Source organism: Misgurnus anguillicaudatus, unplaced genomic scaffold (genome assembly GCF_027580225.2).
Source record: "Misgurnus anguillicaudatus unplaced genomic scaffold, ASM2758022v2 HiC_scaffold_32, whole genome shotgun sequence".
NCBI lineage: Eukaryota > Metazoa > Chordata > Actinopteri > Cypriniformes > Cobitidae > Misgurnus > Misgurnus anguillicaudatus.
In genome coordinates, this window is record NW_027395282.1 from 1,006,001 (window position 1) to 1,078,089 (window position 72,089).

Here is a 72,089-nt window from a genome sequence, read left to right on the forward strand (position 1 = left end):
CTGCGCTGCCGCTTTTCAGAGTGCCCTTAATGTACGCTTCCTAATTCGTTCCACCGAGAGCAGAGACTACATTACCCATACACCCTTGCGTTTACAAGTTAAAAGCGCATGCGTCCTTCAGTCAGTGTCAACGTGCTCTGGAGAGGTGTGTGTTTGTGTGTGAAACGCGCAACCATAGCTGCTCGGTTAAAATGAAAATACAATGAACACGTAATATGAACACGTAATATGCCCTCCTTGTTTTAGACTCTGAGTAGTAAAAGAACGCCGTCAGAATCAGAGGTCTCGCTGACATCCCACCAAGCCAGAATGATAGCTGCAGGTCAGACGCAAGCCTTGTAGGTACCTGATAATCTCAGCTGTCGCGGCTTTCAGTTTGGTTCCCCTCGACGCAACTTCGGATTTCCTCAGGCGATGTGCAGAAAACATTCTTGAAATTGTAATATACATTTAGTTTAATTGCTAAACTAAAAGTAAACGAAATTTCAATGAATTGAACGACGTGCACAGTAGTTTTACCACCCGCAAAATGGAAAACAATGGGACAAAATAAATGACTTTAGAGTTTCAAATGGCCAGTATTTTGTTATTCTTGACCCCATAGACATGGTCTTGGTGTCATTTTAAAGTTTTTTTCTGAACCACTAGTTTTAGCATTTAACCATGCTGAAAATTTTACTCACATATCTACCTTTTGCACATTTTATTTATGTTCAAAAACTCTTTCTACAGTAGCTCTTTCTAATGGTATTTTTTCAAAATCCTTTTGCACATTTTATTTATGTTCAGTAGCTATTTCTAGCTCAAGCAAATCCACAAATTTATAAAAGGATTAATTCTTTTTTACAAGGTCGTCTGTTGACTGCTAAATATAAAACCCCTTCAATATAGGAGTCGAGTCGGCAAAAAAAAAAAAAAATAGAGTACCGGCACCTCTTTTGGGCCACTTAAAGCACTGCTTGCGGGGAATGATTTAAAGGGTAAACTGTTCCAGGACCATTTTTGACCATTGTATCTGACAGTATTTCATATGGAATGGAGTTCTACAGTGGCGGCTGGTGACATCTTTTCAGAGGGATGACAATTCAAAATATGTGTTCGGAGTGTCATGTGAACCATGTGCATCATGCGTCATCTCAAAATATGTGCCTGCTGGACACGCATCAAAAGGATTTATGATCCCGTTCACAAAATACTCGCAAGACACTAACTTAAAATTAAACTCTGATTACACATGAGATTAAAAGAGTATCTGGCAAACGTGAGCGTCTTTTTTATCATAAACTCCTACAAAGTGCTGCAGCAGGCTCGTATTTTGACAAGACGCATCATGACGAAAATAAAGTCACTGGCCTTCTATGTGTTTTCATTTAATGTGATAGTTTTATTTATTCATCTTTATTCATGCTTCTTGTTGTTAAGAAAATAAAATCATTTCATGCATTGCTTGACTGAAAATGTATGTATTCACATCCCCTGCATTTGTCTAGTTTGTATTCAAGTACAGCTGTCATCTGACAATACACAATAAATTACAGTTTGCTTGTTTTACTCATTTTTGTCCACTCAGAACATGTGTAATATAATGAATTATTGCTCAGCATTTGTCATCATTATTGTGCATAACTGTTGAGGTGGGCTAGCAATGTAATTTTATGATATGATATTTTAGAGAGATCTTTATTTTTCGAGTATAAAATCCTTTTCAAAGTATTCTCCAAAGGCGAGATCTTCGAACAGCTGCCCGACAGAAAATACCGTTCATTTTAGCAACGTCATATTACCCCTTTAACTATCTGAGATATGAGAGCGAGCTATAGATTTGCAGTTTTTTGAAAAGATTCAGTTTCAGTTTCAATAATTGAACCAGCCAAGTTATGAAAAAAAGTGCTGCTTATAGACCAAAAAATAAGGTACCGTATTTGAGCATTTGATTATTTACACTGAACAGTCACTACGTCACATGACATCACTGCTGAGAGACTGTTGCTAGGTAATGATGTCATAAAGAGAGTTGAGACATCACTCCAGTAGTTCTGATGGACAGACAGCTGATCTACTCACAGACCTGCAACATGTAACAATGACAAACACACAGAAAAAGATCATGTTATAAAATCTGACCATTAGTTTATTTAACATACAGATATACAGATTTTCTCACCTCTATTTGTTTGTCATCAGTTTTGTTTATTCATGCTGATGAAAAACCTGCAGGGTCAAAATTCACACTCTTACAATCTGAATTCATATCAGAATATTCACTGTATGTTATGCAGTTTTGAGTTTTACTTGATATTTTTACTAACCAGATCCATACAGCTCCTATAATGAGAAACTGAGGCAGAAACACCAACAGAGGGACAAACACTGAACTGCACATTTCTTCATCGTTTCTTTCAGTTGTTTGATTGGTTTTGTCCACTGTTACACTGGTTTTGTCTGCTCTTACACTAGTTTTGTCAGCTGTTACACTGGTTTTGTCCACTGTTTCCAAAGACAAAGACACAAACTCAGTTATACTCAGAGAAGGCAGATCATTCAGAACTTGACTTTTCCATTTATCTTCAGTACAAAGACTCACAAACTAATCCATTAAACTTATCACAAAGATCACCTGAACGCAGGTGTGAGAGGCTGTGTTACATTATGAATATCATCACAACTTACAGACTGGTAGTGGAAATTTATTTTGATAAAACAGTTACAATTAAATAAAAATAACAATGACACAAACTTCTCGGTTACACATGTAACCCTCGTTCCCTGAAGGAAGGGAACGGAGACGTCACGTCATGACCGACAGATTGGGAACCGCTTCGCGGGTGACCTATCTGCTTCGAGAAACCTTTAAAACGCCAATGAACTTGGCATGCAGATAATTGCATCTGCCGGCGCCGCCCCGCCGCACAGGTATTTAATGAGCGGCAGGTGCAGTTATCAAATCAGCTATTTTTTGCTGAGAAAGCTGGACAGAAGGAAAGGGTCCGGCCGATATCAGCAGTGGAACAGCAAACTGTGGCGACGGGACGTGACGTCTCCGTTCCCTTCCTTCAGGGAACGAGGGTTACATATGTAACCGAGACGTTCCCTTTCAGTCGGTCACTACGACATCACGTCGTGACCGATGAATTGGGAATCCCTACCAAAGCGCCACTGAAGCTGACCCTTCCAGTTCCTGCGTAAACCCTCCGACTCTCCTCTTTTAGGGAACGGAAAAGGGGTTGAAGCAGAGGCCGGTCACTACTTGTTCCTTAACCCACGATAGTGACTAGGCGAACTGGGAAGCGAACTCGTCAGGCGGGACTAAGATCGCTGCGGAAAGAAAACCCTCTAGGGGTCTACCACTAAGGTGATGGATAAAAAGACACAAGGTCTATAAAAAATTCACTCTCTTAGCAACACTAGAGAGGCGCGGAACGAACTCCGCTAAGGGAAACATGGTAAATCAGAAACTTTCCACGGAAATACTCACAAAGAAACCACTAGGGGGCACAATGTGGGCGCTAGCCTCACCCAGATTGTCAAGGATACATCTAGTGAGAGGCTGGCAGCCGATGCTCCGCAACATCGGCCACCAAGCGGTGGAGAAGACAAAAAACATTTTTGTAACGTTTTTGCCTTGATGGCCTTCCATAATGGTGCGGTTTTTGCGCAGCACCAAAAAGAAAGGCTCCAAGCCGACACAGGAGCCGTTCCTCGATGTTCTCACTGATCTGACGAGAGAACTCGAGAGGATACCGGCTCAACACGAACACTGTAGAATCTAGTGAATGTATTAGGTGTTGCCCAGCCAGCAGCTCTATAAATATCTGAAAGCGAGGAACCACGAGCCGAAGCCCAAGATGAAGCCACGCTTCTGGTTGAATGGGCTCTCAAATCAAAAGGGCAAGGAATGCCCTGTTTCTCATAAGCCAGGACGATTGTGTCTACAATCCAATGAGACATCCTCTGTTTAGTGACAGCTTTCCCTTTCTGCTGACCACCGTAACAGACAAAGAGCTGTTCTGAGGTCCTAAAGCTTTGAGTGCGATCCACATACACACGTAGTGCACGCACAGGACATAACAAAGCCATGGCTGGGTCTGCCTCCTCCGAAGGCAGCACTTGTAAGCTCACCACATGATCTCTGAAGGGAGTGGTGGGAACTTTAGGCACGTAGCCCGGCCGGGGTCTCAGTGTAACGCTGGATTCAGCTGGCCCGAACTGAAAGCACGAATCGTTGACCGAAAATGCATAAAGATCTCCTATCCTTTTAATAGAAGCCAATGCGAGGAGCGTCAAAGTTTTCACAGTGAGAAACTTGACGCTCACCGTCCGCAGAGGCTCGAACGGGCAATCCCGGAGGGCTTTCAGCACCATGGACAAGTCCCAAGGAGGAATAGAGGGAGGGCGTGAAGGATTCAGCCTCCGTGCACCTCTTAAAAACGTAATGACCAGATCGTGCTGACCCACAGATCTACTGTCTATGGGTGCGTGATGCGCGGATATTGCCGCGATATCTACTTTAATAGTAGATGGTGACAGCCTTTTCTCCAAGCGGTGCTGGAGATACGAAAGCACAATACTGATTGAGCATTCTCGGGGGTCCTCTCGCTGAGAGGTACACCAAACAACAAACAGGTTCCATTTCAGCGTATACGCCTGTCTCGTAGACGGCGCTCGCGCTGCAGCGATGGTGTTAGATACCGCCTGGGGTAAATCACCTAAAACCTCCGCGCCCCGTCCAAAGACCACACATGGGGGTTCCACAGATCGGGGCGAGGGTGCCATAATGTGCCAGGGAATCAGCCAGGGAGGGACTGTTGCGAGGAGAGTGAACTCTGTAAAACCATTTCCTAGTTGTCCGGTACTGCGCAACTAATAGAATGCGCTCCTCGTCCTCCCTGACTTTGAACAGTGTCTGCGCAATAAAGCTTACTGGGGGGAAACCCCGCGGCCAGCTGTGTGCCAGTGCATCCATGCCGAGTGTTCCTTCGGATAATGAATAAAACAGGCGACAATGGGTTGTCTCTGAAGAAGCAAACAGATCTAACTGCGCTCTGCCGAAACATTTCCAAATCAGCTGAACCGACCGGTGGTGGAGACGCCACTCGCCGGGGCGCGCTGCTCGTGAGAGCGCGACTGCCGCTGTGTTCAGCGACCCCGACATGTGAATGGCACGAAGAGACCTCAGATACTTCTGACTCCAGAGGAGGAGATGACGGGGGAGATGTGACAGGTGACGAAAGCGCAGACCGCCTTGGCGATAAACATACGCTACAGCCGCAGTGTTGTCGGTGCGCACTACCCCGTTGTAGAGGCATCTTTGCCAACAATAGCATGCCTGGAGACCTATCTCAGTGGCATCCGCACCCTGAGAAACGCTGGGTCTGACCACGGGGTGAAAGTGTGACGGCATCTCGATGTAATTATAATACTGTGAATGCCGGTGAGCCACGCTCTTCTCGGGACTCGGTCATAAAGCCAACACTGAAGCGGTCTTATATGGAGCAGCCCGAGCGGTGTCACAGCCGCAGCTACTGCCATATGCCCCAGAAGTTTCTAAAATTATTTCAGTGGAACCGCAACCCTGCCTTTAAATGTTTAGGCAAGTCAGAATTGACTGAACACGCGCTTCTATGAGACGTGTTGTTAAATCGACCAAATCCCGTTACATTCCGAGAAAAGAGATCCTCTGCACGGGGCAAAGTTTACTCTTTCCCCAGTTGACCTGAAGACCGAGACGAGCGAGGTGTTTAAGTACACAATCTATGTGTGTGCACAGCATCTGACGAAACTGAGCTATTATGAGCCAATACGCCAAAACGCAAACACCGCTCTCTCTCTCAGGGGCTGCAGTGCGCCCTCCACAACTTTCCTGAAGACACAGGGAGAGAGAGAGAAAGCCCGAACGGTGAGACTTTGTACTGATATGCCCTCCCCTCGAACACAAAGCGGAGAAACGGCCTGTGTCGGGGGAGTATGGAGACATGAAAGTACGCGTCCTTCAGGTTGAAGGCTGCAAACCAATCCTATGGGCGGATGCATTAAAATATGCTCCTCTGCGTAAACATTTTGAACAGCATTTTGTGAATGTGAATTCTGTGAATTCTCGATTCAGTACGCATATCTAGGATCGTACGCAACCCGCCACTCTTCTTGGGTACAATGAAGTAAGGGCTGTAAAGCCCCGACTTTATCTCGGCTGGAGACGACCTACTTAATGCCCGCAAGACACAACCAGAGATGACGTTCCTGGACCACCGGGGGTGGGCATAGCACGTCCGGCGGCCTGTGGGGTGAACCCAGTCGCTCGTAGCGCCAGGTCAGAGCCACACAGGATTCTTTAGTTGCCGGACCGTGACCTCGTCTGTGCTGATCCTTCAGTGCCTTAGCCTGGCGGACCTGCATCACGCCATGGCGCGCACGGCAGAGGCCGCCTCTCACAAGCCCGTGGGTCTGTGAGGGGAGGGAGGCTGGTCTCTTGGAGCAGCATAACCCTTAGCGGCCCCGCCGTCAGGAGAGGTGAGAGGTGATGGCTGAACGGTCGGTTCCGGGAGGAAAACGAGTTTTCCACGACCGTGTCAACCAACATGCACCCCGGGAAGAAAGGCACAGAAGGTTGGGGCTGTTCTTGCAGTCCTGAAGTGCCAATCATCTAGGCGGGACGGTGCGGGTGGGGGAGGAGCTCTCCGCTCCACACAGACCGTCTCCGCGCTCCCGAGCGTACATGGCCGCCACTCGGGGTCGAGCACGGGAGCCCCTACCCAACCCGAAGGCGGGAGTGGGTCCGAGTCGCACACAGGGGAACGGCTACGCACACACTCAACTAAGAGTGAGAAAAAAGTAAAAAAATTAAAAGAGAGTTGGAACATTCGCGAGCCTCCGCTGAAATGCCTTTGCCCAACCAAATCGAACAGGCAGAGTTCTCCAAAGAGCAGAGAGTAGCTTCTCGTGAGCAGTCAGTATGCCAGCTTTCGAAGTTAAAAAGCTGATTTGATAACTGCACCTGCCGCTCATTAAATACCTGTGCGGCGGGGCGGCGCCGGCAGATGCAATTATCTGCATGCCAAGTTCATTGGCATTTTAAAGGTTTCTCGAAGCAGATAGGTCACCCGCGAAGCGGTTCCCAATTTGTCGGTCACGACGTGACGTCATAGTGACCGACTGAAAGGGAATGTTCCTTCCATTATCAGATATATTGTATATATCATACAATACATATATCAGATGTATGATGAGATGTTGTGTTACCTCTTACAGTACAGGAATACTCTTGTAGCTCCTCACTGTTTATTGAGTCCAGGTACAGCTTGTTTAATAATGTCAATCCATCTGTTACCTGTTGTCCATTCTTATACCAGATGTAAGTATGTTTGTTATCCAGAGTGCATTCAGTTGAACAGCTTAATATCACTTTTTCTCCATCTATCACAGGGTCTGGACTGCTTCTCACATGTGTATCTGAGATTTCACAGAGATCCTGTCAACTACCTTTTTAGCCTGATCATTTTGATTTTGCTAAATTGGTACGGTAAACATTGGCTGATAAAATGTATACTGTGACAATACATGTATTTATTAAAAACCTGAGCATATACCTGTGACAGTAAGATAGACTCCAGGATAACCAGAAACTTCATCGGATGTGTTAGTGATAATCCTGAACAGATAATCTCTAGTGTCAGACCTTCTGACGTCTTTGATTCTCAGTGTGTTTCCCACAAACTTTACACGACCAGCAAACTGATCATCCTTACGCAGATCATAATAAATATCTGGCAAATGCCAGTATGTTTTCTCTACTGTATATCCAGTAGGATGTGAGTATGAAGAGTGAATGTCTACTGTTGATCCCACTAAAGCACAAACTCTTCTAGAGGTGTAAGTCACACCCCAACAGCTACTGTTAGAAAGACCTGAAAGAGTCACAAAATACTGCTGTAACATTCACAATCAATTACAAACACACTCATACTGTATACGAATCAACAAGAAAACTGCAAAATTTGTTCTTCCATTTTAATTTAAACATTTTATAAATGTCAGACTCACACACAGATGAAGAGGACTCTGCATTATACTCGGAGCAGGAATAATGGTCAGTGTTTCCACTGGATGGTACATCTATAGTTCTGTCATGTCTTAAAAATTGTCCATTCTTGTACCAGTAGTATTTATTTTCAGATGTCAAAGGGCAGGAGGAATAACAGCTCAGTTTTACTCGCTGTCCTGTAGATTCAGGATTTATCCTCACCTGTAAAACTAAATAATCAAAACCTTACATTAGATGAGAAATTGAGAAATGAAAAGAGTTTAACTGGACTGATGAGAATGTAAATGTACCTGTGACTGTTAGATTGACTGTGACTGAGCTGAGATGTTTAACTCCATCCTTCATAATGAACATGAGCTGATATTCTCCACTGTCTCTCTCTCTCAGGTTATATATTGTGAGTCGTGATTGGTTGTTAGTGATCCACTGATACACTCGTCTTGAGTAATCTGAATATAAAGTCAGATCTTCAGGTTCATCTTTGTTTCTCCAGTTTGTTCTCTGTTTCTGGCTGAACCAGAACCCAGTTGTGATGTTGATGTCTGAGTATAAGCATCTTACTGTCACCACTGTCCCCTTCACAGCACAAATATTCAGTTCATCACAGGTTACAGTAAATGTATCTATTGTTAGGGACTCTGAAGAACAACAAAAACAAAATAAAATGTAAAATAAGTCTTCTGTGTCCCCTTAGTGTGTTTGTGAAGTTTTAGCTCAAAATACCTCATGGATAAGTTTTTACAGAATGTAACATTGCCACTTTATAGATGTGCGAATTTTGGGTGTGTCCCTTTAAATGCAAATGAGCTGATGAAATTTAAACACTGATCACCATAATATTTGTTTGTTGAAAGTGTCCTTTTAACTTATTACTGCTTGACATTTTTTTTTAATTTAACAAAATGCGTTCCAGGAATGTTTTTCTAAAAATATATAAACATACAAATATATTAAATGAAAGAACAGACCCTCTGCTTTCAAACAAACAATAAACAAACAAACAAACAAAAAAAGGGGGGGGGGGAAATCACCCTATATATGTTTATTTCTCTGCTTATAAACTCCTAAATATGGGTATTTTTCTTAAAAAAATATTTTTTTTAGCAAAGTAAGTTTGGAATTTTGTGAAAGAATTTTGTTAGAAATCAGATTTAGAACTATTATCAAAACACAGAGCTTAAAATTGGTAAATATTTTTTTTGCTTCAGTTTTTTATAAATTGGGTAAATGCAAATTGAGCTGATGAAACACAAACCCTGATGGCCATAATGGCCGTTTTCGAAAGTGTCCTTTTAAATGCAAACACTGATCGCCATAATGGCCGTTTGTTAAGTGTCCTTTTAAATGCAAATGAGCTAATGAAACACAAACACTGATCGCCATAATTGTCGTTCGTCGAAAGTGTCCTTTTAAATGCAAACGAGCTGATGAAACGCAAACACTGATCACCATAATGGTCGTTCGTCGAAAGTGTCCTTTTAAATGCAAAAGAGGTTATGAAACACAAACACTGATTGCCATAATGGTCGTTTGTCGAAAGTGTCCTTTTAAATGCAAACACTGATCTCCATAATGGAGGTTTGTTGAAAGTGTCCTTTTAAATGCGAACGTGCTGATGAAACGCAAACACTGATCACCATAATTGTCGTTCGTCGAAAGTGTCCTTTTAAATGCAAACGAGCTGATGAAAAACAAACACTGATCGCCATAATGGAGGTTTGTTGAAAGTGTCCTTTTAAATGTAAATGAGGTTATGAAACACAAACACTGATCGCCATAATGGAGGTTTGTTTAAAGTGTCCTTTTTAATGCAAACAGGCTGATGAAAAACAAACACTGATCGCCATAATGGAGGTTTGTTGAAAGTGTCCTTTTAAATGCAAACGAGGTGATGAAATGCAAACACTGATCGCCATAATGGTCGTTCGTCGAAAGTGTCCTTTTAAATGCAAATGAGGTTATGAAACACAAACACTGATCGCCATAATGGCCATTTGTCAAAAGTGTCCTTTTAACTGCAAATGAGCTGATGAAACACAAACACTGATCGCCATAATGGTTGTTTGTCGAAAGTGTCCTTTTAAATGCAAACACTGATCGCCATAATGGAGGTTTGTTAAAAGTGTCCTTTTAAATGCGAACAAGCTGATGAAACGCAAACACTGATCACCATAATGGTCGTTCGTCTAAAGTGTCTTTTAAATGCAAACGAGCTGATGAAATGCAAACACTGATCACCATAATGGTGGTTTGTTAAAAGTGTCCTTTTAAATGCAAATGAGCTGATGAAACACAAACACTGATCGCCATAATGGTCGTTTGTCGAAAGTGTCCTTTTAAATGCGAACGAGCTGATGAAACGCAAACACTGATCACCATAATGGTTGTTCGTCGAAAGTGTCCTTTTAATGCAAACGAGCTGATGAGACACAAACACTTATCACCATAATGGTCGTTTGTCGAAAGTGTCCTTTTAAATGCAAACACTGATCGCCATAATGGAGGTTTGTTAAAAGTGTCCTTTTAAATGCGAACGAGCTGATGAAACGCAAACACTGGTCGCCATAATGGTCGTTCGTCGAAAGTGTCCTTTTAAATGCGAACGAGCTGAAGAAACGCAAACACTGAACTCCCTAAATGGTGGTTTGTTGAAAGTGTCCTTTCAAATGCAAATGAGCTGAACAAACACAAACACTGATCGCCATAATGGTGGTTTGTTAAAAAGTGTCCTTTTAAATGTAAATGAGCTGATGTAATTCAAAAACACAGATCCCCATAATAGTGGTTTGTGGAAATTTAAACTCAACTGTGCTGTCAATTATTTTCTCTCTCTCTTTTTTTATTCCCCACATATATAAGTTTCACCTGCTGCTGCACGTGCTAATTTAGTAAACACATCTTTGTGTCATATTTGGGGGAATAAACAAATGACCAAAATAATTGTAGGATAAGCTGTCACCTTATTCACTTATTCTTAGGAGTAAGTGAAGGAAAATAGTTATATAAAACAACAAAACATTAGTTTTCTACTCAATACTCAAAATGGTTGTACCTTGAATGTGTAACAGCAGGATCAGTGATGAGAGTCTGGAGTTCATATTTTCACTTTATAAAAATCCAGTGTACCAGGCACAAATATTAATGTTCCTGAAAAAAACAAGCAAATTTAATTAAATTAATAAATTCATAAATTAGTTATTTTGGTTTTCCCTTATTACAGTAACATAATATTTGCAATAAAACACAACTATTATGACAACTACAGTAACATAAATTTATTATCAAGTTTAATTAAAATATTAAGTATGCATACATTACACCTTGTTGTGCAGTCCTCCTTGTGCAGTGTGCACGCATCAGTGGTATATACAGTTTTAGCACCTAGAAGATGATCTGTTGATCTCATTTCCTTCCTTCCGAGTCTGAAACTCTTACAAAGAATTTTAGTAAATGTGTTGTGGTTTTCTTTTTGTTTATTTAAAGGTTTCAAAGAAGGCATTGATATCTTCTGCTATCTACAAAGAAGGTATGTAACTTTATTAAGTACAAAAATCTTCTTCAGTGGTCAGTGAGATGAGGAGCTACACTTTCAGAAAATTACCCAATGTTTTTGTTTGTGGTAAAAGTGTAGTAGCCATGTTTTTTTTTGGTATAGTGATTACTGTTCGCAAAACTATGGTTATTTTGTGGTAAACTTGGTTTTACTACAGTAACACCACAGTAAATTTTGTAAGAGTAATTTTCAACTTCAGCTTGTCAAACCAAACAATATAAAAACAGTTTTATAATTGTTGCAACTCTGTTTACAGTTAGCATTGTTTTTTTTTTGTTTTTTTGCTGCAGCTGCCTTAATAATGCAGTAATTGCATAGAAGTAAGTTTTAATCAAACATTTCCTGTATGGGCCTATCTCCCGCTACCCTGGCCATAAACACATTTATTAAAATGGAAACATTGGAAAATCCAGCAACGTTTTAAGAACTTTTTAACTTGTTTAATCTTGTTAACAAAGTTTAAACAATCAAATGGTGAATAAGCCACCACTTTTATAAAGTGTGCACTCTACGGAATGCATGAAGGGACAAACTTCCACTTTTGGTTTTAACAACTTGTAATCCCAATATTGGCTTTGGTTTAAAATTATTAATTTAGAATTTATTATCAATACGTAAAATGACATCCTAACCCAAACCCCAAGTGGCAACAGTAAAAAAAAAAAAAAAACAATACATAAAACGACACAAAAAGATGTGCCGTATTAAGTGAATGGGAAGGACTGGCGCATCATATTCACTTAAAATTGGAATTTGGCATATAAATTGCATGAGTTTTCACACTTCGTACTATTTATATGCATCTCCATGACACCGGGTTGAAATTAACAAACACACTAAAGTGCCTTGTAACACTCAGCATTATTTGATGTGGTGACACATCATTTAAACAGAAATAGGAAGTCAGTGCGGAAATATTGAGTATCATTTCTGTTTTTTTTTAAACCAATAGCATTTTGTTTAAAGCACAGTCCAGCAAAGCTGCATTTGTGTCCTGATTTAGACCAGGGTGACTTAGACCACCTTGCCAGCTATAGAAGGGTGGATATATATACCCTTATATACACATACAAAATTATAAGATTAATGTTATTATTATTATATTGCTGTTTCATGCATTAATGATGAGCGATTTATCAAACTGCGAATCAATATAAAAAAGCTACTAAACAACACTGAAAGTGTCAATGACTCACTTCTGCTGCTATTTACTAATACATCTGACTTCACTGAATCTCTATTTGCATATGCACACTGTTGTTTATGATAAACTCATTAAAGGTGCTTTAACCAAATTATTTAATTGCACCAAAAACCCATTTAAGGTACATTGATTGGCCATTATCATCCACTCAACAGGCACAACTGTGATTGGTTGTAATGCTCAATGCTGCAAAAATAACACATAAAAAGTAACATCATGCAACATGAACAGATCTACCGTGAGGAAAATAAGTATCTAAACACCCTGCTATTTTGTAAGTTCTCCCACTTAGAAATCATGGAGGGGTCTGAAATTGTCATCGTAGGTGCATGTCCACTGTGAGAGACATAATCTAAAAAAAAAAAAAAATCCAGAAATCACAATGTATGATTTTTTAACTATTTATTTGAATGATACAGCTGCAGTATTTGAACACTTGAGAGGGTCAATGTTAATATTTCCTAAAATAGCCTTTGTTTGCAATTACATAGGTCAAACGTTTCTTGTAGTTTTTCACCAGGTTTGCACACACTGCAGGAGGGATTTCCTCCACACAGATCCTCTCTAGATCAGTCAGGTTTCTGACCTGTCGTTTGAGCTCCCTCCAAAGATTCTCTATTGGGTTTATGTCTGGAGACTGGCTAGGCCACGCCAGAACCTTGATATAATGCTTACAGAGCCACTCCTTGGTTATCCTGGCTGTGTGCTTCGGGTCATTGTCATGTTTGAATAGCCAGCCTCGACCCATCTTCAATGGAGGAGGTTGTTCCCCAAAATCTTGCAATACATGGCCCCGGTCATCCTCTCCTTAATACAGTGCAGTCGCCCTGTCCCATGTGCAGAAAAACACCCCCAAAGTATGTTGCTACCACTCCCATGCTTCACAGTAGGAATGGTGTTTTTGGGATGGTACTCATTATTCTTCCTCCAAACACGTTTAGTGGAATTACGACCAAAAAGTTCTATTTTGGTCTCATCTGACCACATGACTTTCTCCCATGACTCCTCTGGATCATCCAAATGGTCATTGGCAAACTAAGACGGCCCTGGACATGTGCTGGTTTAAGCAGGGGAACCTTTCATGCCATGCATGATTTTAAACCATGACGTCTTACCCCTCAGTTACATTAGCTACAAGCAACAGAGACAGAGCGACAGGCTACCATTCATTTTCAATGGAAGTGGCCGTTTGCCAGCGACAAGTGACGAGCTCGGCGCTGCGCGAGCAAGGCGGGGCCAAAATAGACAAGCAGGCTATTTTATGCAAATGATGAGCGACGCGACAAAGCGACTGCCAATCGGAGTGAAGGAGCAGCGTGACGTAGGTCTGTGGTCGAGTCTGAGAAAATAATTCAAGATGGCGGAAAATGCGTATTTGATAAGTTTGGCATTTTATCTCATATATTTTGTTACTTTTATCGAGAAATAAATACTTTTAAATCCAAAAACACCGTTCTTGTAACTTAACAATACCTCTAAAGTGACTTTTGATACCGCTTTTAGAAACTAGCCAAGGAACGCCCATCAAGCAAGTGCGTGTCGCTCGGTGTCGTTCACTTTTGTAGCTAATGTGACTGTAGGGTTAGTGTATTACCAACAGTAACCTTGGAAACGGTGGTCCCAGCTCTTTTCGGGTCATTGACCAGCTCCTCCCGTGTAGTTCTGGGCTGATTTCTCACCTTTCTTAGGATCATTGAGACTCCACGAGATGAGATCTTGCATGGAGCCCCAGTCTGATGGAGATTGACAGTCATGTTTAGCTTCTTCCATTTTCTAATGATTGCTCCAACAGTGGACCTTTTTCAACAAGCTGCTTGGGAATTTCCTCGCAGCCCTTTCTAGCCTTGTGGAGGTGTACAATTTTGTCTCTAGTGTCTTTGGACAGCTCTTTGATCTTGGCCATGTTAGTAGTTGGATCTTACTGATTGTATGGGGTAGACAGGTGTCTTTATGCAGCTAACGACCTCAAACAGGTGCATCTAATTTAGGATAATAAATGGAGTGGAGGTGGACATTTTAAAGGCAGACTAACAGGTCTTTGAGGGTCTGAATTCTAGCTGATAGACAGGTGTTCAAATACTTATTTGCAGCTGTATCATACAAACATATAGTTTAAAAAAAATCATACATTGTGATTTCTGGATTTTTTTAGATTATGTCTCTCACAGTGGACATTAGGGGTGGAACAATACATGTATTCGTTTCGAACCGAATCGGTACGGGGGTCACGGTTCGGTGCATGAATTTAAACGGAGAATACACGGTATGAAAATAAAAAAACTTGCGTGCAAAATAATTAATGTAATGCGGAACTACTGTTAGATACGCGGGTTCTTTATGGACAGCTAATCTGTTGCCCCGCTTTAGCTCTGAAGCTCTGATTGGCGCCGATGCATCCAAGCTCCGCCTATGTATGCGCTCTATCAGAGCCCGTCTACATTCTCTGGCACTCTGCATTTTTTTGTCAGGTCGACGCCGGTCCAGTCAGTTAGTGAGCAGCAATAGCGAGGATGGCAAGTGGTGTTCCACAAGAGTTAGACGCTCCGCCAGCCTCTTTAAGATCGCAAGTTTGGCAAAACTTCAGTTTTCCAGTCAGTTACAATAGTACAGGCGAGAGATTGGTGGAAAAGACAAGGACTTTGCGTCGGCGTTGTTCAGCAGTGGTTAGGTATGTGAGTGGAAATACATCTAATCAGGGCTCTCAAGTCTCACGCATTCACCTTGACACACACGCATTCAGTCAGTTCAAACGCCACACTTTGTATTTCTCACGCTGAGAAGTAGGAGATAAATTGTCCTGCTATATACAACAGGCATACGCAGGGCAGTTCTGTCGAGTTCAGCTGATTTCAGTTTTTTAAGCGTGCTCAACTTTACGCAGCGCCATCAGCGTCAGAGTACCGCGAGAAATCTTGCGGAGGAGGCTGATTTCAAATCGCTCTCGCGTTACTCTGACGTCATCCACTTGTCGTTTCTTGCAGCGCCTCGTGAAGTCGTACACACCTATTAATTCATCCTACAAGCCTATTTTTTTGTTCTTTAGTACATTAATATGAAGTAAGGCCAAAATGTATTTTTAAAATGTATTTAGGTAACACTTGTAATACATTTGAACCCATATTTGTATGAAAGATGAGTACAAGATTACTTAAAGTGGTAAGTGGGAGCTGTAGAAAATGTAGTTTTTTCCCTGGATCATCGGAAACAACACACAAGTAATTCTGCTTTAAGATCTTGTGTCGCATCAGTCAGATTCTCCTCTACAGACAGACGCCACCCGCCTCATGAGTCGTAAGCTTTGAGTGACGTTGCTTTCAGCCAATAAAACAGAAAAATATACTGACATTTTCTGGTGTTGATTGGTTAGGCAGTCTAGCCCTTCCTCCAACCAGAGTCATTGAAAGTACAAGTATGCTTGGTGCAAGTATACTATTCACCACAGATGTGCTTGTCTCATTTTGAGAAATGTCATCACAGAAATCTATTTTTAAGCTTATGCACTCTTAGAAAGAAAGGTGCAAGAAGGTACAAAAAGTAATCACTGGTGCATTACCTTAATAAAAAGTTGACTTTGTACCTAAAAGGTGCATACTGGTTAAACCTTATAGGGGCTGTTTATACCTGGTATTAAGATGGGTTTTGGTCGATAAGATTACAAGTGGACAGAGAGACACACAGGCCTGGATTGGCCATCGGGAGGACCGGGAGAATTCCCAGTGTTCAGGATGCATTTTGTTAATTTACTAATACATCAAGACTTACTTTTTCTTACTTATCTTTTTAATGTGTCGAAATACCACCACCTATTGGATACAATATAGAAGAGCAGAAGAAATGTGAATTTCTCTGAGAACCAAATAAAACTTTTACTCATAATGAATTTCATTATGAAATAACATCACATGGATTTGTTTTAAGTCTTTTAAAGATAATCTCTTTCTTTAATATCCTACTCTACCTATTTAAAAACACATTTATAGGTCAGACGGTGAAGAATAAAAAATCTTGCTAAAAAAAACAATATAAATGCTAATAGTTTCAATTACTAAATTCATCTTAGTTGTTTTGGCGATATTCCAGTATGAATAAAAGGTTTCAACAAGTTTCTAAAAGGTGTTTGTTGGTTCCCACAGTAGAGACCATTATCATTTTTATTAATAAAACCAATGCACCATTACATCCATTAGACTTTCTATGATGATTAGTTTGTTCAGCAGGGACACATAATAATGTTCATTCATACAGACAGTATATATATATATATGTGTTAGTTTGAACTTTGTGATATACGCTGTGAATTAGTGAAGTCTGACATTATGGGGACGCGTCTTCATTTGCAGGCTAATGTTGCAGAGAGGATGGTCTTTCTGCCAGCCAAGACAGATGGAGGCTCGGCCATTGATTTCCAATGATTAGCATTAGGAAGCGAAGCTGCTCTTGATCACTGCCTGGCAACCATGAACGTGTCCATTGAGTTTTAATTAACGTAAAGTGAGATGCATTTCATTAACATTTAAAAATAGACGTCAAGAGGTAGTCGACTCAGGAAAGAGTTCAGATTATCTGCCGGTTTGTATTCAGTATGTCAGATTATTCCTACAGACATCTGTATTTAACTTTAATCATTAGGCATAAGTCTTTTGAACAAATATACAATAAGTAACCGCTTTTTCTGTGCATTGTGTAGCTGAAGAATATACTGTATATTTAGTATAGGGATGTCCCCAATTTTGTTATTTTAATAGTTTCCAGGCCTGGAAATCACCATTCATGGTAATCCTGGTACAGGTACAAAAGGTATAGTAATACAGTAAATACATTTCAGACTAGTGAATGGTATTTATTACAGTTTATTGCTGAAAGACTCATTAAAGCAAATTACCTACTTTACAGTCTCACTAAAGGAGGAAAGCACTTGGGAGCCTTAAAATAAATAGTAAGAGGCATAAAGCAGTATCATATAATATTTACAGTACATACAGTATACTGTAGAGGCATCTCAAGACATAATACTTTATGCAAACAGATTTAATCCTTTAATAGCCCTGTTATGTATAAGAGAGTAATTTTACATCATAAGAGCCATCCACCTATAATTGGAATAGAAAACAAGAGTTAATTCAGTACAAAATGAAGAAAGTGATTTTAAAGGCTAATGATGGTAGTGTGACTCACGTCAAAGCGACCAATTGAAGCCGCGTTCTGGTTCGCCTGCATGATCTCTGTCAGCGCCCACATCTGCTGAATACTGGAGGAAACTGTCTCTGGGTCAGGAAGCCCCTGAAGCACAAACCCAAAATATTAGGCCTACAACAGTATATGGCCTATTTAATAAAACAATAACACCTTTAACATCTTTTTGTGTCTGAAACACAATTTTGGAAGGCGTGCGAGCACACAATTTAGTGTAAAGCTAGAATATAGTGTATACTTAAACCATATAGATTTCATACAAGATCCCTCATCAAGACGATCATGTCATTTTTATTGTACAGAATGTCCATTGGAATAACATAGATAGGCACAGGCTTTGTACTGTATGTGTAATATTGTTGCAGATTCAGTTTTGACCAGCAGATGGCAGTAGAGCTCTGCTGTAGAAATTAATAAATGCTCTCATTTAGAGAGCTGACTTGAGCCACACAAGTAATTTAAACCCCATTTTTACCAACTTTAGAGATTGCATTCATTGCAAGAGGACATCCACTGATACAGACTGCAGTTTTATACCAACAATAAAAAACTAGAAGTTAACACTGTCTTTAAGGGGGAAATATCATGAAAATCTGACTTTTCCATGTTTAAGTGCTATAATTGGGTCCCCAGTGTTTCGATCAACCTTGAAAATGTGAAAAAGATCAACCCAGTAACTTAGTTTTGGTAAAACATTCTCTGCAAGCACGTAAAAAATAGCTGATTGAAATGTGCCTCCCCTTGTGATGTCAGAAGGGGATCCAATTATAATAATACCGCCCCTTAATCAAACCACAGCACTGCCATTTAGTGAAAAGAAAAAAGAGAGAGAAATAATAATTGACAACGCAATTCAGTTTCAATTTTAACAAACCACCATTATGGCGATCAGTGTTTGCTTTATCATCAGCTCATTTGCATTTTAAATGATACACCCAAAAACAGCACATTTCTTCTCGCACCTACAAAGTGTCAATTTTAACATGATATTATAAGTTATCTGTGGGGTATTTTGAGCGAAAACTTCACAAATGTACTCTGGGAACATCAAAGACTTATTTGACATCTTAAAAAAAGTCTTGTGAAATGTAGAAAACTTAAATTGTTAAAACTTGTGTAATTTGAAAACTTGAGACAAACCTGACTGTTACCTTATGATCTTAAATCCCTTTAAATGAAAGTTTTGTGCGTAAATGCTTTAGTCTTGCAAAAAAATGTTATTTGTGGATACATAAATTATGAATAGTAAGACCAGATGTAAACTGTTCTTTAAACGTACAGTCAGTCCTGTTGTAGACTTTAAATCAGAATTTTTTTTATTGGCTTGACAATTCATTGAAACATTTTATCCTGGGATCCAACACACGTCCTGAAAAGTGAAGCCAAAACATTTTGATCACCCTCTGGTGGCTGGATGACGTATAGGTTTTGATTTCTATATGTAAATGAATGGGACATGAGCCAAATTATATAGGGGAGAGCGGGGTAAGTTGTCACACGGGTAAGTTGTCACACTGTTAATAACTCCAACACTAGAGGCTCTATCTCAAAAATCAAATAGCCACTTTATGTGACTTCTTCTTCTATAGTGAACTTCCTGTTCACATGTGGTCAAGATCACTGTAATCTGAGGTTAGCACAATTTTCTTATTTTTCTGCTTAAAAAGTAAAAAAAAATCACTTTACATTTTATGCAATACAACTTTGTTAGGTGTGAATGTTTAAAATGATTATTTTGCACAAAATAGAGGAGACCGTAAAGTGTCTTTTGATACTTTAGCTAAAGTGATATGATGAGCTAAACTTGAGATTTAGACAACATTAGCACACAAGTAAGTATGGGGCAAGTTGTCTCAATGACTTTGGGGCAAGTCGTCACATCTGACAACTTGCCCCTGTACAAACAAACACATCGAACATGCTCAGAAAACATGATATAGAAAAGAATAAGCCTCAATCTAGCAAAAAGCTGTTTCAAAAGAAAGGGAAGCAGAAATCTGGACCTATGAAAAACAAGGCAGCTAAAAGAAGAAAAATCATGCAAGAGTCATCATCAGATGATGAAGAGTGCTTCTGCCTCGTCTGTGTAGAGCCATTTTCAAAGAGTCGTCCAAAGGAGACCTGGGTAAAATGTGTAAAATGCAACAATTGGGCCCATGATGCTTGCACCTCAGGCCAGGCAATTTATGTGTGTCAGAATTGTGATTCTGGAGATGAGTCCTATTAGTCATACAGGGCATCTGTTTTGTTCAGAGGTTAAACATGTTAAGTTAAGCAAGTTATCTGCAGCGTTCCATTCAGTTATCTGGTTTTATGTGAAAGCCATAGAACATTTGAACCAAAGTTCAAAGTAAAGTGGTCTTGCCACTTAATTGAAATGTGCATTATTTGGATTGAAATAATTGTTTTTCCAGATTCTCCAGGCACGGATGTTTATATTTCCAGTTTGGTTTGATATTCACAATTAAGTAGTTGTGTTCTTATTTTTAGATAATCTAGTGTGACAACTTACCCGCCCTAGTGTGACAACTTACCCTCCGATGGGGCAAATTGTCACAAGTGCACAGTCACTATTCAACAGTCTACAACTCTGTAATGAGATAAGATATAAAGATGTTATGAATACAACATATGTGCCCAAGACTTCCTTCTTTCATTTGGTATGAGATTTATACCATTTTGATGTATGGTGCTCAGTAAATGTTAGACAGTGTGAAAAGTGTGACAACATACCCCGCTCTCCCCTACTATACTTTTTTTGTCAACAATGGTTTCTGTTATTCAAGTTATTTTATCATGTTGATGTATATTTAAGTGTTTGTTTTTCTTAAAAAAAAAAAAAATTGATTGAAGTTAGTTTTAGATGCTTTTTAAAATGGGTGTAATGACTTCATTTGTGTGTTTGTGATAGAGTTAAATGGGGAAATGGGCGGGGCCTTGATACCAAAGCTCCACCTTAAGATCGCTACTGCGCAGATTCTGACTCCCAATAACATCATCGACATCATCATCATCATGAATTGTTAGATATTTTATCTTTTTTTTTTACAATGGAAGATGCATCGTCCATCTTTTTATAGTTTTACCGTGCCTTTTCCCCAATAAAATACCAAAAGGTACAAAACCAATTATTATGCTAAGTACGCTCTTCTTTTTAGGTGCTAAGCCTTTTAAATTAACAACACGGCATTCATAAATAATGCTGAAGAGACGCCATCAAACAAGCATCTTATGTTCTAATGCAAATGACAGATAAATGAGAACTGGGTCATTATAACAATGCTCAGTGCTTGAAAAAAACAACAACAACCCACGAGTTTCATACATTTCAATCATTTTCATTTCAGTCTCAAGCTCAGAGCTGTATACATGCATAGAAACTACAGAGATGCATGTGTTGGTAAATAAAATGCATAGTATTAAATAAGATATTCAATATTCATTGAATGATGGTCTAAATGTCATAAAAGTTGTAGGACAAAATACTTACTTTCAAATCAACAGGTGCCTCTACGGGTGTTAGAGTAGATAACCAGACAGGAACGTCCCGTTCAGAGTCCTGATACGACAAAATTAACATCCACTATTTAGCTTTGTAACTTTAACAGTTAGGAATCAATCGAGTAATTGTAAAAAACAAAAAGAACAAAACAACAATAAATAACAAGGCAAAACACAAATAAACAATACAAATAAAGACAACAAAAACAAATAAATAAAGATAAAACAAACCTTTATTATACATTGCTGTGTATTTCCAATAACAATTGGTTTAATGTAATGTTCATTTAATATATGCATATATGAAGAGTTTCGTTGCAAAACGAGATAACCACCGTTTTTTTAATTGTTCAGAAATCTCGTTTTTTGGTTGTGCATTCCAATTAATATCAATTCAACTGCAGTTGGTTTGTTTTGATTTAAACCTTCATAACTTAAAAAATACAGCTAAGTAGCACCATAAAACAAAATAATAACATGATAACATAATAATAAACATGTTTTGACAAAAATGTTAAAAAATGGATTTATCTCGTTTTGCAACGAAACTCTTCATATCTAGTTTCAAGATCTAAGGTGTCATTTTTATTTTAAATGACGTAAAGGTTACAGATATGTATTTACAATTATGTTTATTTTTGAGCAAAAACGACAATGTATGTTCGCACACGTACCTCTTTCACACATGGATAAATGTTAATCTCTTCAATGCTAAAATGAAGCCATTCTGAGGAGGGCTGTCGTGAGATGAGTCGAACCGCCATCACGTTATCAGGTACAGACGACATCTGAAATTACACAACAAAAGATGTCATGTAAAATCTGTTGACACCAAAGATATTTCTTTCCAAATTTTAATGAATTATGTGAAGAGACAAACTGACAAACAAAGCGATTATTACACATTATTCGTCCGAAAAGAAAGTTTGTTGTGCTGTCATGGCGAATTTCTTATAAAAACTGCCACATTTGCAAAACAAAACTATGCCAAAGACTTGACTTTCTAAGTGTTGATGCTTGTGAAGTGTGTAAGCAAAACCCACATCAAAGTTTCGTTCTAGTTCAGCTGCCGGCGGTGATACCCGAGAGACCGTTTCTACTCATTCACGTCTCTGAGCTTGTCAGAGATCTGCTTGAAAATGATTATTCATCACAAATGATTATTCAGAGTCACAACCTTAGCAGAAATATAAATAAACATAATATATTATATAACAAACATTACAAGACTTTATATGCTTTATTTTAAAACCTAGTAAGCATAGGCAGCTGCCATCCTAAATCCTAACGAAAGTTTGTGCACTTTATTTTGGCAGCAACTCGGCACGGCACACAAATAGTGCTCACAACAGCTGGATAAAGGAAAGTTTATTATAATGTGGCATAATGCTGCCCGGAGGCATATATCATAAACGATTACATGTGAGCTTTGGTGCAGTTAATTCTGAAATCGCTGATACTACAAAAATGCGAAGCAAATGTTGCAGCTCATTTAAATTATGATGCGGCAGTCTTTGCTCGTACAGGCAACACAAAAGAGATGAATAAAAGTGCACATTGTAGCATTGCGTAACCTTTAAAAGTCATTTATTTCACAGAAAACTAATAAAAGTATATGCACACGCAATCTGGTATTGGCGTAAAGCCAACCAATCGGATTTAAGCATTTTAAATTCTTTCATGTCATTAATATTAAACATACAAACCTTACCATTTCAACAAGGGTTTTAAGGTATAAAACAATCTGGTTTAAAAATTATTATACCACGGGTCTGTTGAATGCTGCCTTCTGATTGGCTGAGAAATGTTCTATGGGTGTTGATTATTTTTCTGTAAACCGCACACCTAATTTTTCAAATGTCTTAAAACTATGCACCAGAGCAATGTTTGTGGTAACCGTGGTATAAGCGGAATAATTGACTCCGGTCCTTTGAATTATTTGAAAATAATGCACACCTGCGGTGTAACGGCACTCCGCTTCGCGTCGTGCCGCATTACCACCTTGGTGTGCATTATTTTCTTATAATTCAATGGCCCGTTGTCAATTATTCCTTACCTATTCAACCACTATCGATACCAAATCTACAGTGCTCTATGATTGCCTGACAAAAGGGGGCGGAGTTTAGGCTGCATGACATCACCAGCAGGAGCTCTATACTGATAATATTGACATATTTAGTATTTTTATATGAACTTTTCATGACTGTAACGTTATAAAGTCAAAAGGCATGTTGATGGCAATGTCTTTGATATTGTCTTGCTTCTTAAAAAAAAAAAAGATTTAATTATATCCCGGTTTCTTCTGACATCAAAAACATCTTACACATAAGGGGTTAGGGCTGTGCAAAAATATCGATACAGCTAACTATCGTGATCATTTTTCCATGATAGTGTATCGATATTTCGATCTCTGGTATTGGTATATATAAAAAAAACATCAAATCTCTCTGTGTGCGTAAAACGACTTCCTCGGCCGCTGCTATAGTTGTCACTGTCCAGTTGTCTGTCATATACGGCCATTCGGCCAATGTCTCAGAAGTTAGCGGGAGTGAGAAAATGGCAGATAATTTAAAAACGCCTGCAACTTTTCAAAGCCGACGTGTGGAAGCACTTTGGTTTATTTTTTTTATTCAGCTCTATGTTTATTATTATTATTGATATAAAAAAGTAGTGCAATGTATCGTAATATCCAACGTATTGTATCATGATAGTTTTTTTTTTCGTGTCACATGCATTGTGATATGTATCATACCGTACCGTGAGCCCCTTGGTAATACCCAGCCCTAGATGGGGTGCAAGATGCCAATTTTAATGCCAATTTCATTTGATGACACTAAACATACATCGTCCAACCACTTTAGGGTTCATGGGAGGACACAGGTCTAATATCTCTGTGTCTTTGAAATGGAGCTAAAAAGCAACGAGGGAGTCTGATCTCAATACATTAAAGCAGTTATTACAGTCCAATCACAGATCAAAGACCGAGACATCAAATCCCTGGAGAGCAACAAATGGGCCGAGTCACTGTGATGACAAACGGGATTTTTTTCTTTCGATTCGTCTAGGATGCCTGACAAAACCGTTAAAGAGTTTTTTAATAGAAAAATGTATGATATCCCACAGACACAACAAGAGCAGGAAATTATTTGAAAAGATCGTCAACCTCTCATGTTTAGGGAACGATTTGTGTCTGCTTACAAAAAAGTATGCAGTAATTATACCGCATCCTAAACGGTTATGAAAAGCGACGGTACATGACAAATTAGGCGGGTGTTCAACAAAAGACACATTCTTGCATTCAAAGCACAATGAGACAATACCGAACACAGATGCATTTTAAAATGAACAATTTTTTTACTTGACACAATTGCTTATGTTGCGAGATGGTAATGTGAGAATGAATTACAATATACACTCACCTAAAGGATTATTAGGAACACCTGTTCAATTTCTCATTAATGCAATGGTGTAATGGTGTGGGGGATGTTTTCTTGGCACACTTTAGGCCTCTTAGTGCCAGCTGGGCATCATTTAAATGCCACAGCCTACCCGAGCATTGTTTCTGACCATGTCCATCCCTTTATGACCACTAAGTACCCATCCTCTGATGGCTACTTCCAGCAGGATAATGCACCATGTCACAAAGCTCAAATCATTTCAAATTGGTTTCATGACAATGAGTTCACTGTACTAAAATGGCCCCCACAGTCACCAGATCTCAACCCAATAGAGCATCTTTGGGATGTGGTGGAACGGGAGCTTTGTGCCCTGGATGTGCATCCCACAAATCAAGATGCAAGATGCTATCCTATCAATATGAGCCAACATTTCTAAAGAATGCTTTCAGCACCTTGTTTAATCAATGCCACGTAGAATTAAGGCAGTTCTGTATTAAACACAGTATTAGTATGGTGGTCCTAATAATCCTTTAGGTGAGTGTACACATTGTTATTATTTCACATCATTCTGATGTTATTTCATAAAAATGTTGGTGATCATCCCTAGGCGTTCTCTTCAAATGCATTTTTGACTACCTTTGAAAGTGGACAAGCATAAGTCCCACTAATTTCCATAGTAGGAAAAAGGAATACTATGGAAGTGAATGGGGCTCAAAACATTCCTCAAAATATTGTTCATCAAAAAGAAATTTAAACAGGTTTGTAACAACATAAGCGTGAGTACATTTTTGGGTAAACTATCCATTTAAACAATTTGCACATCATTTCCACCCATATTTAGCGTCATCCACTCGTGATCCGATTGACCGAAACGCATCTTAATACTAAACTGTACCTGAAAGAATAATTCAGAATTATAAATTCCTTTAACCGAATGTCCTTCTCGTTCTTTCACGGGTGACCTTGGCCTACCTGCTGCCTGTAGATGGAGAAATAGTCATGCGATCCAGCCTCCGTGTGTGGGTTGTCCATGAGGGGTTGATTTTTCAGACAGGTGACCCATTTAGTACGACCTTCCTCCCTCCGCTGAACACGGACCGTCAGATACGCCGTGTAGTAGTTCTTAAAAGAGATTTCCTGAATCTAAACACAAGCACAGGGAAAATACCTGCGGGTTCAGCCAAAGGTGAACGAGTCATTGGGGCGAACAATGCCGAAAGTAAAAGCTTAGGTTACACACCCTTGTTTAAACTGTTAGTTGGTAGTATTTTATATAAAGCTGCATATTATGAAAATAAATGACACTAAACTGAATTCAATACTTATATAGAGAAGACCACCAATGACGATGCTTGCGCTCCAAAAAGCATCTTGTGTACTCAAATGCAATTTGTAGTTTATAAGCTCATTTGATTTGCACCCTAAATACTTTTTATTTGAGATCACCCTTTAAAAAACGTCAAGATCTTCAATGTGCGCTCACATTTTTTGGACCACATGGTGCGTTAATCTCATTAGTGCAATAACTGAAAGCTTTATATGCATTGTTAGCGATACTCACATTAACAGGTTCTGAGAGGATGATGTCTGTTATATAGACGCCGGGGCGCGATAAATCAGACACTGCGTCTCCGATCTGCAAAGGGACCGGTGACTTTATAGTGCAGTTAACCGGTTCAACACTCATAATGGACCTGTGATACAAAAAGCATTTGAACTGTAAAATACATTCAAATTCAGCCAACAGCTAATGGGGTAAAATATCAGGTCTGGTGTCCAAACGAATGTACTGTAGGTTTAAATAATGGCAGGAGTTGCCATTGGCCCAAAATTAGTTCATTCATTTTATACTTCATTGTTTAGTTAGTCATATTTTCTAAACATTTACAATATGAACCCAAATATAAGAATACTACTCTCTACACAATTTTCATACATCTTTACATAACACATAATATTAGAGGTCGACCGATAGTGGATTTTACTCATACCGATAACTAAGTTGGTACCTAGTTTGCCTATATCCAATTAATCAACTGATTAATCGTTTTTAAAATGGACACTGGATAAAAAAAAACATAACGCTCAAAGTGAAACAGTGCTGAAATGTATTACAAAAGTAATAAAACAATAGTACTGAAACATAAAAATGTGCTAAATGAAATAAATATATAAATAAAAATATATTAATTATATTTATTAGGGCTGTCACAATGATTAAATAATTGTTTCATCGTGATTGTTTGACCTCATCGCGATGATTTTAGATCACCGCAATGATTGCACATCTCTTGAAAAAACACAAGGGGGAGCTGCAGTTTTTTAAATAAATATTCATTAAATAATTACTTTAAAAAATATATTATTTACTGCCAGGTGAAACTTGCAAAATATTTAATTTAAATAATCACAAAATTCAAATTATATGTGTAGTCTTGTACTTTATTTGTTTCAGTTTCAACATTTAATGATTATCCAATCAAAATAGCAAAAGATGTATTGCAGTGATGATTAAAAGAACTGAAATCAGATTTTGATCAGTTGGAAATGTTAACGTAGCCGCCAGCTGCATGTAGTTCACTTTCTCTTGTTATTCCCTTTAAATATGGATAAAAGTAACCAGCTAGAAATAAACTAATGCAATCGATAGTAATAATCATGACATTAAACATTTGGGTTGGATTTATCTGTTTTTTTTTTTTGTTTTTTTTTTGAGGTACTACTAATATAGCGTCCTGTCAGTCTTGACGACAAACTTAAGTTCCTCCTGTTGTTTCTCTCCTAATGCAGCATCGATTTAGCAAATTAATTACTTTATAATGATATGAAACAATGGACGCACTCGGAAAAACTATCGGCATGGATTTTTTGCAGATTGCATCTACTAATGAACTATCGGTGCCGATTAATCGGTCTACCTCTACATAACATAAGACATATTTATGTGTTTTTAATGTCCACATGTAGTCTTGGCATGACTGATGAAGGGTCAAAAACAACTAGATGATGCACATTTATTAAAAGAGCCTGGCAAAGACCTTAATAACGCTTAATAAACATATACATTTTGTAATCATCTTTATTTATTTATTTTAAATGCATTTATTGTTTGATTTTTATAATGTATATTATTTCATATAATAATTAATAAATGGTCATTATATGTTTTACCTTGAAAGGAGCAGACACTAAAATTATAGACTCAAAATAAATGTGTGTCATTATATCGCCTTCATTTTACTATAAAAGTGTGTACATTTTGCTGCAGCCTGTTTGTGTCATGTTTTTGTTTTTATCATTTTTAACTCACATAAAGGTCTTGTATTTAATATAGTAAACTGTTACACAGCGTTTTTTAATCTTGCCATAAACTGTTGCACTGATTTTTTTTATGGCAAGATTAAAACCCGCTTAGAAAGTGTACAACACTAACTAGTACAATAGATAAATTAATTAAGATAACAAAGTGTGCTCATTACTATAATATACTCTAGTATATTGCAATTTACTACAGTTTACTCTAGTAAATACTAAAGTATACTACATTATTGTTATTATTATTTTTATTTTACAGATCATGTCAACACTTTACAATAAGGTTTTATTTGTTAACATTAGAAAATGCATTAGCTATAATGAATAAACTAGCAATAAACAATACTTCTAACTTACAACATTTACTAATCTTACTTCATGTTAATTTCAACATTTACTTGCTCAATGAACTAACATAAACAAAGATTAATAAATGGTAAATAACTATATTGCTAATGCATTTATGCAACCTTAAAAGTGTTACTAAAAAGATTTATACATGCACTACAATTCATACATCTCAGGATCTTATTTCAAACGACAAAATCATTATATAAATCCCTACCAGACAGCACAATGAGCGCACAAACAATAACAACACATCTATTATGCGCACTAATGCTGTCTATGTAGGTTGCTCACTAGCTTTTGAAACACCGTCAAGTGTGCATCGCTGCAGTAGGCTACTTACTATATTCAGTCAAGTGTGCATCACTGCAGTACTTACTATATTCAGCTCCGTGTCGTGCTGCTGTCTGGGGTAAATATAACGTGAGATGTGCCCTTAATAGGCGCTAAAGCTCTTTACAGCAGCAGTGTCATCTCAGTTATCTGCTGAAGAATGTAAAGACTCTTCTTCAGGCTTTATTATCGCGTGTCATGTTGATAGTTACTGTCCTGCATCTCACTTCCGGTCTCCGTGTGACGTCTTTGTCTTAAAGGGGCAGCGTCACTTACAGCTACTAACGCCGCATTACAATGTACATACATTACATGTTTATAAAACTAACATAAGCAGTAGAAGAAACTTTCGTTTTGAATAATAATAATAATAACAATAACTATTTTATTATTATAAAAAATAAACAAGTTTTACATTTTACATTTAGCAGATGCTAACAACACAAGGGTGAGGAAAATAAAGCAGTATTAAAAATATTTTAAATATTTAAACCTTTTAAAGGAAGGAGAGAAAATAGTTTAAAAATAAATAAATACATAAATAAACCTCCTGTTTTATTTATTTATCTATATACATTTTACATTATTTTATTATATATACACATTTATTTATTTATTTTGTTTTTATTATTACAGTGCTTGCTAAGGATATTTTTATACAGGGACCAGAATATTTAGGATAGACTCCTCTGACTTGGGCCATTTAGAAACCACCTATACTGCACATACAAAAATTATTAAAAACTTCCATGCATATGCTAAGCACCAGTTTTATTATTTTCAGAAAATGTATGCATGTTGTTTTATGTCAGACTTCATCAGATCAATGTGTATTAAAACATGGCATAAGTTTATTTTACTTGGTTTCACAGACAGAGGGCAGAAACGCACTTTGGCTGTATGGCAGCTTTGTGCTAATGCATGTGCCGAGTCTGTACTATGCCAGTATAATTGGCTTTTACCACTTATATGAAATGCATTTCGGTTCTTCGTGTCTGCTGTTTGGCATGCATGACATAGCAGACTCTTTCTGTCAAAGCCTTGATAATTAAAGATGTATAATTATTCATGAGATCCATGCTAAGACCATTGTTGATCTAGTATCAGGATGAAAAGAAAGGAGTTACAGTGTTCCTATGGTATATGGTTTTGATGAGGTCTGTAACTTAATGCACATTTGTAATTGTTATCATTAGTTTTATTGTTATAGTTAAATGATCAACATATTTAAATAATGTTTGTGTGCCATGCCATATATTTATTTCTAATACTGTTTATTCATGTATCATCCTACTAATAATGGTTATTTTAAACCGTATTCAATGTTTTTAATTTTAATGCAATAATGCATGCAAGCTAAACCAAATTTGTAACGACTGCACTTCAATTTATACTCATCATTTTCTTTGGAGAAAATGTTATTATGTGTATGCAGTGTGCACTGGAGGCCCCACACTGGCACGCATCCAGGATCCCCATTGTACAGAAATGAGTGACAATTTCAAAAGCCAGCTTTTCCGAGGTTCACTTTGGGAAATGGAATAACAATGCACTCCCACTCGGGCCAAGATGGGCCCATTGAAGCATCTAGTATTTAGACCCGGGGATTTTTTATCTGAGCTGTACACAATCACGTTCTCAGCTCTTAAGGACTCTGCTAAGCATAACTGCAGGTTTACGAAAGGTAGTCCGGCGCTCCAACAAAAGCAGAAAATTACACACCCCCTCTGAGACGTGCTACATGGTTAAGCTCTGGCTGAAAGGCAAAGGAGAAAAATATTTTCAAGGACAGACTATAGGAAATGAATTTGACTCGGATTCATCAGTGATGTTTCCAAATGAACCTCTGAACACATTTTAAGGTCCACATCTTGGGAATACATAATGACGTCTGATTAACTTAGTTTGTTAAGAAGGTAGAGTGAGTCATAAGGTCGGATACAAAACATGTTACTAAAATTTGCATTCAGGCATTTAACAGACATGTATATTTAAAGCAACTTATCGTAGATGACTATAAAAAATGAAGAATTTGGTTACAAAACGCAATAAATCCCAATCCCAATATAATCCCAAACTAATTTGGGTAAAAAACTATACCAAGAAAGTGACAAAATGAAAACCACTATTTTTTGTTATAAACGTTCACATAGCATCTTTAAAGCGTAACTAAACCCCTGTTCAGAGCCTGATTCCACCCACTGGCAATATTTGAAAAATGCAAGAAAAGTGGGCAGATCCCAACAGAGATAGAGGGGACGAACTAAGCTCGTACCAAGTGTGTGGTGAGATCGTTACAAGGGCGTGGTGAGCTTGAACCTGCTTATGTCACGAGTTATTTTTTGGACCCAACATCCAATAAGAAAATTCAACTGCAATAGCCACCGTTCAACCTGAAGAGGGCAGCACTCAGACGTTTTTACACCATATATTGTAGTATTGAAACAGTTTATATCCAAATGTCAAAAAAATACTAAACATTTCAGACCATTAACTAAAAAAAAGTTGGTTTAGGGTTTAGTTACTCTTTACTGTGCGTTTACACGCGAAAGATGCGTCAAAAACGCGTTATTCGTGCATAGTTGGACGCTCAAACATTTTGAGTTTGCTCGCTTCATTTGCGCGTGAAATTCTAGTCTTTTGAGACAAATAAATTTGTAAATTCGCATCATAGGAGGGGCTTAAATAGCTCAAATTGAGTAAACTTATTAGATTGTTCGACCTTACAAACAAGAACCTTTTAATTTCTGTAAAATTACGAAGATGTCTCGTGTTGCAATGATGATTGTCCTCCATTGTTGATTTGTTTGTCTGCCTCCGCTCGCTTACTTTAATCACGTCACTGTTAGAGCAAGTTCCTGATTGGTTAACGTGGTGCGAAAATCCGGCAAAGTTCAGATTTTTCAGCTCGATTGGAACACGCGGGAGCGCGCTTACTGCACCGCAGGATGCCTATTCACGTCTTTGCATTGACTTAACATGTAAATCACTCCCGCTTGCCGCCTCTTCCGCGTCTGGTATGAACACACCATAAGGTTATAATAACATAAAAAAATATAATTTGGCTTTCAAAGATTTAATATAAAAACCCTTTTTCTGCAAAATGCAATAAATCTATGACAAGCTTTTTTTCAATATGCTATAAATCTATTAAATCAATGTATAAATGTGCATTCATCTTTGCCATGTTATATTTATTTAGTCGACTAGTGGTATACACTGATTAAACATTAATGGCATTAATCAAAAAACGTTGCTTTTTTGACAGCGATCTGAAGTAAAAAAATTTCGTCCTGCTCGATTTTCATTGAGTTCGAGTAAAAAATAGATCCACTGGTGTCAATGTGTTAGCATGTCAGAAGCTTAATGCTGTCGCGTGAGAACATGCAACAGCCGGCATTTTTCCTTTTCCTGGGTGCCTCTCGCGCAAATTATTCGATTTTGATGGCTTACGTTTCTTCCCCGTCACAGAAAACCACCACAGGATTATCAATGCTATGCTATCAAAGTATTATTTTGATTTTGTTTGTTTGTTGATCACAAAGTATACAAAGTAGATGAGGATGTGTATTCAAAGAGCCTCCATTATTGTTTACAATGCGTGGAATGGTGCGCTGTGATTGGTTAAGCGGATTTATTGCGTTCTGCAGAGAATAAGGACTGGCGTTTGTCACGGATTGGAAAAAAATGAAGAAAAGATGAAAGAATAACATGGCAGATATCGGATTTTGCTTAAAATGAAGAATTTACTTTTTAATACTGACCAGACACAAAATACTGATTTTGGTGGTAACATTTTTAATCGCATTTTGGAACCAAACTATTTATAAAAAATAGAGGAGTTCACACCACACCTATCACAATAAAGACTACAAAAACAATTTTTTTTGCCAACTGATGAATGATAAACCATAGACTGCCAATCAAATGTATTTGAATTTAAAGTGCTTGCATATTTTTCAATAACAAACAACACTGTGAAGATGCGCATCACCATGCTCCGTAACATAAAATGTACATAAAATGGCCCTGAAAAGTGAAGCCAACACGTCTCGATCACCCCCCCCCCCCAGTGACTGGTCCCAGTATAGGTCATAAACCTCACCTCCCCATGTTATTCAATGAGACTTGAGACCAACTAAAAATTTAATTACACTTCAATTATCTTTTCTCCGAAGCTGGTTTCTGTCATTTACTGTAGTTTTTATCACGTTCATGTAAATTCAAGTGTTTTTAAAATAAAAATGGCGGTGTGACGACATGATTGACAGCTGTGATATGCGCATTCTGCGAGAGCGAGGGCCTTGCTTTACTTCCTGCTCGCTACTGCGCAGGACTGGTCCCGAAATCGCTACTGCGCAGACTCAAGACCCAAGATGTCAGCGCCGTATCAGGACACTGGCGGCTTCACTTTTCACCAATGGAAGAGAGCGAACGGGCGTCATCCTTTTTTTTTTACAGTCTATGTTGTGGACGCTTAAATTTTCTTTAGCAACCAATTAACCAATGAGATTTTGAGAGAGGTGGGATTACCCAAAGTACATTCCACCAATCTAAAACTTAAATCTTATCGTATAAATATGTGTTGATATTCTTCATCTGTTCTGTATCTGCAAAAAATATTTCCAATAAGGGCACGAACATAAGCAAAACATAAGATTTTATTCACATAGGCGCTTTTTGATTTTCTTCAAAATCCCATTTTAAGGGAATAGTATGGGCTTAATGAATAATAGATGCTTTTTGTCTAGCACACTTCCAGTATGTAGGTCATTTATGATTTTGTGCCTGAAAGTGCAGCTAAAAGATTACAGGCCCTTTGGCTTGAATGTCATTTCCATCTGTGTATTTGTGTGGGAATTTCGGAAGAATTCTATCTCCCTCGTAGAGGAAACGGTTTTGTATCAAGGCGATATTGAAAAGGGAGATAATGTCTGTTCCAGATGCTATTATCAAGAGATCCATTAACTGTATTTCTGTGTGAAGAATGGCGACAAATTGTGCATGTGTTCATCCTGCGTGCATTGTAAATGGGGGCTGCGATGGGGGGAAAATCGCTCCTAAGTGCCTCGCAGTTTTCAGCCAGCACTACCGCCAGTCTGATTGAAGTATTGTGAAACATTTTGACAAAAAGGAAATGAGCATCTTCATTGCTTTTATTATTATTTTTCTATCGTGTTTGAACATTCTGATGAGCCTCTGTACTGTTTAAAGAGGTTGGTTAAGACTAAATCACCTCAAATGCACATGCCGGCAGATGTCAAATAAATTATTATCAATAAAATCCAAACCCAAAAAAATCATATATGAGGTTGTGTATCTGTCTGTCACTCGTTCTTATCATTTTGTGAGTACCTGGCAGTCAGTTATTGAACCTCCTGCACACATCACCTTAAGGAGGATATCCCACAAGGCACTGCAGGACCACTTCAAGTTCATACGAGTTGAATTTTTCCTATGTTGTCATGGTGACAGAAGGATCTGGTGCATCGTCACCTGCCCGAGGGAGATATGCTCTCCAGCGTTGGATTGAAGGTCAAATGTGAGGATACAGGACAAGGGAAGGTTCACTGGTTTTCAAAGCATCAGTTAAACTGTGCGGCTGGTTGAGGGATGGGGCGACTTGATGACCCCCGAGCTTGTACTTGATGACCCAAAGAGACCTTATGTTACTGATGTCCCGCACCAGCTGCCCCATCTAATCCATTTTGGCAGATTTTCTGGCCTCGTTCGGTTTGGCCCGGACCGCTTCTGTTTCCTGAACTGTAAGCCAAGCGCTTGTTCCTCTGAGTCTCTGGAGACTCGGTTTCTTAGGGAGAGTGAAATATAGGAGTTGACAGTGTCTGTAAATCAATCCATGTTGGAGCACATATCTCTAGAGACGCGGTAATGTGAATGCGGTTTTGCTTAGCACCTGTTGCCTTGGCGGAGGATTTTGGAAAGCTTGTTCAGCTTTAACCTTTTATTGTGGTCACTATGATTGTAAGGCTTCTAAACTCTTATTTGTGTAAAGTGCATGTTTAATCTTCACATTGCGATTTAGCAATGGGGGTCATCTGTCATTAATAGAAGTATAAAAATAACTAAATGTCTGATTAATTTGCACATTGAAATGTGTATGAATATATGCATGGGTCATATTTGTGTTAAATCTTAGCAGCTGTCTTAGCTTTGCACCTTGGCAACGTGTATATTTCCTGCTGGTATGCTTGAAATCGCCTAAAGGCCGGGATACACTGCACGATTATTGGCTGTCCCAGACGAAAGATTGCCATCGTGAAACTATCGTCGCGATTTCTGTGATCGTGGCTCTCCATCGGTGGTCCTATGTCGTACAGTGAGAGAGGTTCAAAGACGGCCGTTTTCCCGGTCTTGCGTCCAAAGATAGCCTACGATAGTTTTCTGACAGTGTCAGAAATTCGACATGATCACCGCACAGTGTGTTTGCTGCTACGACCTGCGCGCCGGTATTTGTTTACCACGAGCGCATGCTGGTGACGTTGCGCAACGTGTGACGCAGCCGCCGAAGCTTCCGTGTCATCATCGTACAGTCTACACGCCTCTCGTACCCGAGTTTAAACGAAACATGTCGCACAGTGTGATAAGGTAATGATCTTATAAGAGGACAAAAATCGTGCAGTGTATTCCGGGCTTAAGAGGAAAATCCCAGAACATTTGTTACATTATTTTTAATTTAGCAGATGTTTCTCATCCAAAGCAATTTAAGTATATTTTTTCTTCAGGGACAGTACAAGTGCTAAAGTGATGTTGAATGAGATTGCAATAGTTACATTCTGATCAATAAGTAACAAACCCTAAAGATTGATACAATGGCTTGCAGTGAGTAGCCGAGCAATGTTTTATCAAGTGTTGCTATATAAAATCCTTGAAAAGAGCACAATCTCTGCTCCAAACAGTGAGCTCCATGTGTAGGCATCATACAGTAAATGTCCTTGTTCCTGATTCAGATCAATATTATTATCCTAGCTCATAAGATGACCCGCGTTAGGCAGATTCTAGGGCAGCACCTCATGTATCTTAATGGAGAAGACAATCCCAGAATGCATTGCTTTATAGGCACTTTCTAATGCAGGCAACGAGGAACCGACCCATAGTTACTTACGGTATCTGGGTGTTGATTTTTCACTTTGATTATGTGTGATGAGCCTACTAATACCACAGATACCTCTCGGTTACTAATTTTAATGTGGGAGTTGAGGACATTCTTTATCTAAGGAGGCTCATGGGAACAGTGGTGGGAAAGGACGGCTTTGATGCTGTCAGTCACCGCTGAAAACATCTCCCACGGGACAAGTTGTGTGGAATTACAACAACTTAGAGCTCAATTTTCGCTAATTATTTAAGGTGTTAAACATAATTTTTCACACTTCTCGATATAGTCGTATGTGAATGCAGTGACTGTTAATTTAATTAGTAAAGCCTACATTATATAGAATATTGTTATTGGGTTGCATATTTACAGACATTTATGCATCTGGCAGACGTTTCATGTCCTTTGAGATGCTAATGCAATACTACACACACTCAATAAATGCTGGGTTATTTTTAACCCATGTTTGGGTCAAATAGCGACAAACCCAACTAACCTTGAAAATGCCCATATTTGACGCAGCTATGGGTTGGGCTAAAACAAATCCAGCATTGGTTAATTGTGACCCTGTCTTTGAAAACTCAGCCAAGGTCATTTCTTTGAGATTTGTCCTACATAATCTAAAGAACATTTTGTGAAAATATAATTGATATATTTAAATAAATATATATTAAAATATTTAATATTGACTGGGTTAAGGTGATGTCAGACATTCAATTTTGTGTGAACTCAAAGATTGAAATTTGATTGAATTTGTTTTTCACATGCAGGGTCACAATTTCTAACCCAATGGTTGGGTATGTCCCTTTTTGACCCAAACATGGATTAAAAAATAACCCAGCATTTTTTTTAGAGTGCACATTATATAAATATGCCACCATGTTATATTTACCAATGATAAACTTAGCTCTAAATTTAAGAGTCTGGACTTCAAATATTTAAAGTATGATTGCAGAATCAATATTGGAGTTTGCATTGCTCCCTGTGCCAGCGTGGGTTTACTCCAGGTACTCCGGTTTCCAAAAACATGCAAGTTACAGTAGGTGAAATTGAGATACCAAATCGTCCCTCCCCCAACCTATGTATGAATTAACTTGTGGATCAACTTGTGTATGGATTAATCAGTTCTCGCCATGAATATAGCCATAGATGCTGGAATGCTGTGAAGTATCAATCAATCAATCAATCAATCAATCAATCAATCAATCAATCAATCAATCAATCAATCAATCAATCAATCAATCAATCAATCAATCAATCAATAATATTGAATATTGTCTGGTTAAAAATTAGTACACAAGGTACACAAACAATCAGTGTGTTAAACTATCCTTATACCACGGGTCTGTTGAATGCTGCATTCTGATTGGCTGAGAAATGTTCTATGGGTGTTGATTATTTTTCTGTAAACCGCACACCTATCTTTTCAAATGTCTTAAAAATAGGCACCAGAGCAATGTTTGTGGTAACCGTGGTATAAGCGGAATAATTGACTCCGGTCCTTTGAATTATTTGAAAATTCCGCTTCGCGTCGTGCCGCATTATCACCTTGATGTGCATTATTTTCTTATAATTCAATGGCCCGTCGTCAATTATTCCTTACTTACTGTACCTTACCAGGATTCCCAATGCTAGACTTATAATAATAATTTTTCGGATTTTGTGGGAAAAATGTTTGTCAATACACATAAAAATAAAGTAGCTAAAGTAACCTGCAATTATACGTTTCAAACAAAGATGGTGATAGAGAGGCAAAACCATAGACTGTAAAAAAAAGATGGACAACGCAACATTGCGTCCTTCCATTGTAATGAACTGAACGTAAAATGTATGACAATGGCACTGACATGTTACGCAAAAACTTCAGTTTGGAGCCTGGGCATGCCCAGAAGCGGAGCCACAGTATCAAACTTATGCCCAAATTCTTGCATGCCCAATTCCACCACGCCCTTTGGCTGGCTTGCTAAAATAAGGTAAGTTAAATACAACTCATTTTGTTGGTGTGAAATAACCATAGACTGTTAAAAATATGGACGTAGTGTCCGTGATGTCATCCATAGGTTTGTGAAGAGCTTTTTTGAAGCCAATAGTAGGCCAATCTTGGCCGCGTGTCACCCCGCATCACTCGTGGATGACCGTAAAAGGGGTAAAGAGGCGGGACGTGGGTGAAGCTGAGGTGGCTGAAACCACACCCGCCTAGCTTGACTCTAGTGACAGCCGTGGCAGTTTACCCGTCACTCAAGTGGCCACGCCCTTAATTATGCAGAACTTTAAGGCTTAATATATTTTAAACAAATCAGTTACAAAAATATATAATATTCACCCCCTCACAGTTGTCATGAAAAGCAAAATAGCTATATAGAGCAAAAACACTTTTTGTACCAGGCTTTAAACATATATTTTTACCGTAAAGTTGGGTATTTTAATATGGGAGTCTATGGAAATTGACTCACTTTTGGAGCCTCTAGCGGCCAGTCGATGAATTGCAGTTTAAGTCATTTACGTATTGGCTTCTTCAAAGAGATGAGAAGATTGCCCCTTGGGAAAACACAGAAATTGAAAATGAATAGTTAGTTATATCTTCAATCTTCCCTCGAAGCTCCGACCCTAACGCCCCATTTCTACAGCATCAAATTATAGCTAAAAGGAAACTTATCACAAAAAATGAACAATAGGCTTTATGCCCAGCTGCACTACTTCCCGAACTTCAGCAAGCTCATTGTTTCCTGTCTGCCATTATTGGACAAACTGATTAATCCAGGTGTGTCTGATTATTGTTGTTGTGACTACTGAGGTCAGGCACACCTGGATTAATCAGTTTGTCCAATAATGGCAGACGGGAAACAAGGAGCTGGCTGAAGTTCAGGAAGTAGTGCAGCTGGGCATAAAGCCTATTGAACATATAACAGTGTGATAACAACTACCTTAAAGGACCAAAACCATCTTTTGGGAAATTTTATTGAAAGTGTAATTTATTTTTTTTATTTAGAGCTGAGTCCCATTCGTTCAAGTATATATCGCTGCAGCCCGGAGACTGCAGGTGGGAGGAGCTTATGCCGCAAGTGGGAGGAGCTTAGAGAGGTGAATCCTCTGGAAGTTTGTACAGCCCACTTGCGGCTAAAGCTCCACCCACTTGCTGCTAACCCACCCATTTGCAGCTGGCTCCAAGTATATATCGCTGCAGCCCGGAGACTGCAGGTGGGAGGAGCTTATGCCGCAAGTGGGAGGAGCTTATGCCGCAAGTAGGAGGGATTTCAGAAATGTGGAAGTAGGAGGAGTTTATGCTTCAAATGGGACGGTGGTGAATCCTCTGGAAGTTTGTACAGCCCACTTGCGGCTAAAGCTCCACCCACTTGCTGCTAACCCACCCATTTGCCACCCTAACCTTATTTTTTATACATAGTAACTTTTATCCATCCTTAAATTCAACAGAATTTGTCTACACAAATAAAATGCAGTAAGTGTTTCCAATCATTTTGCCTGGACTTGGTTTTCACACAGCATATGATCACACATTCACCGCTGATGAATTTCAGGAGCAGGCCAAATATTAATCAAGTCTAACCAGGTGTAAAATTTACTGTTCATATGTCCACTCAAGCGCACGGTCTAACCCGTGACATATGACACCTGATAGTCAAATTATATCAAGCGTAAATTTTAGCCTTGAGGCCGCCCGATTCCTCTTCCCCCCAGCATGCCGAAGGTTTACGACCATGCTGAGCGCCCCGGTGGCAAACTGCATCGATCTCACTAATTATGACCATTATGAGACTGTTATTTCCTCCATCCCGAGCAGAGGCGCAGAGGAACGGATTACGGTGCGAGAGGCCGTCTGGCCGCTGAGATAATGCACCGCAGCATCGTGAGGATCAGCTGGGAGGCAGAGAAACAGGCCGAGCTGAATGTTGGTTTGATGAGTGTCACCTGCCCACACCAGCACAATAAATCTCAATAAAAAAATATATTAAGTCATGAGATATTGCAATGCAGCGTGCTATCATGATTGATATTTGCTTCTGGATGGATTCTGACAGATCCCGAAGGGCGGAGGATTTTAGCATGAATGCATTTTCTCACACAGAATTTATTCAGCAGGGTTACAATGGTCTCGAAGAAGCATTTGGAGAGTTCAGCCGTTCTTAAAAATGCATGAGAGTCTTGAAAAATGGCACAAGTGAAACAAAACAATTACATCAGATATATTGATCAAATCGATCTTAATGGAGGACGTTCATAGTTAAAGTGATGAACTACACCTCTGCTAGGAATTCCCACATCCACTAAATTTTGTAGGACCTACTTGTAGACCCCACGTCAAGTGTGAAGACTTTGGGGCTGAGGGCATGTTTTGATATCACATTTAATCGTCGACAGCTTGAAAAGTCTTTTATTTCTCCAGCAATATGCCGGCTGTATCCGAGGACCCCTTAGTGAAGTGTCACTCATATCAATTTCATCCAATTATATCCTGATTAAGTCGTAATGAACATTTGTAATATCATCTCTAAATTCAATTGCTACTTATCACCTGAGCGTTCGTCATCCCTCGGAGACAAAAACACGTGTCCGCTAATGTTTCCTTCTAATCATGCGTAATGTATTTGTGAAATTACGCTGAATAATGATAAGTCGGAAAGGCTTTCATGGAGTCAAAAGCAGCGGATTGTCATGGCATTGTGTTCTTCAATGAGGAAATTCACTCTTTTTTTGCCTGAAGTGTCATTCGAATGAGTTCCGCTATAGCTCCAAATCTTTCAATCAATCAATCAATCGGTGACTCATTTAACTAACTTCAGAGCTCTCCGGAACAAAGTAACTAATCTTCAGGCCCTCAAACTTCAATGGGATCGTGCTGATGGTGGTTAATTTAATCTTTGGGAAGCGGAAATTGCTGTCTGTCTCTGGTTCCTGTCAGCGAAAACAGAATTTAATCAGTACTTAATTGTTTCCCAGTCCTTGTTGTAATTCAATAACATAACCTCCTCTTCAGATGTTATTTAAGACCGCTTTACCCCCCTTTTGTGAGACCTTATATATCAGCTGCTGTCAAGTTTTTGTGACATTGGCAAATTCAGGCCCCGTATCGTGATGTGAGACAGATAGCTGATAGTTACTTAATTTAGTTTGAAATGTATACCAGTTGAAGGTTGTAATCGTAAAAATGAATGAAGCAGCATTGTTTTTGATAACACTAGTCAGTAATAGTTGCTAAAAAATATATATGTTATCAGTGGCAACTAATGCAACACTTAATATTAGTCTTTAAATGTTTTTTTTTCTTTTAAAAATATATAAACATACAAATAAATAAAATAAAAGAACAGACCATCTGCTTTGAAACATTCAAACAAAAACAGAGAAAAAAAACAGGGAAAATTTTTTTCATCCTATCTAAATTTTTTTCTCTGTTTATAAACTCTTAAATATGGGTATTTTTCTTCGAAAATATTTTTTTTAGCAAAAAGCTGAAAGAATTGCATTTTTGTGAAGGAATTTTGATTCAGAACGATTTTCAAAACATACACGGAGTTTAAAATGATTAAATAACATTTTGGCTTCAGTTTTTTTATAAATTGGGTAAATTGTGCCATCAGATGGATAATCGCGGTATTACAGATTAACATAAAAATTCATCAGGAACAATTTTTAAAGCAAATTTTTCTCTTAATTGATGAGATAACTTGTCAATTGCGGGTAACGAGTTAATCCGAGATGTTTAGTGTTGTGCATTGCCAGTGTATTATTGACTCAAAACCTATACCCTTGCACCCTTTCACACCCAAACTTTCCTCTAGAGGCCGAAGTATAATCCAATTTTTATGTGTACGCATGTGACAAAGTTTTCGTCATAAAAAAGTGTATGTGTACTGTGCAAAATAGGCATTTGTCGAACGTCTGCATACACGTATACAAGTCAAATGAACTATACTTTGCAAGGCTGTGCATTCAACTATGCGCATATGTTCATATAAAACACACTATACTTTGGGCATAACGATGAAAAATTGCAACCAAAAATTAGTTTTTAAAACCTGCAAACATCCACTATTTTTCAACTAGTTCATTGATTTAAACTGGATGGCAAGGTGATTTATGACATTTATGGCTCGTATGATTAACACAAAAACCTAAATCCCATGACCAAAGATGTAAGGGAGCTTCAGAGCTGCTTTCATTGAGATGAATGGGACAGATAACTTTTCCTTGGGATTACTACATTAAAAACAAGAGTTTATTTTCTGTACAATGAAAGAAATTAGAAAAATAAATCATGGTGAGGATCTTACAAATAAACATGAAGTTTTTGTTAAAGGTGCAGTGTGTAAATTTTAGCGGCATCTAGTGGTGAGGTTACGAATTTCAACCAACGTTTCAGTCCACTGTTTACCGAAACGCATAGAGAAGCTACGGTAGCCGCCACCAGACAAACATGTCATCTTCGGAGACAACTTGGTAAAAAAATGTGTCCATTAAGGGCTTCTGTAGAAACATGGGGGCACAAAGTGGCCACTTCTATGTAAGGGGACCCTCGTGTATGTAGATAAAAACAATTCTTCTAAGGTAATAAAAACATAACGGTTCATTATGAAAGGACTTTATACACAACTGAATTATGCATTTTATATTGCATTTCTGTCAAAAGATCCTTATAGTTAAGTAAGTTACACACTGCACCTTTAACGTGTCTCTAAATAGGACAAAACATTTTTTTTTATAAAACTTTGTTTTTATAAAACGTATTTTACACTACAACATGCTATTAAATTAAATGAAAAATATTCCATAATATTAAAAACAGCTAGGAACATGTAGAGAAACCTTCTTACAACCTTTATTTTTATAAGTATATTGAAAAAACAGATATGAATCCAAATCACAAAGATTTATAGGATTTTTTTCATCTTTAATAAATCCCTGAATTATTCTAATTTCAAAAACCTATTACACTAAATGTGGCATCGTTGCATTAAAACCCTGTTGAAACGCGTATGACGCCTGGTGTGTTTTTCTTATTTCTGCAGTGCTGATCTGAACACCAAAGTGAATTCATTGTTTGAACTCCAGCAAAACACAAAGTTCAATTAAGTGGCGAGTTGTTCATTTTGAACCTCATTAACGGAGAGGGAACCGCTGAGGCGCCTTGGGCAGCTCATGCGAGCATTTTACACTGTACCTGGCACTTCAGCGATAACTGCTTGGCATCATTAAATAGCCACTATGAAAGCAGTTTCACACCCCCAAGAAAATTCATCATGACATTTATTCCCTTTGAAATAATCCATTGATAAAAGTATGACATGAATTTTTTTCTCTACGATGCCGACTCGAAATTGTTTACTCAACCACTTCTAAAACAAAATATATCAAGGGCTTTAGGATGAATAACACTAAAAGCAGCCTATGGATATTTGCAAAAACTACAAGAGATTGCCAAATATTACTTTCAATTTTAGCAAAGTAAGCACTTTAGTTGAACCCCTCCCATGATATTTGTCGAACAGTTAGACATTTATTTTTAAACCCTTTGTCAAAGAAATAAACATCTAACCTGATGAATTATTAACATTGCAAAAACAAAGCTAAGAGCTCTAATTAAACAGTCAATGATCATTTATAATTCACAGCACAACATATTTTTACAAAGAGGAATGCAATGTTTTTTTTTTATTATTAAAGAGATATTGTGTTCCAAACACAAAATGTTTCCAGTACTATTTTTAAAGCGCTTTAGTTCAGCTATTAAATGTAAATAATAAAGTATATGCACAAACTTTTAGAAAAAATCTGCTAAAAGCTAAACTTCAGTTACAGAAACAAATCAAATTTTGTGAATCACCTAAACAGGATTACAAAACCAACACGAACAATTAATTTACAGCTAGCTAACTTAAACATGACAACATTTAAACATGTTAAACATGAACACAATCTCATAACAATTCTGTAAAAAATGTGCAAAATTAAAACAACTTGGTTTTGCAAGTCAAATTAACGTACGTTTAAGTTTTGGCTTAAAAACTTGACATAACTTATAAATTCAAGTTGAAATTGTTTAATAATTTTTGTAAGTTAAAGTAACATAAAAATATGATTTTTTTACAATGTACCCATTTTATGTGGTGGCTTAATTGTATGAATTCATACGACCTATTTCGAAAGTTTATGTGCGCTTGTTTTTGCCGCTGTAACGTTGGTAGGGTCAACCCTCCCATTTTTCCTGGGATTCTCCTGTATTTTACATTTCTTTTACACTATCATCCCATTTAAATATTTTCCCGTATTTGAATCTTTCTATAAAAAATCTCACTGGGCGTAGTTGATAGGTTTGCATCATTCACCGCTGGGAAAGCAGGCGTCAATATTAGCTGTAACATCTCACTCGCAACGACACCCGCCAATAAAACAAGTAGAAGAAGAAGAACAGAATCCTGAGGAAGAAGGATGGCGAGCCGCATGCAAAGTTACACAGAATGCAGAGCCCACGACACGACAAGCTTACAAATCCACTCCAACATATGAAAAGGTTTTGTCTACAGTACCGTATATAATGTGATGATTGAAATGCAAGACCACATCACATCTTATTTCACACCTTATTTTAGCTCACCGCTCTTCTGTATTATAAGCTGGTCCATAGGGTCTCTATCTCCAGAGACAAACACAAAGCAATGAAGTGAATTATAAAAGATGACATTGAAGAGCAGACATAAGTTCTGCTCAAGCTCAAGCAAGCACTTCAGAGGAACGCTCATAAAGCGATGGCAGCGGTCTGAGGATTCATTCAATGCACGCCAATAAAAATAGATTTCAATTACATAAAACCACAGCTGAACTTGTTTTATATGGGAGTGGATTTGACAAACCGCAAAGTTGTATTCCTGGCTAAATTATCTCCAAAACCCCCCCCCCAAAATGATTTACATGTGTACTGTATAGTTGTTGTTTTTCAGTCACTTTGTTTTATACGGAGCCCCTAAGGGGACATAAAAATTAAATAAAGTTTAGTTTCGCACGCACATGTGAAACTATCACGCACACCCGATAGTTTCAGGTGCGCACACGATAGTTTCACGTGCGCACGCGATAGTTTCAGGTGCGCACGCGATAGTTTCAGGTGCGCACGCGATAGTTTCACGATCTGCCCATGAAGGTTTTGCGTGAGCACATGAAACTAAACTTTAGATTTTTTTACTCCAGTGTCACCTTAGAGGCTTGGTAGTTTTAGTTAAAAAAACTCAAATTTTCTTTTATCAAATTTAATTAAATAAATCATTATTGATGCTTGCTAAGCACACATCTTTAGTGCTACAGACATAATGATGCCTTAAATCACGTGGCTTGATGTGTGATGTTGCATCATACATTTTTTTCACTTGTTCTGTATCATACTGTATATGCTTACTGTATACGCTTCCATTAAAGGCAGGTCCAGAATATTTAAGTGTGCTTTTTGAACTGGTTAAGTAAGCAACCGTGCATTTAAAGCAACTTACAATGCATTAAATTTTTACATTTTATCCATATTTGTGCTCTGATGAACTTTTGGGCTTCTAATTGATAACCTCTCTAACCTAAAATGAGGGGGTTTATGTATTTTTAATACTAAAAACGTATTAAACATCGTCAACAGACGTTACGGTTAAGTGAACTTTTTGGCCTTTTTCATTAGGCGATGTTGTCTTTTCTAACCTCTCCGCATTCCTCCATTCTCTCTCTCTCTTTCACTTCCCCCACGTCTGGGAGTCCCTGGCTAAATTAAGGAAGCAAATTGTCCATTACGAAAAGTCATTAGACACAGAGAATACATTAGGACATTGTTATGGTTGAGAATATTGTTTTCTGTTTTAATCAAACCATTAACACGTTAGCTCAAATCAAGGACGGTCCTATCATCATTCATTGGACCCTTGAGGAATGGCTTTTAACTCTCTTGCCGCAAGTTTCATTGATTGAAGTGAGTCGCAGGGTTTAGAGCACTCCCCGCTGAACTTCTTAAAAAAACATTTCTATAGCCTCGTTTCAGCACCTGCGCAGCATATCAAAGCCGTCGAATCGATGGTGCGGCTGACATTTCTGGTAAATCATGAAAATTGAAAAACACACATAGAAATGAAATTACACATTTTCTACAGTGCATGTAAAATCAATATTTAGCAAGGTGTAAGTACTATTACAGAACAAATGATGCGGGAAACTGGATGGCATGTTGTAGATTTGTTTCTACTGTTTCCTAGTTTGCTTAAAGATGTCTACTGTAAGTCTGAAGTGATTTGTTTGCCTACACTGTAAAAAAAAAATGCTGCATTCAAGTTTATAACAATGCAATGTTTACAAAAATAAACCTTGACTGTTCCCTGAGTCTTTTGCAAAACACACCTGCTTCGAAACACATGCATCCCACAGAAGCACATGTGTTTACTACTTGCCCTTGGCACTTCTGCTTGTAGTTTTTTTTGTTTGTCTACTCTTTAATACTGTCCAGGACTCCTTTGCAATATAAGAGATGTATGTTTAAAAATCGGCATGTGAAAATACACATTTTTTCATTTGCATGTGTGAACCATTTGACATGACACCTCATTAGCTTTGGAATATTGCATAATAATTGCTCATTAGCATATTTATTATTGCAGAATATAATATCGCCGCATGAAAGATGTTTGGTCACCGTAAAGCTAGTTGAAGTGTGCATACTCTTCTGATCAGTTTAGTCAACCCTCGCTTTTAAAAACAAATGCATTAAATAGACATGACTGAAGATTACACAATTTTTATGGTACTGTCACGCTGTGTAACATAATCTGGGATTAGAGAGCAGATAGTGCACACTAATTGGATCTTAATATACCGTGATATCCCTGTGAGAATGTCACCAAATAAACATTTGCACGTTCGAAATGAGGATAGCTTGACTTTATCTAAAATAAAAAATAAAAAAATAAATAAAAATAAAAATAAAAATAAATAAATAAATAAAATAAGAATAAATAAATAAATAAATAAAATTTAAATAAAAAATATTAAAAAATAATAATAATAAAATAAAAAATAAAATAAATAAATAAATAAATAAATAAATAAATAGATAAATAAATAAAAATAAATAAATAAGTAAATAAGATAAAGACAAAAATAAATAGGCAAAAATAAAGACAAAAATAAATAAATAAATATCACAGGCAAAAAGGCTTTTTTATTAATATTCAATTATGTCAGTATTCAGTAAGTTTATGGCAGATATCTCATCACGCAACACTGTACTCATTTTGAACGCTTTTAAAAATGCATATCCCAAAATGACCTACCCTGTGGTCTCAGTTTAAAGGATAGGCCTTTGCAAATCTACTCTTTTAAACCCTTAGCTTTCTCTGAGACTTTACAAAATATCGATCTTGTTATTTCTATACAACACAAATTGTTAATGATTGGGGCTCTTGGTCTTCAAAAGTAAAAGTTGTCCATACTGCTCATATGCTTTAATTTACAAATGCCAAGATTAAAAATGTCAATAATCTTGAATCTCATTGGTTGTTGCATATCTTGCAACTAAAGATCATAAATCATATGACACACTGAGATTTAATTTATCGATGTGCCATCATATTTGATTTGATCATATGTAAACCTAATAGATTTTTTGCTGAGGTCAAGTGATTTCACTAAATAAGTTTGAAATATTAATGTTTTATTTATACACACACACACTTATTTTTTTTGTTTCAGTAGACATTTATTAATCCACTACAGTATGGATTACTTTTATGATTGCTGTATTTGAATGTTTAATGCTGTTCTCTTGCATTGTATGGATGAAACACCATCTGTAGTGTATGAGGGTGGGTAATTATAATTTTCATTAGAAAGCTTACTGTAGGTACCCTTTAAATTGCAAAATTAAAATACACCCAAAGGAAACTCTTCAATATATTCATTGTTAGACTTTTTATTGTATATATTTTCATTTTATATGCTTTTATAACACTATTTTATTCAACTACAGTAGCAATACTGCTGTTGCTTTACAGCAGTCTGCAAATTCAAAACATACAGTAAATCACTCACGTCGGACACATGCCGCTTGTCGTAGTGATGTGTGCAAATCTGTAATAAAAAACGGGCCAATGATTACAAGCAAGTGCTTCCCTCTCTATATCTCTCAGATTATTATAAATTATAAAATCTGGAAAGGACAAAGTCACATTCAAAGTAAAGCACAGAAAGTACAACATGGATCTTGAACTTACAGTAATGTATACACGAGCTTCTCCTGTGGATTGAGGAAAAAAGTCAAATACACAGAGTCTGGGATGAAGAAAATGACCAATGGACAGATTTTTCACTAAATGAAGCCATAGACTGCAGCCGGACGCAAACCTCTACATGATGCCCTCTTGAGACAGGTGTTGCTAGGTAACAGAGGCCTTGTTTTGTAAGCATGGCAATAACAGTAGTTGATTTAGTATAAATACATTGAATAGAAGGGTAGCAAATCCAGTGTTTGAGCAATGTTTGTGGTAACCGTGGTATAAGCGTGCCGCTTCGCGTCGTGCCGCATTACCACCTTGGTGTGCATTATTTTCTTATAATTCAATGGCCCGTCGTCAATTATTCCTTACATAATTCAAAGGACCGGAGTCAATTATTCCGCTTATACCACGGTTACCACAAACATTGCTCTGGTGCCTATTTTTAAGACATTTGAAAAGTTAGGTGTGCGGTTTACAGAAAAATAATCAACACCCATAGAACATTTCTCAGCCAATCAGAATGCAGCATTCAACAGACCCGTGGTATAATCTTTAATAATTTGGACTGTTAGTCTATATCAGTCTGAGCAAGCCCTGTAAAATAAAAACTGGACTAACCAGATTAGCTAAACTGAGAGACAAGCTTGCAACCTTTAGGTTGGATGTCTTTCAACAGGTCTAGGTAGGTCTAGACCATGTAAACTACAAGCTGGAGATCAACCTTTGGGCCATATTGGTCAACTGGGTAAGTGCTAAAATATCATGCTAATCACTTGGGGCCTACGGCATAAAATGTAACCAGCTAGAATAAAGTTGGCGTGTTGTCTGTTATGACCAGCCTTTTTAATCCCTGATGTTGTGGTTGCCAAACTTGCTTTCTAAGCTATGCCAATACAAGCATTCCCAATTTAAACTGGTACCCCAACTTGTTTGGTGTAGCATCAATGCAGATTTGTATCAGTGCTTACAGCATTCTTTTCATTACACCTTGGAAACTACTTGAGAAACTGAGACAGCCTTGTGCCCATTGCTGTAACAGTACAAGCGGCTTTAAGTGAGCTGCTAACAGCCTGAACCTCAGCTTTTAAGGTCACTAATATTTTTAGCTTCATACTGGCATTTGGCTTCCGTGATCATTAAGTAAAAATATCCAGAGACAAATAGACGTCAATCTGATTATGCAGATACAGCCGTGATAGCAAGCTGTAAATAGATGTTTTTCTCTACGCAAATGCATTTATTAGTAAAAAAAAAGTCAATGCTTTCAATCCATCAGCAATTATTGATGTTTCGTGTACAAATTCTATATAATGATTTTGTTAATATGGCAGGCTGTTTATAAACAGGAATAAAATGGTATTGCCACAATGTGCTTGTTCCGGTTTACAAAACTATTTATATTCACCAGTAACTAAGTAAATGTTCACTCTACATCATCAATTTGAAATATTGAATGAATGAATGAATGAATGACTAAAGACTTGAGGTCACATAATAAATAAAATGTGATAAAAGTGGCAAATGTCTTTCAACGTTGACACCCAAAATAAAGGTTTAGTTAGTTAAATTTAGTTATTTTGAAATTAGACATATTGAAGAATGTACTAAAAGTTGCTTTGGATAAAACTTTAAACCCTTTCATTTAAAACCAGCACAGTTGAATAACTAAAGGAGATGAGCTCCAAAATATACAAAATTTCAAAAGCAGAGTAGGTCAACGAGAGCGCAACAAATAGGGCTGGGCAAAAAAAAAAACGATTTTTCGATTAATAGTTTTTTAAAACGTGGTTGATTCAGAATCGATTCTCAACGAGCAGAAGCGATTTGTTTTTTTCATATTTTTTTCTGCAAACATTGAACGTAAGATTAACGTTGATCTTATTACTAGTCTTCTTCACTAGATGTCACCCTCCTTTACCAAGGAGCGAGAGGTGAGCCTGTCATTCTTTCATTTAGTCCTTAAAATGGCGGTTTTGGGTGCTTCATCGACGTTGATGCCACCTTCACATAAAAAGTAAGAGGTATGGAGGCATTTTAGATTTCGCTAGCAAGACGACGACGATAGTGTTGTGGCTTTTAATTTCTTTTTAATTAATTACCCACTCTTTTTTATTAATACAGTATTTGTATTAAATCTATATTCATTGAGTTGAATTGAGAATTGAGTATAAAAACAGACCCAAGACCCGGAATCGAAAATTGATTTTTTGATAGCCTGTGAATCAATTGAATCGATCTGGAACATCTGAATCGATACCCAGCCCTAGCAACAAATAGCACCTGTACGGCAAGTTTCTAACTTTATCTAACAAGTTTTTGTACTTGTTTACACTATTTATCCCCTACATTTACATTACAAAACTGAGACAAATAAAAAGCGCACTGAACAGTCAGGAGTGGAGCTCATTTTGGTGGATAAGCGATATATAAAAGATTAAGACACAAACTGTAGGGGTGAGTGGAAACAGTCAGTGGTGGAGTAATAGAGTAGCGCTGGAGTAATTAAGGTCTAACTAATCAGTTTCTTTTGCTTGGGCTTAATAGACTCACTGATCCAAACTGAGAAGAAAACCACTGACCCTGAAGAGCAACAGGAAATGAAGTCTGACTCATGATAGAAAAGAGTTTGTTCTGGGACACAATGGAAGGCTAGTTCACGACCCCCGAAAGCAAGCCAACCGAAAAGATACATCAGTCTCTTACCCAGAAGCCCACAATAGACTGATGAAACCTCCCTAATCCTGCTGCTATTCCTTGTATGGAGATTTGTGATGTTTTGGTAGAAGGGCTTAGCTTGGAGAAACGATGTGTGGGTGTCCGATCACAATAAAAAGCCGGCAATACTGATGGATCCTCATTTATGACTTGAATTGGTTTGGATCAAACTGGCTTTACAATGCAGTATTAGGGATGTGAGTGCATTCGCGTATTGCAATTTTGCCCTGTATTAGGTTTTCCATTGTCACCGCACACATTTAGTGTGTGTAAATTTAGTTATATTACAACATTTGTAAACAAATAGTTATTTAGCTGACACTTTTATCGAAAGTGACTTTCACTTCACTTATCATCGACTCTCTACAATGCAAATCAGCACCTGTTTACACTTCAGCGATGTATTTTCCCCTAAGCCATGCCTTTTACCTTAGGGGCTGTCAAGCTCCAAACATTTATTTTTTGAAGTACAGTAAAAGTATCTTAAAGTAGGTTATATACATATTTAACACAATATATTTCAATTCAGAAAAGTTGTTTTTCCTCACCCAAAGTGTCGCATGGACAATTCAGAAACTTACCCAGCAAGCAATTTTGCTTTTTAAAGATGTACAATAGTGTCCAAACACAGCCCAGATGTATAGGCTAAAACAATGTAATATACGCTCACCTAAAGGATTATTAGGAACACCTGTTCAATTGATCATTAATGCAATTATCTAATCAACCAATCACATGGCAGTTGCTTCAATGCATTTAGGGGTGTGGTCCTGGTCAAGACAATCTCCTGAACTCCAAACTGAATGTCAGAATGGGAAAGAAAGGTGATTTAAGCAATTTTTAACGTGGCATGGTTGTTGGTGCAGGACGGGCAGGTCTGATTATTTCACAATCTGCTCAGTTACTGGGATTTTCAAGCACAACCATTTCTAGGGTTTACAAAGAATGGTGTGAAAAGAGTAAAACATCCAGTATGCGGCAGTCCTTATTGATGCTGGAGGTCAGAGGAGAATGAGCCGACTGATTCAAGCTGATAGAAGAGCAACTTTGATTGAAATAACCACTCGTTACAACCGAGGTATGCAGCAAAGCATTTGTGAAGCCACAACACACACAACCTTGAGGCGGATGGGCTACAACACCAGAAGACCCCACCGGGTACCACTCATCTCCACTACAAATAGGAAAAAGAGGCTATAATTTGCACAAGCTCACCAAAATTGGACAGTTGAAGACTGGAAAAATGTTGCCTGGTCTGATGAGTCTCGATTTCTGTTGAGACATTCAGATGATAGAGTCAGAATTTGGCGTAAACAGAATGAGAACATGGATCCATCATGCCTTGTTACCACTGTGCAGGCTGGTGGTGGTGGTGTAATGTTGTGGGGGATGTTTTCTAGGCACACTTTAGGCCTCTTAGTGCCAACTGGGCATTGTTTAAATGACACGGGCTACCTGAGCATTGTTTATGTCCATCCTTTATGACCACCATGTACTCATCCTCTGATGGCTACTTCCAGCAGGATAATGCACCATGTCAGAAAGCTCGAATCATTTCAAATTGGTTTCTTGAACATGACAATGAGTTCACTGTACTAAAATGGCCCCCACAGTCACCAGATCTCAACCCAATACAGCATCTTTGCATTGTGGTGGAATGGGAGCTTCGTGTCCTGGATGTGCATCCCACAAATCTCCATTAACTGCAAGATGCTATCCTATCAATATGGGCCAACATTTCTAAAGAATGCTTTCAGCACCTTGTTGAATCAATGCCACGTAGAATTAAGGCAGTTCTGAATGCGAAAGGGGGTCAAACACAGTATTAGTATGGTGTTCCTAATAATCCTTTAGGTGAGTGTATACATCTAACCATAGCAAAAAATAAAATAAATAAATAAATACATAAATAAATAAATACATAAATAAAACGCAATCACTTTGTTTACGAGATGAAAATATAATTTAAGTTATTTTAGCGAAACTAATTCAAGTTCAAGTTTATTTTGTCTAGATGTAAGTTCCTTATAGCTGGACTATGTCGGGTCTGTAGATAATCTAGACTGTGAAATGATGGCTAGTGCTTGCTGGGTCTGCCCAACAAAACAAATATATTTCTCCAGCTCAACTACACTGTAAAAATATGCAACATAAACAATTTGGGTTTGCAAGTCAATTTAACCTACTATTTTAAGTTTTGGCTTAAAATAGTTGACATAACTTCACAACAACAATTTCAACTTGATTTTATAAGTTAAAGTAACATAAAAATACATGTTGATTTGACAAAAATGCTGCATGTTTTTTACAGTGTTTATTACTGATTTAAATGTTTAAATCGAATGCACTGTATGTCACCAAATGCAATAATGTAAACATGAATGTAATCGTCACTTTACACTATAAAAAGTAAAAGTCGGATCAATTTAAAAAATGACTTCAATTGGTGACGCATAAAAAAAATTTTCAACCTAAATGTTCTCATTTTAAGTTGAAAATGTTTAAATATATAGGTTTTACCAATTGGAATATTTTTGTTTTATTTTTTCACCTTTCAAATTGTCACTTCACCAATTGATCCAAATTTTACTTTTTACAGTGTTTGCGTCAATAATTCGCTCCCATTTAAATGTGTGGTTCTTGACAAGTTCACTATAAAAAAAGTAAGTTACCTGGTTGCCTTAAAATGTTTATTTAATTCAACTTAAAAATATCAGTCCACACAATTTTTACAGAACTTTTTGAGTCAACTAATTTTTTAAGTTGAATTAACTTGGGTAACAACCAAGTAACTAACTTATTTAAAGTCAAACCAGTTAAATATTTTTTACACTGAGGTAACAGAAAGCCTGAGACCTTTAGCCCCAGTTAAAGGTACGACTACTCGCGAGCACCCTCCCACCCACTGTGTCTGCTTGACTGTTTTGCAGATGTTCACCCTGACAGATCTTAGACCTCTCTTACAGTTATCCAGCCTGAATTACACTCCCGGCGTAGAGAAAAGGCCATCTGTGTAGTCATTAACTATTAATGCATTTTCAGATCAATAATCCAGGAGCGCAGTGTCAAAAGGGAAATACGGCAGAATAGACTGTGCTAACGAAGAACTTCCTTCTGTGGCGTTAGATGGATGCATCGTGCCGCAAGTGACAATCATAAACCGACAAAATACTTCATAAATAAGATTATCAAACATTCACACAAGTCAATCCGATGACAATGCTATTGCAAGCGTCAGTTTTACTCGCTCATACATGGGGTTTGGGATTTAGGCAAACCCCTAACATGAAAGTATTAAACATCACCTTGCTGTAGACATGAATGATGAATGAAATTTGGCATGTTGTTTAGGGGCATTATTGCTTTTCTAAGCGTTTGGACGTATGCTACTGTAAGCATGCAGCATATTATTGTTGCTCGTCGCCATCAAGTTGAAGGGTGGTTTGCGTCCCAAAGGTTATTTGTCACATATATATTGCATACGTGCGATGCAATGCAGTGAAATACTGTAGTTCCTCATCCCCCAGGGCAAAAACTAAAGACATAAACTAAAGATTAATACTAAAATAAAATACAATGTTGAACAACAGACTTTATACTAATATAATATAATATATCTTAAATATATACCAAACAATAATAAAATATGCACATATGTTAAAACCCTGCCTGTGAAAACACATCTAGTCATTTTCTCCATCAAATCTTCATACATAATGTAAAAAACATTCAGTGAAAATATAAATATTGATATCTTGGAAAATCAATGTTAAATCAAACATTTATGGTCCTAATATGATAATTTAAATTTTGTCTAGATTTTACATCTCAATATTTAGTTGTCAAGTCATATCAACAGCCAATCAGATTGAAAGAGGAGTTTGGAAAGCCAATGTTTTTACCTTACAATTTTTTGCCGTGTGTTATATTGTATTTTAAGTATGTTTTCATACACACTGAAATGTATGACATCGGCGTGTTGATAGAACAAATATTTTTAAAACAACTTTTTTTAATATTAAGTTTGTTTTAGGTGTTTTCTCTTATACACTGCAAAAAATTAAAAAATGACTTTCTTACTTAGTATTTTTGTCTGGTTTTCAGTAAAAAATCTTAAAATTCTTAAATTGAGATGTATTTTCTTGATGACCAAAATTACCTAAGAAAATAAGTCTAGTTTTAGACAAAAATAAACAATTTAACGAAATGTGTGCTGATAACAAAGAAAAATGCCAATGGGATTGAGAAACTTTTGTGTTTTTTAAGTGTTTAAGAAAAAAGTTTGTGCTTGTTTTAATTAACTAAAATTGTTTATTTTTGTCTAAAAACTAGATGTACAATAAAAATAAAATACATCTTAATTTAAGAATTTTTAGAAATTTTGACTGAAAACAAGACAGAAGTAATTTTTTGCAGTGTAATTACACCAAAATACAACTTAAATTCACAAAAGATGTTAATTTTATTTATTCACTGTAAACCACATCTTAAAAATTTATATGATTGTGAGGAGCAAATTAAATTAACTCATTCGTGGAAGTTGAAATAAAAAATTTTAGCAAAAAGCTGAAAAAAATTGCATATTTGTAAAGAAATTTTGTTAGAGATCAGATTCAGAATGAGGAAGGTAATTCCCTAACAGGGTAAACTCCTTAATAGCTCCAAGCTACAGTATTATTCATTAAAGGGTGAAAGTTTAACAAAAAAAAAGAAAAGGAAAAGGGGTAAAATTATATTTAAATGGTCCTCCACACGCCTCAGCATCTATTTAAATGTATGTAGCACGTGTGTTTTTGAAAATGACATATTAACATTGAGACCAGTCTGTCTTGGCGAGGGATATTTTGCGAGCATATTGACATGCTAATGCTTTAGCTGACAAGAGTGATTGTTTAACTATGCAGAGCCTAATTAAAGTTTTATTACTTTCATTTATGCCTAACATTTTGTGAGTCTTTAGTAATTATATTGAATATTATCAGAATGTTAATACCAAAACCATTTCCATTTTACTTGTTCTATCTGTCTATCACATTCATGTTTATAAAACTCATTGTAAGTTTTTGATGGATGGATCAGAATTGTTATGACGCACAGAGAGCCCTTTAAATTATTTATGTGATTATGTGAATTATTCATTGATGGTCAACTCTCAGATATTGTGTAGTTCATACAGTCAATGATGGGAGTGCTGATGTTAATAATCAAAGACTTATGGAAGAAAAATGTGTACAATTAGCACTTTATGACCCTTGATAGTTCACAAAAATGAAGCCATATGAATTATTTTTCAATAGTGCATATGATGAAATTGACATGATAAGCACGGCCTTTACTTACGTAATGTATTCAATGTGATATACACCAAACTTAGTAGCCATATTTAACACAAGCAGTTCACAATGTTCTGGCTTCTTTTAAAATCAGAGCATGAGGCTCATTAGTGAAGTTTTATGTTTACGAGGCTCTGCGTGTGATAATTACTTTGATGAACCACCTGAAGGGTTAAAAGAAAAGCACTTCATTTCGCATGCATCCAGATTTAGTCCTTCCCGAAGCAACCCAGCTCACATTACAGTAAATAACTCTAAAAGTGGAAAAATATAAAACTCTGAGGTAACTCAAACCCTTTCCTCCAAAGACTTCACTTTGAAGACAAACGCCCATCGGAATCAACGGTGATCAAGGGTGGGAATGTCACTCTCAGCGTGGGTGGGTTTGTACTGAAATAACAAAGAGAGACACCATCTGTTGATGGCCCACCTGCTCGTGTCCTGGTGGTCTCTGGTGTGGGCTGGAGATAGGAGTGTAGCGAGGTGGTCTTAAGCCTTTAGATCACAGCTCGTATGGAGGGGGGTTGATAGTTACTCAATTATACATGAACTGATGCTCGCCGAAAAGAGATAAGCTGTGCTGGGCTTTGGCATCTTGCTAAGAAAGGCCTGGTGGTTGGATAATATATTTAATGTCAAACCTATGTCTGTTGGCTTTGTGGTTATCTATATGGTAGTTTATTCCTAAAGCTTGACCAAGATAAGTCTGACCTAGATGCTTTAATAAAGTGTCTGCCAAATGCATAAATAAATAAATATTATGTGTGCATTGTTTACTTTTAACCCCCTCAGGTTAGATTATACCATTAAAATATGAGGTGCATGGTACAAAATGGACAAAACACTAAATATGTTACATGTAAGGTTATTTTGGACAAAATAATCTGAGAAAACAGGCAAAACATGAACTTTGAAGAAATCTTTGTTTTATATATATATAAAAAAAAAATGCATAGAAATACAAAATGCTCACAGGTAATACAGCAATCACTGACTACAGTTTTATTCAGCCTGATCTCACACAGATTTTACAAGTTAGCTAATTCATATGAATTCATACGAAGTTAATTGTGCAAAAACGGATGATATCATAAAAAACAAAAACGAAACTCCAACCCGAACATCACAGTACACAGCAAAAATGACTATCTTACTTAGTATTTTTGTCTTGCTTTCAGTAAAAATATCTAAACATTCTCAAATTAAGATGCTGTTTCTTAATGAGCAAAATGACCTAAGAAAAAGTTTAGTTTTTACACAAAAAAATATATAAAATTTATGTGAATTTGTGCTTCAATGGGATGAAAAAAAAATCTTGAAAATTGTTTTTTTCTAAAACACTTAATTCAAGCAACATTTTCTCACCCCATTGGCAGATATTTTTGCTTGTTTCAAGCACAAATTCACTTAAATTGACTTAGGTCATTTTGCTCATTAAGAAAATACATCTTGATTTAAGAATTTTTAGATATTTCTACTGAAAACAAGACAAAAATACTAAGTAAGAAAGTCATTTTTTGCAGTGTAGTCAAGGGAAATCGTACAAAAATGTATGAATGTGAATGTAAAAATGAATACAAATGAGCCACCTCATTAAATACATACAAATTGCCATGAAGATAGAGATGGTTTTATATTTTATTAATATTCAAAGTGCTCAGATTTAAAAGTAAAAAGTAAGATAATGATAATAACCGAATGCTCTCGGCATGTACTATATGTGCATCAAATACTTTCCCTTCAAATCCTCTTAATCTCAGCCTCAGGCCAGAAATACCGATTTGTTGGCAGAATCCGTAAAACGATTTTTCAACAAAGTACTGAAAGATAAATTGCATGCACTTAGAGGGTTATGCAACCAAAAGCTTTTTCAAACAATGAAACTAACTTTATATTGGCATTAAAGTGAAATTATTGAAACTAAACATAAAAATGCTCAAAGAAGTTTCTCAAAATGCATGGCTACTGGATTGAATAGTTACATCTATACATTTCTGAAACAAACCAGCTAAACTTTGATCCCAATAGCAAGTACAAAATCATGATTTTGCATGCATGTAAGCTACAGTAAGAGCTACTGACTTGTATGCATGTATGCATTTGGCAGATGCTTTTATTTAAAGTGACTTGCAGTGCATTCAATCTATACATTTTTTCAGTATGTGTTAAACCCATGACCTCTGTGCTGCTAATGCAGTACCAATTACGCTACAAGAACATTCACATCCAACCCTTTATCTCAGCACAATAAAGATAATTGTGCTTATTTAATCAATATAAGCCGTTGCATAGACAGATGTCCAAGGATATTTTTTATAAATGCATGCACATTATTTAAAGTTATGTTTGCATAATGCTAAACAAATGGAAATGCGCATGTTAATTTATCATTGCACAAAAATCATTGCCAATGAACACCCATTGAGTTGAAAAAACCTACAAATGTATTGAAATCATATGTGCTGCTCATATAACCCACCCTGTAAATAATGTAGCGGGCTCTGTCTAGTCTCACATCCCTGACCAATCACATCATCGCCAAAGGAAAAGCTGCTGCTTTCTCGGGCTTAAAAGCATTTGGATATGTACTTTCCCTCAGGGCCCGGAATTAAACATAAACAGTTTCTCTTTCTCTGACACACACCCACACCGACTGGAAAGCATAGATTTCATTTGACTGTATATCTCCCGGGGAACAGACAGTGAATATTGTAGAGAAAACACATATGTTAATCAGTTGCTGGTTTAAGATGAAGTTCAGTAAAGACAATGCGAGTGCCATCTGTTTTCTTTGCATTTACTTGATCACTTTTAAATGAGGTACACTGCTAGAAGAAAAGTAATGATCATACAATTATGATGCTTGTACTGTACACTGTCTGAAATAAAGCTACAAAAAAGGTAAAGAGGACCTTTTCTGTCACTGGGGTAGTATTTTTGTACCTTTATGGGTATACAACACATTATTACATTTGGAGGTACAAAACTGTACCTTTAATAGATCTTTAAGGTACCCCAAAAGGTACCTTTTTTAGTCTAAAAAACTGTGTCTTCACCACAAAGAACCATTGTGTTGAACAAAAAGGTTCTTCAGATGTTAAAAGCTCTTTGTGGAACCATTGTGCCAAAAATGGTTCTTCTATGGCATCATAAAGCACCTTTAAAAAGTGCATGCTGTGTTGCATTTGCATCATTATTTTAAACTTGAAACCTCCAGTCCCAAATAATTGCCCAAAAGCATCAAAAGAAAAATTCATTTAAAATGTCTCTCTTTGCATGAATGAAAGTCGTGTTGTTTTGGGAGAACTATTCCTCTAGCAACAAAACTCAATGAAAGTGATCAAGCGAAGGCAAACTAAAGCGAAAGTCCTGTGGCGAGGGACAGAGGAGATGGAAATTTAGCCAAAGCACCTAAATAACTCATGGCCGGGTTGTTCAGCGACTAGACCAACGAGGGCTCCAAGAGCGATAACAGGAGAAGAGAAAAAGCAAAGGGGAGAACGACGGTCCTCATCCGAGACCTCATTACATTTTCCCAGCTCTGTGTGTGCGTGAAGGTGATGGTAGGGAAATGTCTGGAGCGGTGAGAAAGTTTCAATGAGATTTGTTCCCCCGTGGGCTTCAAAATACAATTCCAACAGGTGACAAAGTACAGGTGCCCTCTTTGACTCGTAATCCAGAACATTAATCCTATGGGTCGACTGCGGCCGGGTGCAAGACCGCTGCAAATAGAAAAGTCAGCGCATGGATCAGAGTAATGGAGAATATAACATAACATGACTATATCACCGTTGAGTGCAGTAAATAAGCCAATGACAAATAAAAGGTTACATTTGTAGAAATGTAATCTTTGTGTAGATGTCAATACAATCTGATGGCAATTCATAACAGTTTTTTTTGTTTTATCGATTTGGTAGCTAATTCATGTGAATTTGTACAATATTGTAAAAACGGGAAAAAAACGTTCATCCTATCTATAATTTTCTCTGCTTAAAAACGCTTGAATATGGGTATTTTTCTTCAAAAATACATTTTTGTAGCAAAAAGCTGAAATAATTGCATTTTTTTGAAGGAATTTTGTTAGAGATCAGATTCAGAAAGATAATCAAAACATACACAGAGTTTAAAATGACTAAATAACATTTACAAGTTTTTGCATAAATTGGATAAGCCATCTAGTGGATAATCACAGTATTGCATATTAACATAAAAATTCTTTAGAAATGCGATTTTTTTATGCAAATGTTTTCACTTAATTGACAAGATAACTTGTCAATGGCGGGGAAAGAGTTAATGTGAAAGGCCATTACATGGCTACACTGTAAAAAATCCTTGTTGCACTAAAATTTTTACCTTTAATCAACTTGAACACACAATTATATACTTAAATTTGTAAGTATAATCTACTTAAATATACAATTAATTTCAATTTTATTGACTATTGAGGAGTTGCTATAAATGATAAAAAATAAGGTGAAATAACAAACGAATTCAACTTTATTTTTATTATTTATAACAACTCCTCACTAGTCAATAAAGTTGAAATTAATTGTATATTTAAGTTGACTATACTAAAAAAATTTAAGTGCAAGAGGAAATATTTTACTAGTGTTTGCTAAATGCATAAATTTAAATGACTGGTTAATTAAATGTGCTTTGAGTCTGATTATTTTAATAAAAATGACAAAAAATAAATAAATTAAATGACTTTAATTGGTAACTAAATTTCACTTTAGTTTTACTTTAGGAGAATTAAAAAGTTGAAACAACTTAATTTTTTAGGTGTTACCAATTGAAGTAACTTTTAAGTTAATACTTTTAAATTATAAACTTATTAAAAACTAATGAAATGAGTGGTATGGCAATACAGAAAACAGCTGAAATTCAAATAATCGTTATTTATATTCATTATGTGAACAGTTAAAAATCTGTTGAGGATGTGTGGGTGTGCTTAGACGGCGAAGATGAAAACTTCTGAGCTAATAAATGTTTTCACGTTCCCTTGAGACATGAATGTTCCTTATTAGAATCGTCAACTTTCAAAGGATCAGCTGGTACAGTAAATCTTGCATGGGCCCAAACTCTCTGTGCGTTGGGGGAATATAATTGTTTGTGGGCATCTACGTATATGAACACCAAACGAGACATGATATAATGTGCGAGCAGTTGGTAACGCAGCAAACCAAATCCCTCGGTTGTCGCCCATGAAATAAACCCCCAGATCTGGAGGCTCTCAGCTTTGTCTTCCTTCAAAACCTAAGAGCTGTTGTCACAAGTGTCCAGATGGTTTCGTGCGAAGAACCACATTGGAGGGAGGCGGGAGACTGGACGATCCATCGTGTGGGAATTCTCCTCCATATCCTAAGCTTTACTACCATTTGGTGTGATTTCATAGGGAATTAGGCTTTTATTAAAAGACTACGCAAATTGAAAACGCTATTTTGTTCATTCATTTGGGAGACACTTTTTCTTCATCTAAAATGACTTAAAGTGCATTAAATGTTGAACCCTGGACCATAACACTGTCAAAGGCATGCCGTACCCGTTTAGCTACCAAAAAACAATGTGTTTATATTTCTATCCCTGGCGTATACTGTATAAGGAGGTTGTCTGAGCATGTCTGTTGAAGATGAAGAATGTTCATTTAATCCATGGGTTTTATGAATCACTAATTGCTTTGAATACAAATACACACCAAGAATACAGAAATACCTTTGTGATCATGATCTGTTGTAGTGCCATATGGCATAATACATCAATTAATAAAAATAACACATACGATGAAGGGTTCTCTTTTGTAATTGCTTGTTACACTGCGTGTCATTTGGCAAGTAATGTTTCTCATGATATATTCTTGAAAATTGGCTAGCCAAGCAGTGAAAATCTTAGACAGATGAGAAGTAAGATTGATCTTTGTAAACATAATGGTTTACTTTTACCATTGATGATTAGTCTACTTGGTCTACTCTGCTTGCTTCTTTTGGTTGAACTGTCGATTTGGGAGTTGATTTTCAATCTGCTATCAGAAAAGTTCAGCTAGATCATCATTTAAGATCAATTTACAGCAGATCTGTGCTGGTGCTCATTCTCCGCCAGCAATTTTTTTTAAGTTGCCCGCCAGCATTTTTGTGATTTTCACAAAAGTTTGCCTTTCAGGAAAATATTCTTCCAAAAATATACAAACATACAATTATATCAAATGAAAAAACAGACCGTCTGCTTTCAAACAAACAATGAACAAACAAATAAAACAGAGGAAAAAGTTTTATCCTGTATTTTTTTCTCTTAATTATTTCTCTTTTTTACTGAGCCCCTAAGGTGACACTGGAGTAAAAAAATCTAAAGTTTACTTTCATGTGCAGATTTTTTTTAAAGTTTACTTTTGCGTCCGCACGTGAAACTTTCGCGTGTGCACAAGAAACGTTCGCTTTCGCATGCACACGCGACACTAAACCTAATAGTTTCACGTGCGCACGTGAAACTAAACTTTATTTAATTTTTTCTCCATGTCCATACTTTTTTATATATACAAATAATTTAATTGCATTTTTGTGAAGGAATTTTGTTACAGGTCAGATTCAGAATGATTATCAAAACATACACGGAGTTTAAAATTAGTAAATAACATTTTTTTTCATAAATTGGGTAAGTGCGCCATATAGTGGATAATTGGTTAACATAAAAATTAACCAGGAACGCGTTTTTTATGCATTTTAACTCGTCAATGGCGGAGAAAGAGTTAACTGGAGCCTGTGCCCTGTGTCCATCTCCAAAAAAATTTTAGGCATTTCTTGGCCCAATTTGAATGTTTTTCGGCTTATGATGTTTCTTAAGTAAAGACTAGTTTCATTTCTAAGAGCATGACACACCTCCTGATGAATACAGTTAAAGGGTACCTGGTGACTTCACACCTAATTCACACCTAAGGCATTTACAGTAATGTGTTTAAATGCTAGAATAATAGATGACATTAATTGAAATGAAGCATCAAATGAAACTTTGAAGCTACTAATGACATAATTAGATGATGAGACTTCACTTGAGTGGATTCCACAAACAGGGTCACAAATGTTAACTATGATGTTTGAAAATATATATATATGATCAAAAATCATATTTAATCTAATAATCAAACATGCACATTTTACAATACAGTATATTACATGGTTGTGTAACTAACCACAAAGCTAAAACAAGCTGTAAGTCTTATTTTAAATGCTGATATTATGTTTTTGATTTGCTTAAAGAACTGACACTAGTATCCAAGATGCAAGGTTTCAAATCACCTAATGAAATGATATCACTGTATAGGTATCACACACAAATCAGTTTGCTGCCCTGAATGAGTGGCTTGTCTGCTAAGGCATCTCTGCAGTCTTCAAACATCGACATAATCAATTTAAAATGTGGCGTGATAGCAGACCAGCGTCGTTCTTCATGAGTGTCGCAGTAATCTGACTTCTCATATTGAAGCAATTATAGCTAAATAGGGTTACTGGGACGTATATGATAAGAACGAGAACAGGTGTCAACAAGTTACATTTGTAATGTAATATTCAGGCATGTTTTATAGGGACTAATGCATTGCTGATGAAACCATTGTGGATTTTCATTTCATTTGTGCCTCGATGGAAATCAACAATTTATCACAAATACCGTTTGTGGTTAGTAATGATATATGTATATGAGGATAACAGTGATCACATAAGGGATTTGGACTCTAAAACCACACTTAAAATATACAATATGAATGTTTTACATTAAATATCCAAGGATAAAAATATCAAATAATTAAAGGTATAATTCTACTTCAGTAGTACACCTATACTAAATATCAGTAATACTTAAACTGATTTTTAGTGTATTCAATTTAGTGTTTTCAAAAAGATGTTCTTAACTCATTCCCCGCAAGCCATTTTTTGAAAAGTTGCCCGCCAGCATTTTTTGTGATTGTCACAAAGTGCTTCTCAGGAAGTTTTTATTCTATAAATATATAAACATACAAATATATCAAATGAAAAAACAAACCCTCTGCTTACAAACAAGCGAAGAAACAAAAAAACAACAAACAAAAAATGTTTCATCCTATCTTCATTTGTTCTCTTTAAAACCTCTCAAATATGGGTTGGTTTCTTTAAAAATACCAAATTTTGAGGAAAAAGCTGAAATAATTGCATTTTTGTAAAGGAACTTTGTTAGAGATCAAATTCAGAATGATTATCAAACATACACGTAGTTTAAAATGTTGTTACATATATATATATATATATATATATATATATATATATATGTAAATAGCTCCCGTTCCACCACATCTCAAAGATGCTCCATTGGGTTGAGATCTGGTGACTGTGGGGGCCATTTTAGTACAGTGAACTCATTGTCATGTTCAAGAAACCAATTTGAAATGATTTGAGTTTGTGACAAGGTGCATTATCCTGCTGGAAGTAGCCATCAGAGGATGAGTACATGGTGGTCATAAATGGATGAACATGGTCAGAAACAATGCTCAGGTAGGCTGTGGCATTTAAACAATGCCCAGTTGGCACTAAGGGGCCTAAAGTGTGCCAAGAAAACATCCCCCACACCATTACACCACCACCACCAGCCTGCACAGTGGTAACAAGTCATGATGGATCCATGTTCTCATTCTGTTTACGCCAAATTCTGACAGAAATCGATACTCATCAGACCAGGCAACATTTTTCCAGTCTTCAACTGTCCAATTTTGGTGAGCTTGTGCAAATTGTAGCCTCTTTTTCCTATTTGTAGTGGAGATGAGTGGTACCCGGTGGGGTCTTCTGCTGTTGTAGCCCATCCACCTCAAGGTTGTGCGTGTTGTGGCTTCACAAATGCTTTGCTGCATACCTCGGTTGTAACGAGTGGTTATTTCAGTCAAAGTTGCTCTTCTATCAGCTTGTATTAGTCGGCTCATTCTCCTCTGACCTCTAGCATCAACAAAGCATTTTCGCCCACAGGACTGCCACATAGTGGATGTTTTTCCCTTTTCACACCATTCTTTGTAAACCCTAGAAATGGTTGTGTGTGAAAATCCCACTAACTGAGCAGATTGTGAAATACTCAGACCGGCCCGTCTGGCACCAACAATATGCCACGCTCAAAATTGCTTAAATCACTTTTTTTCCCATTCTGACATTCAGTTTGGAGTTCAGGAGATGGTCTTGACCAGGACCACACCCCTAAATGCATTGAAGCAACTGCCATGTGATTGGTTGATTAGATAATTGCATTAATGAGAAATTGAACAGGTGTTCCTAATAATCTTTTAGGTGAGTGTATATGAAATGTACTGTACATAACATTGGATAAAAGTGTTTACCGAATGTGTAAAAGAGATGGAAGTGACCTCATGCATTCACAAAAAATGACCTTGTCACAGATGTAATTGCAAAATGGCTCAGATTTTTTTTTTATCAAATGCAATGAAACTCATAAATGATTAAGTATAACCTCTGTCCAAGACTTTACTGAGCCCAGTAAATCTTTAAAAGGGATTTATATAATTATGTGGCAAACTGCATTCAAGTCAAAATGCATCTATATGCTGTGTTTATATTGATAATCCATGCTCTGTAAAGCTCTTACTGTGTTTATACGTAAAGGCTATTATGTGGGTATATAATTACCATCCACGGCAAAGCTGTGGAGTTAGCGAAAGAGTCAAACTCTCCAAGTCTGAGCTGCAGCGATATCCTCCTCAACGGTCTGGAATGTAAGAAGGAAATAGGATTACATGGTTTCAAACCTACCATTACATCTACAGTTGTAGGGAACGATGAGAAAGAGCCAGAAAATCCCATGCAGAGACAAAGAGCAGTTTATGCATCTACAATTCCAGATCTAGCAAGATGATATGAGCCACCCAACACTTGGATACCGCCCCAAAGATGCTTCACGGGAAGCGGTAGTTAAGCAGCTAAGGAGACGTGAAGACGGGACCCCTGGTAGAGCCAAAACTTGGTTCGTGAGAAACTAGCCAAATCTTTTCGAACAGCTGCATGTCATACGCCAACCCAGGAAGGAACCAGCATAGGGCTGGGAAAAAGAAAGCGTCGATGTCTCTGCGGGAGAAGACGAGTGGGTGAAAAATCTCATGAGTCGTAAAACTTTAATTACAGATTCACAGCAAAATTCTGGTGATGAGCAAGCCGAGGATAAAATGGGTGGGCGCTGTGCCCGGAAAGATAAGGATGGATAATGGGGCACAAACCAAGATGATGGAAATGACGGAGAAGAAGAAAGAGGGGGTCAGGGAGGGTGGAGATAGCGCCGTTGAGTCATTAGTCAAATGAAACGAGTTTCATCGCAGTCCCAAATGCCACAAAGAAATTATGCAAGTTTTGACATCTTCAACGTTACAACTTGTTTGATGCATCAGCAGAGGACGATCAAATGGGATAAGTAACACACAGATAAAAATCTCCCACAATCCACTCGCAATGTTTATCTTATTGTCTGACCTTTCATTAACATGCACACATGTGCATTTATATAAATAAAGATGCATCTATCTGAGAGAAATTCACAGCCTTTCCGGGCCACTGGGTTTATGAATAACCCAGATTATAAGGCGAGTACATATTTCCATACGGATCACTGCCGGTTTTATTATGTTCAGCTATTCAGCTGCGAAGCGAGACGCTGCTCACAGGCTGGCCTATTTTCTTGGAGAGCTGAGCTGATTTTGGTCTGACTTATAGCTCCCAAACAGAGACTTCAGCCCTCTTAAAGCAGGCAGTCACTCGAAGGCTCTTGAAATCCTTACCACGGAGATTCAAGCACAACTCTCAGGTGATTTCTCATCCTGTTAGCCTAATAGCAAGTACAGTAAACAACTTAGTTTTTAAGCTATGGTCTTCATCAATTGTAATGCTGCGGTTTAAGCGTCCGGATATTTTGAACAGAATATCAAAGTGACATTTTTGACCTTTTGGTGTTGAGAATCTCAAGGTAAACAGCTGAGGGAGATGATTGTCATATTGTCAAGTGTCTGAAGTGCACACTCTGATTATACACTACACTCTACAAAATAAAAAGAATGGAGGATGTGAATTATAATCATTCTGGATATCTGCTTTTTTCTTTGGACTATTGATTCACATTCAGCAAAAAGCTAATTGTAAAAATGGTAAAAACCTTGGTAGTTCGTGAGTCAGCTGGTCTCAGTCCGAAATAAGCCACCTGCAAGACCAGCTTAAACCATCTACTATCATCACAAACCAGCGAAGACCAGCCAACCATCTTAGCCAATTTGGCCAAGCTTCTAGACCAGCTTTATCAGCTAAAACATTGGTAAAACCACTTGGGTTGGCTGATAAAGCTGGTCTCCCAGTCTGGTTTATGCTAGTGAAGCAGACTGGTTTTAGAGAGGGGTTTTGGATACTTTAACTTACTTTGATACTTTGACTTAAAAAGTGGCCAAACCCCCTTCAAAACCTGCCTGGTACTCAAGCTTAACCAGCTAAAACGAAGTAGACCAGCTAAAACCAGCCCACAAACTTGGGATGGTTTTATGTGGTCTTTCAGTAGAGGGCATCTCACTTATCCTGTTTATGGAGATCATTTGCATCTATATCCATATAATGACCGATGATAATAATAAAAATTTTGCACTAGCAAATGACAAATGGACTTTAATGCATTAATATAAAGCCAACGGGGTGGTTTCCCGGACAGGTATTAGACTAGTCCCAGACTAAAATAAATGTAAGAGCTGTCCAAACTGAAAACAACTTGCACTGACATATCTTAAAATACATCAGTGCCCTTTGTTTTGCTTCGAAATGCACACAAGTAATGTTTTTAGTTAGGCATGATTGTTCAAACTAGTTCCCAATTACACAAAGGTCTAGTCCTGGTTTAAGTTATTCCCTGTCCGGGAAACCACCCCAAAAAGTTTTAAGGAGGACTTACCTAGTGGTCCTGTATGAAGTTGTGCTAACAAGACCCAACTCAAGGTCGCAGTCAAAGTATTGCCGGTTCTCCTCCCAAAACTGTGGTATGTTAAAAGAAGCAGAGAGCTAATGATGAGCATTCGCAGAGGCACATGCCAACTAGAGCTGATTAGACGCCACCATCGTTTAACACAACGGCCACTGACATTTCTCGGGGCTGAGGAAGGGGAAAAGTCGAGGCGAGCTTTAGGAACCTTCGGCAAGTTGGTATTGTGCAAATCATGGCTAATTACTCCTCCCTGCTGCCTACACTCATTAGGCAAGACAAAGGGCACATCCAGCTGACAGTCAAATTACTCCTGGCATCATTGACATCACCTTTTAAAACCAATTAAATAAAGCAAGGTTGGGAAAGACAGATTATGATGTGTTATGGAATGACCGGCTACTGTTTCCGAGCGGTTCATCTTCCCCAATCAATCTCAAAAATGATGTATAACAAAATGACGTTAAGAAAGAGACAGCCATCCCTGTGAGGGCATGCTAAATTTGGTAGCGGTATAAATAATTACACTTTCATTGTAGGGGACAACGCTCTCGACCCGCCTCGCTTTGTGCACAAATTGCATGCTAACACTAATGCTCATTTTCATTAAAGAGGGGAAGCTGATAGTTAACACACACAAAAATAAATGATATGTAAAGAGAGGTCAACCTGTAATGGCAAATGTTAAAATGATGATACATTGTCATAAAAAAAGTCCCTAGTTGTCACTAAAGTGGTTCCCTGTCAAAAAGTACACATTTGCAACTAAAGAGTTCATATTAGCACCTCAGAGGTACATATTGGTACCAAATGCATGTACTTAAGTCAGGGATGGGCAACTTTGGTCCTGGAGGGTCGGTGTCCAGCAGAGTTTAGCTCCAACTTGCCACGGCACACCTGCCTAAAAGTTTCTAGTAAGACCTTAATTGGCTGCTTCAGGTGTGTTTAATTATGGTTGGAGCTAAACTCTGCAGGACACCGGCCCTCCAGGACCGAAGTTGCCCATCCCTGACTTAACCCTGGAAAACCCATTTATTCTATTGAACAAATTTGACCCAGTGGGTTCTCTAGGGTTAAGTGGTACATAAGAATTGTCCCAGTGTTGGTTAGGGACCATTTTAAACCATTTATCTGACACTATGGTAAATTTTTGTAAAATGTTCCCCTTATATTCATTGTTACTGACATGTATCATGCCAAAACTCTGGGATAACTTTTAATTCTGCCTGAAAAAAGAAACTAAAGAGCCCACCATTCCTCTCAGCTACCATCCATCAAGTTGTTTGATAGCTGAGAATGAAAAAAACTTTAAGAGTGCTTGGTTATTTGTTGTACAGACAGTCAATTTCTTCATAAGATTACATTTTTGAAGCCTGTACAGACGTTTTAGACTTTTTTGCTTTATACCCATTTGTTTCCTTTCTTTGCCGAGCACATCATGGCTCTGCCCTTCACAACAGAGAGGACGCAGAAGATACATTTCGCAGTGGCCTCGTGGTCCGTCCGAAAGGTTTCTGTTGTATAAAAGAGCAGTCCTATTCAGCTGTCACAGCGTAACTAAGCGAAATCCATTTAACAAGAAGAACATTCAATGTGAACACACAATTTTGTGACAGTGATGGCTAGCATAATCCATACAACTTTAGCCTTTGTACTTCAGGTATCAAGGATTCTTAAAATTCATTGTGCGCCGCTCACAAATTCGTGTAAGCTGGGATGGCGGATTACATTATGAGTTTATTCAGCGAGGTTGCTAAGAAACCTAACAGTATTTAAAGTTCCCTGAGAGCGCCTGAAGGGCGAGTCACGGGAATGCCGCCATCAATAACCCCCCTCCCACTTTTACCCCTCAGTCTACATTTGTCTGGACGACATAAACCAAGAAGATTTAGATAAATCAATAGTCCAATGATTCACACTCGGGATAGCAGTGACGTCGCCCCGGCTGGCAACGATGACCAATGGAATGTTAAAAAAGAAGAGGGGAAGATGGGCTCTTTCACCAGTTGATTGACTTCCCGGTGACTCTTGAGAGCCAGGCCAACTGCGGTGCACAGTCTTCCAGCTATTAATTGCTGTGTTTACCCTTTCCTGTGGGCCTAATTTTTAGAGCAAATGATCACTTGAACTCACACCAAATCGAAAATTAGGAAATTTGCTAATTAGCCGAACTGCTTCAACATCGCCTCTGAAGGGGAGGCGGGTCACTCGCTGCCATATTTATCAGCTCTAATTGCCAATCGCCATAGTGCCCTGCGTTTATTGCATCATGCTAACGACGGGCACATCGACACCTATGCCACAATAATTTTGAATATTTGTTACGCTGCATACACTGCATTAACCTTTTGTTCAACATTTTCACATGGGATTGCATAACAGCGTCTGAAGTATGGCTAGAGTCCAAACCACCGCTTCAGCATTTTTGGCAGGGCAATCATTTTACGGTGACCCATTTTGTACTCTTTGCATTTTGATGGATGGGTCGCACTTATAGGGTACATGACAAAAGACGCCGTCATTGTCGAAAGAATCCAGCAACGTGATAGTGGCTTTTTTCCGAAGCGGAGCCCATCAGGAGAGCAGCGGCACGTCCCAGCATGTGTCTTCTAATGAATTCCACTCATCCTGACCCTCTTGTGAGTAGCTAGGAAGATCAGGGGATGCCGATTCTTTTCATATTCTGCACGCCGTTTGCGACACACTTCCCATGAGGATGCCACACTGGGCCAAGTAGGGAGTTGGGCCTCAAGTCACGTCGACGTCTTTGGGAAAAGATAATGAAATGTTTTCATCCTACGCCTGTCTTCAGGCGTAATTCGCTCGAAAAACAGATGGAGCCTAAATTCATGCACCTAAAACAACACTTCGGTACTTTGCTATATTTGTTAGCTCATGCTACGTGTGCACAAAATCCATCCTCTGACCTAATTTGATCATGCCATTAGCTTCAAAACTTTTTAAAACATTTAATTCATTCTGTAAAGTTCCGCAGATGTTCCCTCCAAAATCAAGGCTGAAGTTATGAGAAGTCAGTATATAACATTTGCTAATTAGCACGTTAGACACTGTTATTGTACTAATTACAAGCATTTCGCTTGGAACAGGAAGCTAACTTAGCATTAGCGCTAAAAACACAGCGGGAAAACTATACTAGACTTTTGACTCAAGCAAGCTCTTAAAACTTTCCCCTTCCTTTCTCTAATGCCCGCGTGGACACATTGACAGCCAAAAAGACATGTGTGCATTTGACGTCATGTTTTGACGATACTCTGCGAACTCATCAGTGCCAATTAGTTCTGCTCTGACTGGAAGCACAGATAGCAATTATTCCCTCTCTCTCACTGGAAACTGACAAAGATGAGGCAACTTGATAAAGAGTCGAGTGAAATGTTTCATGACACCGAAACTGAATGTAAGAGTGGTATATTAACATATGCCAGTGACAAACAGCGGGGAATAAAAACTTCTGAATCTGGGATTCGACGTGAAATTTTGATAATTGAAAATGACCATAAAGTGTTAGGATTTTGAAAGAATTAAAATTAAACCTCAAGTCAATGATGAACATTTGATATGAACCATCGCATTTTGCATAAATTAAAACCTAAATTCTAAATGGAAACTTTCATTTCCGTTCACTAGGGATCTGTATATACATATATATATATATATCTACCGAGGAGAAATATTATCCATTAGGCGTGTTTATTCCTAAATTGATCAACATATTGTAGACGATCTGCTCCGGCTTTGATTCCAGATTGAATCTGGAACTAACAGGACAAGTGGCAGTTAATGAGGGACTGGATGAAAAAGCCTTTAATCAGCCATA

At 37.5% G+C, this 72,089-nt stretch overlaps 2 protein-coding genes across 2 annotated transcripts; both read right to left on the bottom strand.

Moving 5' to 3' along the window:
* Positions 1-6,198: 6,198 nt before the first annotated feature.
* Positions 6,199-11,229, bottom strand: LOC129453047 (sialoadhesin). The gene is made up of 7 exons (XM_073865556.1): positions 11,091-11,229; positions 8,329-8,676; positions 8,038-8,247; positions 7,584-7,901; positions 7,204-7,446; positions 6,690-6,811; positions 6,199-6,441 (listed from the first exon to the last, which is right to left on the bottom strand). Exons 1-7 carry the CDS (start codon positions 11,134-11,136, stop codon positions 6,199-6,201), a joined length of 1,530 nt encoding a protein of 509 aa, XP_073721657.1. The 5' UTR covers positions 11,137-11,229.
* A 6,171-nt stretch (positions 11,230-17,400) lies between these two features.
* LOC129435312 (nicolin-1-like) lies at positions 17,401-29,189 on the bottom strand. Its single transcript, XM_073865649.1, has 7 exons — positions 28,930-29,189; positions 26,449-26,581; positions 25,860-26,030; positions 22,164-22,277; positions 21,479-21,547; positions 17,971-18,075; positions 17,401-17,885 (listed from the first exon to the last, which is right to left on the bottom strand). The coding sequence occupies exons 2-7, from the start codon at positions 26,572-26,574 to the stop codon at positions 17,844-17,846; spliced, it is 627 nt and encodes a 208-aa protein (XP_073721750.1). The 5' UTR covers positions 26,575-26,581; positions 28,930-29,189; the 3' UTR covers positions 17,401-17,843.
* Between the last annotated feature and the right edge of the window lie 42,900 nt (positions 29,190-72,089).

Bases quoted from the DNA above. Each gene is read 5' to 3' on its own strand.
- LOC129453047 (XM_073865556.1), bottom strand. From the start codon at position 11,136: ATGAACTCCAGACTCTCATCACTGATCCTGCTGTTACACATTCAAG. The intron at 8,677-11,090 runs GTACAACCATTT...GTTGTTCTTCAG, and splicing joins CCTGCTGTTACACATTCAAG to AGTCCCTAACAATAGATACA. The intron at 6,442-6,689 runs GTCTGTGTGGAG...CTCCCCTCACAG, and splicing joins CGCTCGGGAGCGCGGAGACG to ACCCACGGGCTTGTGAGAGG.
- LOC129435312 (XM_073865649.1), bottom strand. From the start codon at position 26,574: ATGAGTGTTGAACCGGTTAACTGCACTATAAAGTCACCGGTCCCTTTG. The intron at 26,031-26,448 runs GTGAGTATCGCT...GCTTGTGTTTAG, and splicing joins TCCTCTCAGAACCTGTTAAT to ATTCAGGAAATCTCTTTTAA. The intron at 21,548-22,163 runs GTACGTGTGCGA...TTGTCGTATCAG, and splicing joins TTTATCCATGTGTGAAAGAG to GACTCTGAACGGGACGTTCC.